Consider the following 72,089-nt stretch of genomic DNA (forward strand, 5'->3'; position numbering starts at 1 on the left):
ACAAGTTATAGGTCAGTGACCTCAGGAGGGTGAAGACACTGATCCTGATAACCTGCCCCAGGTGTCCCCACAAGTTATAGGTCAGTGACCTCAGGACGATGAAGACACTGATCCTGATACCATGCCCCAGGTCTATCCCACAAGTTACAGGTCAGTGACCTCAGGTGGGTGAAGAAACTGATCCTGATACCCTGCCCCAGGTCTATCCCACAAGTTACAGGTCAGTGACCTCAGGAGGGTGAAGGCACTGATCCTGATACCCTGCCCCAGGTCTCCCCACAAGTTATAGGTCAGCGACCTCAGGTGGGTGAAGAAACTGATCCTGATACCCTGCCCCAGGTCTATCCCACAAGTTATAGGTCAGCGACCTCAGGAGGGTGAAGGCACTGATCCTGATACCCTGCCCCAGGTGTCCCCACAAGTTACAGGTCAGTGACCTCAGGAGGGTGAAGGCACTGATCCTGATACCCTGCCCCAGGTGTCCCCACAAGTTATAGGTCAGTGACCTCAGGAGGCTGAAGACACTGATCCTGATACCCTGCCCCAGGTCTTTCCCACAAGTTATAGGTCAGTGACCTCAGGAGGGTGAAGGCACCGATCCTGAAACCCTGCCCCAGGTGTCCCCACAAGTTATAGGCCAGTGACGTCAGGAGGGTGAAGGCGCTGATCCTGATACCATGCCCCAGGTGTCCCCACAAGTTATAGGTCAGTGACCTCAGGAGGGTGAAGACACGGATCCTGATACCCTGCCCCAGGTCTATCCCTCAAGTTATAGGTCAGTGACTTCAGGAGGGTGAAGGCACTGATCCTGATACCCTGCCCCAGGTCTATCCCACAAGTTATAGGTCAGTGACCTCAGGAGGGTGAAGGCACTGATCCTGATACCCTGCCCCAGGTGTCCCCACAAGTTATAGGTCAGTGACCTCAGGAGGGTGAAGACACGGATCCTGAGACCCTGCCCCAGGTCTATCCCTCAAGTTATAGGTCAGTGACTTCAGGAGGGTGAAGGCACTGATCCTGATACCCTGCCCCAGGTCTATCCCACAAGTTATAGGTCAGTGACCTCAGGAGGGTGAAGGCACTGATCCTGATACCCTGCCCCAGGTCTATCCCACAAGTTATAGGCCAGTGACCTCAGGAGGGTGAAGGCACTGATCCTGATACCATGCCCCAGGTCTATCCCACAAGTTATAGGTCAGTGATATCAGGAGGGTGAAGTCACTGATCCTGATACCCTGCCCCAGGTGTCCCCACAAGTTATAGGTCAGTGACCTCAGGAGGGTGAGGACACTGATCCTGATACCCTGCCCCAGGTCTATCCCACAAGTTATAGGTCAGTGACCTCAGGAGGGTGAAGGCACTGTCCTGATACTCTGCCCCAGGTCTATCCCACAAGTTATAGGTCAGTGACCTCAGGAGGGTGAAGTCACTGATCCTGATACCCTGCCCGAGGTGTCCCCACAAGTTATAGGTCAGTGACCTCAGGAGGGTGAAGGAACTGATCCTGATACCCTGCCCCAGGTGTCCCCACAAGTTATAGGTCAGTGACCTCAGGAGGATGAAGGCACTGATCCTGATCCCCTGCCCCAGGTGTCCCCACAAGTTATAGATCAGTGACCTCAGGAGGGTGAAAACACTGATCCTGATACCCTGCCCCAGGTCTATCCCACAAGTTATAGGTCAGTGACCTCAGGAGGGTGAAGGCACTGATCCTGATACCCTGCCCCAGGTGTCCCCACAAGTTATAGGTCAGTGACCTCAGGAGGGTGAAGGCACTGATCCTGATACCCTGCCTCAGGTCTATCCCACAAGTTATCGGTCAGTGACCTCAGGATGGTGATGGCACTGATCCTGATACCCTGCCCCAGGTGTCCCCACAAGTTATAGGTCAGTGACCTCAGGAGGGTGAAGGCACTGATCCTGATACCCTGCCTCAGGTCTATCCCACAAGTTATAGGTCAGTGACCTCAGGAGGGTGAAGGCACTGATCCTGATACCCTGCCCCAGGTATATCCCACAAGTTATAGGTCAGTGACCTCAGGAGGGTGAAGGCACTGATCCTGATACCATGCCCCAGGTCTATCCCACAAGTTATAGGTCAGTGACCTCAGGAGGGTGAAGGCACTGATCCTGATACTCTGCCCCAGGTGTCCCCACAAGTTACAGGTCAGTGACCTCAGGAGGGTGAAGGCACTGATCCTGATACCCTGCCCCAGGTGTCCCCACAAGTTATAGGTCAGTGACCTCAGGAGGCTGAAGACACTGATCCTGATACCCTGCCCCAGGTCTTTCCCACAAGTTATAGGTCAGTGACCTCAGGAGGGTGAAGGCACCGATCCTGAAACCCTGCCCCAGGTGTCCCCACAAGTTATAGGCCAGTGACGTCAGGAGGGTGAAGGCGCTGATCCTGATACCATGCCCCAGGTGTCCCCACAAGTTATAGGTCAGTGACCTCAGGAGGGTGAAGACACGGATCCTGATACCCTGCCCCAGGTCTATCCCTCAAGTTATAGGTCAGTGACTTCAGGAGGGTGAAGGCACTGATCCTGATACCCTGCCCCAGGTCTATCCCACAAGTTATAGGTCAGTGACCTCAGGAGGGTGAAGGCACTGATCCTGATACCCTGCCCCAGGTGTCCCCACAAGTTATAGGTCAGTGACCTCAGGAGGGTGAAGACACGGATCCTGATACCCTGCCCCAGGTCTATCCCTCAAGTTATAGGTCAGTGACTTCAGGAGGGTGAAGGCACTGATCCTGATACCCTGCCCCAGGTCTATCCCACAAGTTATAGGTCAGTGACCTCAGGAGGGTGAAGGCACTGATCCTGATACCCTGCCCCAGGTCTATCCCACAAGTTATAGGCCAGTGACCTCAGGAGGGTGAAGGCACTGATCCTGATACCATGCCCCAGGTCTATCCCACAAGTTATAGGTCAGTGATATCAGGAGGGTGAAGTCACTGATCCTGATACCCTGCCCCAGGTGTCCCCACAAGTTATAGGTCAGTGACCTCAGGAGGGTGAGGACACTGATCCTGATACCCTGCCCCAGGTCTATCCCACAAGTTATAGGTCAGTGACCTCAGGAGGGTGAAGGCACTGTCCTGATACTCTGCCCCAGGTCTATCCCACAAGTTATAGGTCAGTGACCTCAGGAGGGTGAAGTCACTGATCCTGATACCCTGCCCGAGGTGTCCCCACAAGTTATAGGTCAGTGACCTCAGGAGGGTGAAGGAACTGATCCTGATACCCTGCCCCAGGTGTCCCCACAAGTTATAGGTCAGTGACCTCAGGAGGATGAAGGCACTGATCCTGATCCCCTGCCCCAGGTGTCCCCACAAGTTATAGATCAGTGACCTCAGGAGGGTGAAAACACTGATCCTGATACCCTGCCCCAGGTCTATCCCACAAGTTATAGGTCAGTGACCTCAGGAGGGTGAAGGCACTGATCCTGATACCCTGCCCCAGGTGTCCCCACAAGTTATAGGTCAGTGACCTCAGGAGGGTGAAGGCACTGATCCTGATACCCTGCCTCAGGTCTATCCCACAAGTTTTCGGTCAGTGACCTCAGGATGGTGATGGCACTGATCCTGATACCCTGCCCCAGGTGTCCCCACAAGTTATAGGTCAGTGACCTCAGGAGGGTGAAGGCACTGATCCTGATATCCTGCCTCAGGTCTATCCCACAAGTTATAGGTCAGTGACCTCAGGAGGGTGAAGGCACTGATCCTGATACCCTGCCCCAGGTATATCCCACAAGTTATAGGTCAGTGACCTCAGGAGGGTGAAGGCACTGATCCTGATACCATGCCCCAGGTCTATCCCACAAGTTATAGGTCAGTGACCTCAGGAGGGTGAAGGCACTGATCCTGATACTCTGCCCCAGGTGTCCCCACAAGTTATAGGTCAGTGACCTCAGGAGGGTGAAGGCACTGATCCTGATACACTGCCCCAGGTCTATCCCACAAGTTATAGGTCAGTGACCTCAGGAGGCTGAAGGCACCGATCCTGATACCCTGCCCCAGGTCTCCCCACAAGTTATAGGTCAGTGACCTTTGGAGGGTGAAGACACTGATCCTTATACACTGCCCCAGGTCTATCCCACAAGTTATAGGTCAGTGACCTCAGGAGGGTGAAGGCACTGATCCTGATACCCTGCCCCAGGTCTATCCCACAAGTTATAGGTCAGTGACCTCAGGAGGGTGAAGGCACCGATCCTGATACCCTGCCCCAGGTCTATCCCACAAGTTATAGGTCAGTGACCTCAGGAGGTTAAAGGCACTGATCCTGATACCCTGCCCCAGGTATCCCCACAAGTTATAGGTCAGTGACCTCAGGAGCTTGAAGACACTGATCCTGATACCCTGCCCCAGGTGTCCCCACAAGTTATAAGTCAGTGACCTCAGGAGGGTGAAGACACTAATCCTTATACCCTGCCCCAGGTGTCCCCACAAGTTATAAGTCAGTGACCTCAGGAGGGTGAAGACACTGATCCTGATACCATGCCCCAGGTGTCCCCACAAGTTATAGGTCAGTGACCTCAGGAGGGTGAAGACACGGATCCTGATACCCTGCCCCAGGTCTATCCCTCAAGTTATAGGTCAGTGAATTCAGGAGGGTGAAGACACTGATCCTGATAAACTGCTCCAGGTCTATCCCACAAGTTATGGGTCAGTGACCTCAGGAGGGTGAAGGCACTGATCCTGATACCCTGCCCCAGGTGTCCCCACAAGTTATAGGTCAGTGACCTCAGGAGGGTGAAGACACTGATCCTGATACCCTGCTCCAGGTCTATCCCACAAGTTATAGGTCAGTGACCTCAGGAGGGTGAAGGCACTGATCCTGATACCCTGCCCCAGGTGTCCCCACAAGTTTTAGGTCAGTGACCTCAGGAGGGTGAAGGCACTGATCCTGATACCCTGCCTCAGATCTATCCCACAAGTTATAGGTCAGTGACCTCAGGAGGGTGAAGGCACTGATCCTGATACCCTGCCCCAGGTCTATCCCACAAGTTATAGGCCAGTGACCTCAGGAGGGTGAAGGCACTGATCCTGATACCATGCCCCAGGTCTATCCCACAAGTTATAGGTCAGTGATATCAGGAGGGTGAAGTCACTGATCCTGATACCCTGCCCCAGGTGTCCCCACAAGTTATACGTCAGTGACCTCAGGAGGGTGAGGACACTGATCCTGATACCCTGCCCCAGGTCTATCCCACAAGTTATAGGTCAGTGACCTCAGGAGGGTTAAGGCACTGATCCTGATACTCTGCCCCAGGTCTATCCCACAAGTTATAGGTCAGTGACCTCAGGAGGGTGAAGTCACTGATCCTGATACCCTGCCCCAGGTGTCCCCACAAGTTATAGGTCAGTGACCTCAGGAGGGTGAAGGAACTGATCCTGATACCCTGCCCCAGGTGTCCCCACAAGTTATAGGTCAGTGACCTCAGGAGGATGAAGGCACTGATCCTGATCCCCTGCCCCAGGTGTCCCCACAAGTTATAGATCAGTGACCTCAGGAGGGTGAAAACACTGATCCTGATACCCTGCCCCAGGTCTATCCCACAAGTTATAGGTCAGTGACCTCAGGAGGGTGAAGGCACTGATCCTGATACCCTGCCCCAGGTGTCCCCACAAGTTATAGGTCAGTGACCTCAGGAGGGTGAAGGCACTGATCCTGATACCCTGCCTCAGGTCTATCCCACAAGTTATAGGTCAGTGACCTCAGGATGGTGAAGGCACTGATCCTGATACCCTGCCCCAGGTGTCCCCACAAGTTATAGGTCAGTGACCTCAGGAGGGTGAAGGCACTGATCCTGATGCCCTGCCTCAGGTCTATCCCACAAGTTATAGGTCAGTGACCTCAGGAGGGTGAAGGCACTGATCCTGATACCCTGCCCCAGGTATATCCCACAAGTTATAGGTCAGTGACCTCAGGAGGGTGAAGGCACTGATCCTGATACCATGCCCCAGGTCCATCCCACAAGTTATAGGTCAGTGACCTCAGGAGGGTGAAGGCACTGATCCTGATACTCTGCCCCAGGTGTCCCCACAAGTTATAGGTCAGTGACCTCAGGAGGGTGAAGGCACTGATCCTGATACCCTGCCCCAGGTCTATCCCACAAGTTATAGGTCAGTGACCTCAGGAGGGTGAAGACACTGATCCTGATAACCTGCCCCAGGTGTCCCCACAAGTTATAGGTCAGTGACCTCAGGAGGATGAAGACACTGATCCTGATACCATGCCCCAGGTCTATCCCACAAGTTACAGGTCAGTGACCTCAGGTGGGTGAAGAAACTGATCCTGATACCCTGCCCCAGGTCTATCCCACAAGTTACAGGTCAGTGACCTCAGGAGGGTGAAGGCACTGATCCTGATACCCTGCCCCAGGTCTCCCCACAAGTTATAGGTCAGCGACCTCAGGTGGGTGAAGAAACTGATCCTGATACCCTGCCCCAGGTCTATCCCACAAGTTATAGGTCAGCGACCTCAGGAGGGTGAAGGCACTGATCCTGATACCCTGCCCCAGGTGTCCCCACAAGTTACAGGTCAGTGACCTCAGGAGGGTGAAGGCACTGATCCTGATACCCTGCCCCAGGTGTCCCCACAAGTTATAGGTCAGTGACCTCAGGAGGCTGAAGACACTGATCCTGATACCCTGCCCCAGGTCTTTCCCACAAGTTATAGGTCAGTGACCTCAGGAGGGTGAAGGCACCGATCCTGAAACCCTGCCCCAGGTGTCCCCACAAGTTATAGGCCAGTGACGTCAGGAGGGTGAAGGCGCTGATCCTGATACCATGCCCCAGGTGTCCCCACAAGTTATAGGTGAGTGACCTCAGGAGGGTGAAGACACGGATCCTGATACCCTGCCCCAGGTCTATCCCTCAAGTTATAGGTCAGTGACTTCAGGAGGGTGAAGGCACTGATCCTGATACCCTGCCCCAGGTCTATCCCACAAGTTATAGGTCAGTGACCTCAGGATGGTGAAGGCACTGATCCTGATACCCTGCCCCAGGTGTCCCCACAAGTTATAGGTCAGTGACCTCAGGAGGGTGAAGACACGGATCCTGATACCCTGCCCCAGGTCTATCCCTCAAGTTATAGGTCAGTGACTTCAGGAGGGTGAAGGCACTGATCCTGATACCCTGCCCCAGGTCTATCCCACAAGTTATAGGTCAGTGACCTCAGGAGGGTGAAGGCACTGATCCTGATACCCTGCCCCAGGTCTATCCCACAAGTTATAGGCCAGTGACCTCAGGAGGGTGAAGGCACTGATCCTGATACCATGCCCCAGGTCTATCCCACAAGTTATAGGTCAGTGATATCAGGAGGGTGAAGTCACTGATCCTGATACACTGCCCCAGGTGTCCCCACAAGTTATAGGTCAGTGACCTCAGGAGGGTGAGGACACTGATCCTGATACCCTGCCCCAGGTCTATCCCACAAGTTATAGGTCAGTGACCTCAGGAGGGTGAAGGCACTGATCCTGATACTCTGCCCCAGGTCTATCCCACAAGTTATAGGTCAGTGACCTCAGGAGGGTGAAGTCACTGATCCTGATACCCTGCCCGAGGTGTCCCCACAAGTTATAGGTCAGTGACCTCAGGAGGGTGAAGGAACTGATCCTGATACCCTGCCCCAGGTGTCCCCACAAGTTATAGGTCAGTGACCTCAGGAGGATGAAGGCACTGATCCTGATCCCCTGCCCCAGGTGTCCCCACAAGTTATAGATCAGTGACCTCAGGAGGGTGAAAACACTGATCCTGATACCCTGCCCCAGGTCTATCCCACAAGTTATAGGTCAGTGACCTCAGGAGGGTGAAGGCACTGATCCTGATACCCTGCCCCAGGTGTCCCCACAAGTTATAGGTCAGTGACCTCAGGAGGGTGAAGGCACTGATCCTGATACCCTGCCTCAGGTCTATCCCACAAGTTATCGGTCAGTGACCTCAGGATGGTGATGGCACTGATCCTGATACCCTGCCCCAGGTGTCACCACAAGTTATAGGTCAGTGACCTCAGGAGGGTGAAGGCACTGATCCTGATACCCTGCCTCAGGTCTATCCCACAAGTTATAGGTCAGTGACCTCAGGAGGGTGAAGGCACTGATCCTGATACCCTGCCCCAGGTATATCCCACAAGTTATAGGTCAGTGACCTCAGGAGGGTGAAGGCACTGATCCTGATACCATGCCCCAGGTCTATCCCACAAGTTATAGGTCAGTGACCTCAGGAGGGTGAAGGCACTGATCCTGATACTCTGCCCCAGGTGTCCCCACAAGTTATAGGTCAGTGACCTCAGGAGGGTGAAGGCACTGATCCTGATACCCTGCCCCAGGTCTATCCCACAAGTTATAGGTCAGTGACCTCAGGAGGGTGAAGACACTGATCCTGATACCCTGCCCCAGGTCTATCCCACAAGTTATAGGTCAGCGACCTCAGGAGGGTGAAGGCACTGATCCTGATACCCTGCCCCAGGTATCCCCACAAGTTATAGGTCAGTGACCTCAGGAGGGTGAAGGCACCGATCCTGAAACCCTGCCCCAGGTGTCCCCACAAGTTATAGGCCAGTGACCTCAGGAGGGTGAAGACACTGATCCTGATACCCTGCCCCAGGTCTATCCCACAAGTTATAGGTCAGTGACCTCAGGAGGGTGAAGACACTGATCCTGATAACCTGCCCCAGGTGTCCCCACAAGTTATAGGTCAGTGACCTCAGGAGGATGAAGACACTGATCCTGATACCATGCCCCAGGTCTATCCCACAAGTTACAGGTCAGTGACCTCAGGTGGGTGAAGAAACTGATCCTGATACCCTGCCCCAGGTCTATCCCACAAGTTACAGGTCAGTAACCTCAGGAGGGTGAAGGCACTGATCCTGATACCCTGCCCCAGGTCTCCCCACAAGTTATAGGTCAGCGACCTCAGGTGGGTGAAGAAACTGATCCTGATACCCTGCCCCAGGTCTATCCCACAAGTTATCGGTCAGCGACCTCAGGAGGGTGAAGGCACTGATCCTGATACCCTGCCCCAGGTGTCCCCACAAGTTACAGGTCAGTGACCTCAGGAGGGTGAAGGCACTGATCCTGAAACCCTGCCCCAGGTGTCCCCACAAGTTATAGGTCAGTGACCTCAGGAGGGTGAAGACACGGATCCTGATACCCTGCCCCAGGTCTATCCCACAAGTTATAGGTCAGTGACCTCAGGAGGGTGAAGGCACTGCTTCTGATACCCTGCCCCAGGTCTATCCCACAAGTTATAGGTCAGTGACCTCAGGAGGGTGAAGGCACTGATCCTGATACCCTGCCCCAGGTGTCCCCACAAGTTTTAGGTCAGTGACCTCAGGAGGGTGAAGTTACTGATCCTGATACCCTGCCTCAGATCTATCCCACAAGTTATAGGTCAGTGACCTCAGGAGGGTGAAGGCACTGATCCTGATACCCTGCCCCAGGTCTATCCCACAAGTTATAGGCCAGTGACCTCAGGAGGGTGAAGGCACTGACCTGATACCATACCCCAGGTCTATCCCACAAGTTATAGGTCAGTGACCTCAGGAGGGTGAAGGCACTGATCCTGATACTCTGCCCCAGGTCTATCCCACAAGTTATAGTTCAGTGACCTCAGGAGGGTGAAGACACTGATCCTGATACCCTGCCCCAGGTGTCCCCACAGGTTATAGGCCAGTGACCTCAGGAGGGTGAAGTCACTGATCCTAATACCCTGCCCCAGGTGTCCCCACAAGTTATAGGTCAGTGACCTCAGGAGGGTGAAGTCACTGATCCTGATACCCTGCCGCAGGTGTCCCCACAAGTTATAGGTCAGTGACCTCAGGAGGTTGAAGGAACTGATCCTGATACTCTGCCCCAGGTATCCCCACAAGTTATAGGTCAGTGACCTCAGGAGGATGAAGGCACTGATCCTGATACCCTGCCCCAGGTCTATCCCACAAGTTATAGGTCAGTGACCTCAGGAGGGTGAACACGCTGATCCTGATACCCTGCCCCTGGTGTCCCCACAAGTTATAGGTCAGTGACCTTAGGAGGGTGAAGACACTGATCCTGATACCCTGCCCCAGGTCTATCCCACAAGTTATAGGTCAGTGACCTCAGGAGGGTGAAGGCACTGATCCTGATACCTGCCCCAGGTGTCCCCACAAGTTATAGGTCAGTGACCTCAGGAGGGTGAAGACACTGATACTGATACCCTGCCCCAGGTGTCCCCACAAGTTATAGGTCAGTGACCTCAGGAGGGTGAAGACACTGATCCTGATACCCTGCACCAGGTCTATCCCACAAGTTATAGGTCAGTGACCTCAGGAGGGTGAAGACACTGATCCTGATACCCTGCCCCAGGTGTCCCCACAAGTTATAGGTCAGTGACCTCAAGAGGGTGAAGACACTGATCCTGATACCCTGCCCCAGGTCTGTCCCACAAGTTATAGGTCAGTGACCTCAGGAGGGTGAAGACACTGATCCTGATAACCTGCCCCAGGTGTCCCCACAAGTTATAGGTCAGTGACCTCAGGAGGATGAAGACACTGATCCTGATACCCTGGCCCAGGTCTATCCCACAAGTTATAGGTCAGCGACCTCAGGAGGGTGAAGGCACTGATCCTGATACCCTGCCCCAGGTGTCCCCACAAGTTACAGGTCAGTGACCTCAGGAGGGTGAAGGCACTGATCCTGATACCCTGCCCCAGGTGTCCCCACAAGTTATAGGTCAGTGACCTCAGGAGGGTGAAGACACTGATCCTGATACCCTGCCGCAGGTCTATCCCACAAGTTATATGTCAATGACCTCAGGAGGGTGAAGGCACCGATCCAGAAACCCTGCCCCAGGTGTCCCCACAAGTTATAGGCCAGTGACGTCAGGAGGATGAAGGCGCTGATCCTGATACCCTGCCCCAGGTGTCCCCACAAGTTATAGGTCAGTGACCTCAGGAGGGTGAAGACACGGATCCTGATACCCTGCCCCAGGTCTATCCCACAAGTTATAGGTCAGTGACCTCAGGAGGGTGAAGGCACTGATCCTGATACCCTGCCCCAGGTCTATCCCACAAGTTATAGGTCAGTGACCTCAGGAGGCTGAAGGCACCGATCCTGATACCCTGCCCCAGGTGTCCCCACAAGTTATAGGTCAGTGACCTTAGGAGGGTGAAGACACTGATCCTGATACACTGCCCCAGGTCTATCCCACAAGTTATAGGTCAGTGACCTCAGGAGGGTGAAGGCACTGATCCTGATACCTGCCCCAGGTGTCCCCACAAGTTATAGGCCAGTGACCTCAGGAGGGTGAAGACACTGATCCTGATACACTGCCCCAGGTCTATCCCACAAGTTATAGGTCAGTGACCTCAGGAGGGTGAAGACACTGATCCTGATACCCTGCCCCAGGTGTCCCCACAAGTTATAGGTCAGTGACCTCAGGAGGGTGAAGACACTGATCCTGATACCCTGCCTCAGGTGTCCCCACAAGTTATAGGTCAGTGACCTTAGGAGGGTGAAGACACTGATCCTGATACACTGCCCCAGGTCTATCCCACATGTTATAGGTCAGTGACCTCAGGAGGGTGAAGGCACTGATCCTGATACCCTGCCCCAGGTCTATCCCACAAGTTATAGGTCAGTGACCTCAGGAGGCTGAAGGCACCGATCCTGATACCCTGCCCCAGGTGTCCCCACAAGTTATAGGTCAGTGACCTTAGGAGGGTGAAGACACTGATCCTTATACACTGCCCCAGGTCTATCCCACAAGTTATAGGTCAGTGACCTCAGGAGGGTGAAGGCACTGATCCTGATACCCTGCCCCAGGTCTATCCCACAAGTTATAGGTCAGTGACCTCAGGAGGGTGAAGGCACCGATCCTGATACCCTGCCCCAGGTCTATCCCACAAGTTATAGGTCAGTGACCTCAGGAGGCTGAAGGCACTGATCCCGATACCCTGCCCCAGGTATCCCCACAAGTTATAGGTCAGTGACCTCAGGAGGGTGAAGACACTGATCCTGATACCCTGCCCCAGGTGTCCCCACAAGTTATAAGTCAGTGACCTCAGGAGGGTGAAGACACTGATCCTGATACCCTGCCCCAGGTGTCCCCACAAGTTATAAGTCAGTGACCTCAGGAGGGTGAAGACACTGATCCTGATACCCTGCCCCAGGTCTATCCCACAAGTTATAGGTCAGTGACCTCAGAAGGGTGAAGGCACTGATCCTGATACCCTGCCCCAGGTCTATCCCACAAGTTATAGGTCAGTGACCTCAGGAGGGTGAAGACACTGATCCTGATACCTTGCCCCAGGTGTCCCCACAAGTTATAGGTCAGTGACCTCAGGAGGGTGAAGACACTGATCCTGATACCCTGCCCCAGGTGTCCCCACAAGTTATAGGTCAGTGACCTCAGGAGGGTGAAGACACGGATCCTGATACCCTGCCCCAGGTCTATCCCACAAGTTATAGGTCAGTGACCTCAGGAGGGTGAAGGCACCGATCCTGATACCCTGCCCCAGGTCTATCCCACAAGTTATAGGTCAGTGACCTCAGGAGGGTGAAGGCACTGATCCTGATACCCTGCCCCAGGTGTCCCCACAAGTTATAGGTCAGTGAACTCAGGAGGGTGAAGGCACTGATCCTGATACCCTGCCCCAGGTCTATCCCACAAGTTATAGGTCAGTGACCTCAGGAGGGTGAAGGCACTGATCCTGATACCCTGCCCCAGGTCTATCCCACAAGTTATCGGTCAGTGACCTCAGGAAGGTGAAGGCACCGATCCTGATACCCTGCCCCAGGTGTCCCCACAAGTTATATGTCAGTGACCTTAGGAGGGTGAAGTCACTGATCCTGATACCCTGCCCCTGGTCTATCCCACAAGTTATAGGTCAGTGACCTCAGGAGGGTGAAGGCACTGATCCTGATACCTGCCCCAGGTGTCCCCACAAGTTATAGGTCAGTGACCTCAGGAGGGTGAAGGCACTGATCCTGATACCCTGCCCCAGGTCTATCCCACAAGTTATAGGTCAGTGACCTCAGGAGGGTGAAGACACTGATCCTGATAACCTGCCCCAGGTGTCCCCACAAGTTATAGGTCAGTGACCTCAGGAGGGTGAAGACACTGATCCTGATACCCTGCACCAGGTCTATCCCACAAGTTATAGGTCAGTGACCTCAGGAGGGTGAAGACACTGATCCTGATACCCTGCCCCAGGTCTATCCCACAAGTTATAGGTCAGTGACCTCAGGAGGGTGAAGGCACTGATCCTGATACCCTGCCCCAGGTCTCCCCACAAGTTATAGGTCAGCGACCTCAGGTGGGTGAAGAAACTGATCCTGATACCCTGCCCCAGGTCTATCCCACAAGTTATAGGTCAGCGACCTCAGGAGGGTGAAGGCACTGATCCTGATACCCTGCCCCAGGTGTCGCCACAAGTTACAGGTCAGTGACCTCAGGAGGGTGAAGGCACTGATCCTGATACCCTGCCCCAGGTGTCCCCACAAGTTATAGGTCAGTGACCTCAGGAGGCTGAAGACTCTGATCCTGATACCCTGCCCCAGGTCTATCCCACAAGTTATAGGTCAGTGACCTCAGGAGGGTGAAGGCACCGATCCTGATACCCTGCCCCAGGTGTCCCCACAAGTTATAGGTCAGTGACCTCAGGAGGGTGAAGACACGGATCCTGATACCCTGCCCCAGGTCTATCCCACAAGTTATAGGTCAGTGACCTCAGGAGGGTGAAGGCACCGATCCTGAAACCCTGCCCCAGGTGTCCCCACAAGTTATAGGTCAGTGACCTCAGGAGGGTGAAGACACGGATCCTGATACCCTGCCCCAGGTCTATCCCACAAGTTATAGGTCAGTGACCTCAGGAGGGTGAAGGCACTGATCCTGATAACCTGCCCCAGGTCTATCCCACAAGTTATAGGTCAGTGACCTCAGGAGGGTGAAGGCACTGATCCTGATACCCTGCCCCAGGTCTATCCCACAAGTTATAGGTCAGTGACCTCAGGAGGGTGAAGGCACTGATCCTGATACCCTGCCCCAGGTGTCCCCACAAGTTTTAGGTCAGTGACCTCAGGAGGGTGAAGGCACTGATCCTGATACCCTGCCTCAGATCTATCCCACAAGTTATAGGTCAGTGACCTCAGGAGGGTGAAGGCACTGATCCTGATACCCTGCCCCAGGTCTATCCCACAAGTTATAGGCCAGTGACCTCAGGAGGGTGAAGGCACTGATCCTGATACCCTGCCCCAGGTCTATCCCACAAGTTATAGGTCAGTGACCTCAGGAGGGTGAAGGCACTGATCCTGATACTGTGCCCCAGGTCTATCCCACAAGTTATAGGTCAGTGACCTCAGGAGGGTGAAGACACTGATCCTGATACCCTGCCCCAGGTGTCCCCACAAGTTATAGGTCAGTGACCTCAGGAGGGTGAAGGAACTGATCCTGATACCCTGCCCCAGGTATCCCCACAAGTTATAGGTCAGTGACCTCAGGAGGATGAAGGCACTGATCCTGATACCCTGCCCCAGGTCTATCCCACAAGTTATAGGTCAGTGACCTCAGGAGGGTGAAGGCACTGATCCTGATACCTGCCCCAGGTGTCCCCACAAGTTATAGGCCAGTGACCTCAGGAGGGTGAAGACACTGATCCTGATACCCTGCCCCAGGTGTCCCCACAAGTTATAGGTCAGTGACCTCAGGAGGGTGAACACGCTGATCCTGATACCCTGCCCCTGGTGTCCCCACAAGTTATAGGTCAGTGACCTCAGGAGGGTGAAGACACTGATCCTGATACCCTGCCCCAGGTCTTTCCCACAAGTTATAGGTCAGTGACCTCAGGAGGGTGAAGACACTGATCCTGATAACCTGCCCCAGGTGTCCCCACAAGTTATAGGTCAGTGACCTCAGGAGGATGAAGACACTGATCCTGATACCCTGCCCCAGGTCTATCCCACAAGTTACAGGTCAGTGACCTCAGGAGGGTGAAGGCACTGATCCTGATACCCTGCCCCAGGTCTCCCCACAAGTTATAGGTCAGCGACCTCAGGTGGGTGAAGAAACTGATCCTGATACCCTGGCCCAGGTCTATCCCACAAGTTATAGGTCAGCGACCTCAGGAGGGTGAAGGCACTGATCCTGATACCCTGCCCCAGGTGTCCCCACAAGTTACAGGTCAAGGACCTCAGGAGGGTGAAGGCACTGATCCTGATACCCTGCCCCAGGTGTCCCGACAAGTTATAGGTCAGTGACCTCAGGAGGGTGAAGACACTGATCCTGATACCCTGCCCCAGGTCTATCCCACAATTTATAGGTCAATGACCTCAGGAGGGTGAAGGCACCGATCCTGAAACCCTGCCCCATGTGTCCCCACAAGTTATAGGCCAGTGACGTCAGGAGGATGAAGGCGCTGATCCTGATACCCTGCCCCAGGTGTCCCCACAAGTTATAGGCCAGTGACGTCAGGAGGATGAAGGCGCTGATCCTGATACCCTGCCCCAGGTCTATCCGACAAGTTATAGGTCAGTGACCTCAGGAGGCTGAAGGCACCGATCCTGATACCCTGCCCCAGGTCTATCCCACAAGTTATAGGTCAGTGACCTCAGGAGGGTGAAGGCACTGATCCTGATACCCTGCCCCAGGTGTCCCCACAAGTTATAGGTCATTGACCTTAGGAGGGTGAAGACACTGATCCTGATACACTGCCCCAGGTCTTTCCCACAAGTTATAGGTCAGTGACCTCAGGAGGGTGAAGGCACTGATCCTGATACCCTGCCCCAGGTGTCCCCACAAGTTATAGGTCAGTGACCTTAGGAGGGTGAAGACACTGATCCTGATACACTGCCCCAGGTCTATCCCACAAGTTATAGGTCAGTGACCTCAGGAGGGTGAAGACACTGATCCTGATACCCTGCCCCAGGTCTATCCCACAAGTTATAGGTCAGTGACCTCAGGAGGGTGAAGACACTGATCCTGATAACCTGCCCCAGGTGTCCCCACAAGTTATAAGTCAGTGACCTCAGGAGGATGAAGACACTGATCCTGATACCCTGCCCCAGGTCTATCCCACAAGTTACAGGTCAGTGACCTCAGGAGGGTGAAGGCACTGATCCTGATACCCTGCCCCAGATCTCCCCACAAGTTATAGGTCAGCGACCTCAGGTGGGTGAAGAAACTGATCCTGATACCCTGGCCCAGGTCTATCCCACAAGTTATAGGTCAGCGACCTCAGGAGGGTGAAGGCACTGATCCTGATACCCTGCCCCAGGTGTCCCCACAAGTTACAGGTCAGTGACCTCAGGAGGGTGAAGGCACTGATCCTGATACCCTGCCCCAGGTGTCCCCACAAGTTATAGGTCAGTGACCTCAGGAGGGTGAAGACACGGATCCTGATACCCTGCCCCAGGTCTATCCCACAAGTTATAGGTCACTGACCTCAGGAGGGTGAAGGCACCGATCCTGATACCCTGCCCCAGGTGTCCCCACAAGTTATAGGTCAGTGACCTCAGGAGGGTGAAGGCACTGATCCTGATACCCTGCCCCAGGTCTATCCCACAAGTTATAGGTCAGTGACCTCAGGAGGGTGAAGGCACTGATCCTGATACCCTGCCCCAGGTCTATCCGACAAGTTATAGGTCAGTGACCTCAGGAGGCTGAAGGCACCGATCCTGATACCCTGCCCCAGGTGTCCCCACAAGTTATAGGTCAGTGACCTCAGGAGGGTGAAGACACTGATCCTGATACCCTGCCCCAGGTGTCCCCACAAGTTATAGGTCAGTGACCTCAGGAGGGTGAAGACACTGATCCTGATACCCTGCCCCAGGTGTCCCCATAAGTTATAAGTCAGTGACCTTAGGAGGGTGAAGACGCTGATCCTGATACCCTGCCCCAGGTCTATCCCACAAGTTATAGGTCAGTGACCTCAGGAGGGTGAAGGCACTGATCCTGATACCCTGTCCCAGGTGTCCCCACAAGTTATAGGTCAGTGACCTCAGGAGGATGAAGACACTGATCCTGATACCCTGCCCCAGGTCTATCCCACAAGTTATAGGTCAGTGACCTCAGGAGGGTGAAGACACTGATCCTGATAACCTGCCCCAGGTGTCCCCACAAGTTATAGGTCAGTGACCTCAAGAGGATGAAGACACTGATCCTGATACCCTGCCCCAGGTCTATCCCACAAGTTACAGGTCAGTGACCTCAGGAGGGTGAAGGCACTGATCCTGATACCCTGCCCCAGGTCTCCCCACAAGTTATAGGTCAGCGACCTCTGGTGGGTGAAGAAACTGATCCTGATACCCTGGCCCAGGTCTATCCCACAAGTTATAGGTCAGCGACCTCAGGAGGGTGAAGGCACTGATCCTGATAACCTGCCCCAGGTGTCCCCACAAGTTACAGGTCAGTGACCTCAGGAGGGTGAAGGCACTGATCCTGATACCCTGCCCCAGGTGTCCCCACAAGTTATAGGTCAGTGACCTCAGGAGGCTGAAGACACTGATCCTGATACCCTGCCCCAGGTCTATCCCACAAGTTATAGGTCAGTGACCCCAGGAGGGTGAAGGCACCGATCCTGAAACCCTGCCCCAGGTCTATCCCACAAGTTATAGGTCAGTGACCTCAGGAGGGTGAAGGCACTGATCCTGATACCCTGCCCCAGGTGTCCCCACAAGTTATAGGCCAGTGACCTCAGGAGGGTGAAGACACTGATCCTGATACCCTGCCCCAGGTCTATCCCACAAGTTATAGGTCAGTGACCTCAGGAGGCTGAAGGCACCGATCCTGATACCCTGCCCCAGGTGTCCCCACAAGTTACAGGTCAGTGACCTTAGGAGGGTGAAGACACTGATCCTGATACACTGCCCCAGGTCTATCCCATAAGTTATAGGTCAGTGACCTCAGGAGGGTGAAGGCACTGATCCTGATACCTGCCCCAGGTGTCCCCACAAGTTATAGGCCAGTGACCTCAGGAGGGTGAAGACACTGATCCTGATACACTGCCCCAGGTCTATCCCACAAGTTATAGGTCAGTGACCTCAGGAGGGTGAAGACACTGATCCTGATACCCTGCCCCAGGTGTCCCCACAAGTTATAGGTCAGTGACCTCAGGAGGTTGAAGACACTGATCCTGATACCCTGCCTCAGGTGTCCCCACAAGTTATAGGTCAGTGACCTTAGGAGGGTGAAGACACTGATCCTGATACACTGCCCCAGGTCTATCCCACAAGTTATAGGTCAGTGACCTCAGGAGGGTGAAGGCACTGATCCTGATACCCTGCCCCAGGTCTATCCCACAAGTTATAGGTCAGTGACCTCAGGAGGCTGAAGGCACCGATCCTGATACCCTGCCCCAGGTGTCCCCACAAGTTATAGGTCAGTGACCTTTGGAGGGTGAAGACACTGATCCTTATACACTGCCCCAGGTCTATCCCACAAGTTATAGGTCAGTGACCTCAGGAGGGTGAAGGCACTGATCCTGATACCCTGCCCCAGGTCTATCCCACAAGTTATAGGTCAGTGACCTCAGGAGGGTGAAGGCACCGATCCTGATACACTGCCCCAGGTCTATCCCACAAGTTATAGGTCAGTGACCTCAGGAGGCTGAAGGCACTGATCCTGATACCCTGCCCCAGGTATCCCCACAAGTTATAGGTCAGTGACCTCAGGAGGGTGAAGACACTGATCCTGATACCCTGCCCCAGGTGTCCCCACAAGTTATAAGTCAGTGACCTCAGGAGGGTGAAGACACTAATCATTATACCCTGCCCCAGGTGTCCCCACAAGTTATAAGTCAGTGACCTCAGGAGGGTGAAGACACTGATCCTGATACCATGCCCCAGGTGTCCCCACAAGTTATAGGTCAGTGACCTCAGGAGGGTGAAGACACGGATCCTGATACCCTGCCCCAGGTCTATCCCTCAAGTTATAGGTCAGTGAATTCAGGAGGGTGAAGACACTGATCCTGATAAACTGCTCCAGGTCTATCCCACAAGTTATGGGTCAGTGACCTCAGGAGGGTGAAGGCACTGATCCTGATACCCTGCCCCAGGTGTCCCCACAAGTTATAGGTCAGTGACCTCAGGAGGGTGAAGACACTGATCCTGATACCCTGCTCCAGGTCTATTCCACAAGTTATAGGTCAGTGACCTCAGGAGGGTGAAGGCACTGATCCTGATACCCTGCCCCAGGTGTCCCCACATGTTTTAGGTCAGTGACCTCAGGAGGGTGAAGGCACTGATCCTGATACCCTGCCTCAGATCTATCCCACAAGTTATAGGTCAGTGACCTCAGGAGGGTGAAGGCACTGATCCTGATACCCTGCCCCAGGTCTATCCCACAGGTTATAGGCCAGTGACCTCAGGAGGGTGAAGGCACTGATCCTGATACCATGCCCCAGGTCTATCCCACAAGTTATAGGTCAGTGATATCAGGAGGGTGAAGTCACTGATCCTGATACCCTGCCCCAGGTGTCCCCACAAGTTATACGTCAGTGACCTCAGGAGGGTGAGGACACTGATCCTGATACCCTGCCCCAGGTCTATCCCACAAGTTATAGGTCAGTGACCTCAGGAGGGTTAAGGCACTGATCCTGATACTCTGCCCCAGGTCTATCCCACAAGTTATAGGTCAGTGACCTCAGGAGGGTGAAGTCACTGATCCTGATACCCTGCCCCAGGTGTCCCCACAAGTTATAGTTCAGTGACCTCAGGAGGGTGAAGGAACTGATCCTGATACCCTGCCCCAGGTGTCCCCACAAGTTATAGGTCAGTGACCTCAGGAGGATGAAGGCACTGATCCTGATCCCCTGCCCCAGGTGTCCCCACAAGTTATAGATCAGTGACCTCAGGAGGGTGAAAACACTGATCCTGATACCCTGCCCCAGGTCTATCCCACAAGTTATAGGTCAGTGACCTCAGGAGGGTGAAGGCACTGATCCTGATACCCTGCCCCAGGTGTCCCCACAAGTTATAGGTCAGTGACCTCAGGAGGGTGAAGGCACTGATCCTGATACCCTGCCTCAGGTCTATCCCACAAGTTATAGGTCAGTGACCTCAGGATGGTGAAGGTACTGATCCTGATACCCTGCCCCAGGTGTCCCCACAAGTTATAGGTCAGTGACCTCAGGAGGGTGAAGGCACTGATCCTGATACCCTGCCTCAGGTCTATCCCACAAGTTATAGGTCAGTGACCTCAGGAGGGTGAAGGCACTGATCCTGATACCCTGCCCCAGGTATATCCCACAAGTTATAGGTCAGTGACCTCAGGAGGGTGAAGGCACTGATCCTGATACCATGCCCCAGGTCCATCCCACAAGTTATAGGTCAGTGACCTCAGGAGGGTGAAGGCACTGATCCTGATACTCTGCCCCAGGTGTCCCCACAAGTTATAGGTCAGTGACCTCAGGAGGGTGAAGGCACTGATCCTGATACCCTGCCCCAGGTCTATCCCACAAGTTATAGGTCAGTGACCTCAGGAGGGTGAAGACACTGATCCTGATAACCTGCCCCAGGTGTCCCCACAAGTTATAGGTCAGTGACCTCAGGAGGATGAAGACACTGATCCTGATACCATTCCCCAGGTCTATCCCACAAGTTACAGGTCAGTGACCTCAGGTGGGTGAAGAAACTGATCCTGATACCCTGCCCCAGGTCTATCCCACAAGTTACAGGCCAGTGACCTCAGGAGGGTGAAGGCACTGATCCTGATACCCTGCCCCAGGTCTCCCCACAAGTTATAGGTCAGCGACCTCAGGTGGGTGAAGAAACTGATCCTGATACCCTGCCCCAGGTCTATCCCACAAGTTATAGGTCAGCGACCTCAGGAGGGTGAAGGCACTGATCCTGATACCCTGCCCCAGATGTCCCCACAAGTTACAGGTCAGTGACCTCAGGAGGGTGAAGGCACTGATCCTGATACCCTGCCCCAGGTGTCCCCACAAGTTATAGGTCAGTGACCTCAGGAGGCTGAAGACACTGATTCTGATACCCTGCCCCAGGTCTTTCCCACAAGTTATAGGTCAGTGACCTCAGGAGGGTGAAGGCACCGATCCTGAAACCCTGCCCCAGGTGTCCCCACAAGTTATAGGCCAGTGACGTCAGGAGGGTGAAGGCGCTGATCCTGATACCATGCCCCAGGTGTCCCCACAAGTTATAGGTCAGTGACCTCAGGAGGGTGATGACACGGATCCTGATACCCTGCCCCAGGTCTATCCCTCAAGTTATAGGTCAGTGACTTCAGGAGGGTGAAGGCACTGATCCTGATACCCTGCCCCAGGTCTATCCCACAAGTTATAGGTCAGTGACCTCAGGAGGGTGAAGGCACTGATCCTGATACCCTGCCCCAGGTGTCCCCACAAGTTATAGGTCAGTGACCTCAGGAGGGTGAAGACACGGATCCTGATACCCTGCCCCAGGTCTATCCCTCAAGTTATAGGTCAGTGACTTCAGGAGGGTGAAGGCACTGATCCTGATACCCTGCCCCAGGTCTATCCCACAAGTTATAGGTCAGTGACCTCAGGAGGGTGAAGGCACTGATCCTGATACCCTGCCCCAGGTCTATCCCACAAGTTATAGGCCAGTGATATCAGGAGGGTGAAGTCACTGATCCTGATACCCTGCCCCAGGTGTCCCCACAAGTTATAGGTCAGTGACCTCAGGAGGGTGAGGACACTGATCCTGATACCCTGCCCCAGGTCTATCCCACAAGTTATAGATCAGTGACCTCAGGAGGGTGAAGGCACTGATCCTGATACTCTGCCCCAGGTCTATCCCACAAGTTATAGGTCAGTGACCTCAGGAGGGTGAAGTCACTGATCCTGATACCCTGCCCCAGGTGTCCCCACAAGTTATAGGTCAGTGACCTCAGGAGGGTGAAGGAACTGATCCTGATACCCTGCCCCAGGTGTCCCCACAAGTTATAGGTCAGTGACCTCAGGAGGATGAAGGCACTGATCCTGATCCCCTGCCCCAGGTGTCCCCACAAGTTATAGATCAGTGACCTCAGGAGGGTGAAAACACTGATCCTGATACCCTGCCCCAGGTCTATCCCACAAGTTATAGGTCAGTGACCTCAGGAGGGTGAAGGCACTGATCCTGATACCCTGCCCCAGGTGTCCCCACAAGTTATAGGTCAGTGACCTCAGGAGGGTGAAGGCACTGATCCTGATACACTGCCTCAGGTCTATCCCACAAGTTATCGGTCAGTGACCTCAGGATGGTGAAGGCACTGATCCTGATACCCTGCCCCAGGTGTCCCCACAAGTTATAGGTCAGTGACCTCAGGAGGGTGAAGGCACTGATCCTGATACCCTGCCCCAGGTATATCCCACAAGTTATAGGTCAGTGACCTCAGGAGGGTGAAGGCACTGATCCTGATACCCTGCCCCAGATGTCCCCACAAGTTACAGGTCAGTGACCTCAGGAGGGTGAAGGCACTGATCCTGATACCCTGCCCCAGGTGTCCCCACAAGTTATAGGTCAGTGACCTCAGGAGGCTGAAGACACTGATTCTGATACCCTGCCCCAGGTCTTTCCCACAAGTTATAGGTCAGTGACCTCAGGAGGGTGAAGGCACCGATCCTGAAACCCTGCCCCAGGTGTCCCCACAAGTTATAGGCCAGTGACGTCAGGAGGGTGAAGGCGCTGATCCTGATACCATGCCCCAGGTGTCCCCACAAGTTATAGGTCAGTGACCTCAGGAGGGTGAAGACACGGATCCTGATACCCTGCCCCAGGTCTATCCCTCAAGTTATAGGTCAGTGACTTCAGGAGGGTGAAGGCACTGATCCTGATACCCTGCCCCAGGTCTATCCCACAAGTTATAGGTCAGTGACCTCAGGAGGGTGAAGGCACTGATCCTGATACCCTGCCCCAGGTGTCCCCACAAGTTATAGGTCAGTGACCTCAGGAGGGTGAAGACACGGATCCTGATACCCTGCCCCAGGTCTATCCCTCAAGTTATAGGTCAGTGACTTCAGGAGGGTGAAGGCACTGATCCTGATACCCTGCCCCAGGTCTATCCCACAAGTTATAGGTCAGTGACCTCAGGAGGGTGAAGGCACTGATCCTGATACCCTGCCCCAGGTCTATCCCACAAGTTATAGGCCAGTGATATCAGGAGGGTGAAGTCACTGATCCTGATACCCTGCCCCAGGTGTCCCCACAAGTTATAGGTCAGTGACCTCAGGAGGGTGAGGACACTGATCCTGATACCCTGCCCCAGGTCTATCCCACAAGTTATAGATCAGTGACCTCAGGAGGGTGAAGGCACTGATCCTGATACTCTGCCCCAGGTCTATCCCACAAGTTATAGGTCAGTGACCTCAGGAGGGTGAAGTCACTGATCCTGATACCCTGCCCCAGGTGTCCCCACAAGTTATAGGTCAGTGACCTCAGGAGGGTGAAGGAACTGATCCTGATACCCTGCCCCAGGTGTCCCCACAAGTTATAGGTCAGTGACCTCAGGAGGATGAAGGCACTGATCCTGATCCCCTGCCCCAGGTGTCCCCACAAGTTATAGATCAGTGACCTCAGGAGGGTGAAAACACTGATCCTGATACCCTGCCCCAGGTCTATCCCACAAGTTATAGGTCAGTGACCTCAGGAGGGTGAAGGCACTGATCCTGATACCCTGCCCCAGGTGTCCCCACAAGTTATAGGTCAGTGACCTCAGGAGGGTGAAGGCACTGATCCTGATACACTGCCTCAGGTCTATCCCACAAGTTATCGGTCAGTGACCTCAGGATGGTGAAGGCACTGATCCTGATACCCTGCCCCAGGTGTCCCCACAAGTTATAGGTCAGTGACCTCAGGAGGGTGAAGGCACTGATCCTGATACCCTGCCTCAGGTCTATCCCACAAGTTATAGGTCAGTGACCTCAGGAGGGTGAAGGCACTGATCCTGATACCCTGCCCCAGGTATATCCCACAAGTTATAGGTCAGTGACCTCAGGAGGGTGAAGGCACTGATCCTGATACCATGCCCCAGGTCTATCCCACAAGTTATAGGTCAGTGACCTCAGGAGGGTGAAGGCACTGATCCTGATACTCTGCCCCAGGTGTCCCCACAAGTTATAGGTCAGTGACCTCAGGAGGGTGAAGGCACTGATCCTGATACCCTGCCCCAGGTCTATCCCACAAGTTATAGGTCAGTGACCTCAGGAGGGTGAAGACACTGATCCTGATACCCTGCCCCAGGTCTATCCCACAAGTTATAGGTCAGCGACCTCAGGAGGGTGAAGGCACTGATCCTGATACCCTGCCCCAGGTATCCCCACAAGTTATAGGTCAGTGACCTCAGGAGGGTGAAGGCACCGATCCTGAAACCCTGCCCCAGGTGTCCCCACAAGTTATAGGCCAGTGACCTCAGGAGGGTGAAGACACTGATCCTGATACCCTGCCCCAGGTCTATCCCACAAGTTATAGGTCAGTGACCTCAGGAGGGTGAAGACACTGATCCTGATAACCTGCCCCAGGTGTCCCCACAAGTTATAGGTCAGTGACCTCAGGAGGATGAAGACACTGATCCTGATACCATGCCCCAGGTCTATCCCACAAGTTACATGTCAGTGACCTCAGGTGGGTGAAGAAACTGATCCTGATACCCTGCCCCAGGTCTATCCCACAAGTTACAGGTCAGTGACTTCAGGAGGGTGAAGGCACTGATCCTGATACCCTGCCCCAGGTCTCCCCACAAGTTATAGGTCAGCGACCTCAGGTGGGTGAAGAAACTGATCCTGATACCCTGCCCCAGGTCTATCCCACAAGTTATCGGTCAGCGACCTCAGGAGGGTGAAGGCACTGATCCTGATACCCTGCCCCAGGTGTCCCCACAAGTTACAGGTCAGTGACCTCAGGAGGGTGAAGGCACTGATCCTGAAACCCTGCCCCAGGTGTCCCCACAAGTTATAGGTCAGTGACCTCAGGAGGGTGAAGACACGGATCCTGATACCCTGCCCCAGGTCTATCCCACAAGTTATAGGTCAGTGACCTCAGGAGGGTGAAGGCACTGATTCTGATACCCTGCCCCAGGTCTATCCCACAAGTTATAGGTCAGTGACCTCAGGAGGGTGAAGGCACTGATCCTGATACCCTGCCCCAGGTGTCCCCACAAGTTTTAGGTCAGTGACCTCAGGAGGGTGAAGGCACTGATCCTGATACCCTGCCTCAGATCTATCCCACAAGTTATAGATCAGTGACCTCAGGAGTGTGAAGGCACTGATCCTGATACCCTGCCCCAGGTCTATCCCACAAGTTATAGGCCAGTGACCTCAGGAGGGTGAAGGCACTGACCTGATCCCATACCCCAGGTCTATCCCACAAGTTATAGGTCAGTGACCTCAGGAGGGTGAAGGCACTGATCCTGATACTCTGCCCCAGGTCTATCCCACAAGTTATAGGTCAGTGACCTCAGGAGGGTGAAGACACTGATCCTGATACCCTGCCCCAGGTGTCCCCACAGGTTATAGGCCAGTGACCTCAGGAGGGTGAAGGCACTGATCCTGATACCCTGCCCCAGGTGTCCCCACAAGTTATAGGTCAGTGACCTCAGGAGGGTGAAGTCACTGATCCTGATACCCTGCCGCAGGTGTCCCCACAAGTTATAGGTCAGTGACCTCAGGAGGGTGAAGGAACTGATCCTGATACTCTGCCCCAGGTATCCCCACAAGTTATAGGTCAGTGACCTCAGGAGGATGAAGGCACTTATCCTGATACCCTGCCCCAGGTCTATCCCACAAGTTATAGGTCAGTGACCTCAGGAGGGTGAACACGCTGATCCTGATACCCTGCCCCTGGTGTCCCCACAAGTTATAGGTCAGTGACCTTAGGAGGGTGAAGACACTGATCCTGATACCCTGCCCCAGGTCTATCCCACAAGTTATAGGTCAGTGACCTCAGGAGGGTGAAGGCACTGATCCTGATACCTGCCCCAGGTGTCCCCCAAAATATAGGTCAGTGACCTCAGGAGGGTGAAGACACTGATACTGATACCCTGCCCCAGGTGTCCCCACAAGTTATAGGTCAGTGACCTCAGGAGGGTGAAGACACTGATCCTGATACCCTGCACCAGGTCTATCCCACAAGTTATAGGTCAGTGACCTCAGGAGGGTGAAGACACTGATCCTGATACCCTGCCCCAGGTGTCCCCACAAGTTATAGGTCAGTGACCTCAGGAGGGTGAAGACACTGATCCTGATACCCTGCCCCAGGTCTGTCCCACAAGTTATAGGTCAGTGACCTCAGGAGGGTGAAGACACTGATCCTGATAACCTGCCCCAGGTGTCCCGACAAGTTATAGGTCAGTGACCTCAGGAGGATGAAGACACTGATCCTGATACCCTGCCCCAGGTCTATCCCACAAGTTACAGGTCAGTGACCTCAGGAGGGTGAAGGCACTGATCCTGATACCCTGCCCCAGGTCTCCCCACAAGTTATAGGTCAGCGACCTCAGGTGGGTGAAGAAACTGATCCTGATACCCTGGCCCAGGTCTATCCCACAAGTTATAGGTCAGCGACCTCAGGAGGGTGAAGGCACTGATCCTGATACCCTGCCCCAGGTGTCCCCACAAGTTACAGGTCAGTGACCTCAGGAGGGTGAAGGCACTGATCCTGATACCCTGCCCCAGGTGTCCCCACAAGTTATAGGTCAGTGACCTCAGGAGGGTGAAGACACTGATCCTGATACCCTGCCGCAGGTCTATCCCACAAGTTATAGGTCAATGACCTCAGGAGGGTGAAGGCACCGATCCTGAAACCCTGCCCCAGGTGTCCCCACAAGTTATAGGCCAGTGACGTCAGGAGGATGAAGGCGCTGATCCTGATACCCTGCCCCAGGTGTCCCCACAAGTTATAGGTCAGTGACCTCAGGAGGGTGAAGACACGGATCCTGATACCCTGCCCCAGGTCTATCCCACAAGTTATAGGTCAGTGACCTCAGGAGGGTGAAGGCACCGATCCTGATACCCTGCCCCAGGTGTCCCCACAAGTTATAGGTCAGTGACCTTAGGAGGGTGAAGACACTGATCCTGATACACTGCCCCAGGTCTATCCCACAAGTTATAGGTCAGTGACCTCAGGAGGGTGAAGGCACTGATCCTGATACCTGCCCCAGGTGTCCCCACAAGTTATAGGCCAGTGACCTCAGGAGGGTGAAGACACTGATCCTGATACACTGCCCCAGGTCTATCCCACAAGTTATAGGTCAGTGACCTCAGGAGGGTCAAGACACTGATCCTGATACCCTGCCTCAGGTGTCCCCACAAGTTATAGGTCAGTGACCTCAGGAGGGTGAAGACACTGATCCTGATACCCTGCCTCAGGTGTCCCCACAAGTTATAGGTCAGTGACCTTAGGAGGGTGAAGACACTGATCCTGATACACTGCCCCAGGTCTATCCCACAAGTTATAGGTCAGTGACCTCAGGAGGGTGAAGGCACTGATCCTGATACCCTGCCCCAGGTCTATCCCACAAGTTATAGGTCAGTGACCTCAGGAGGCTGAAGGCACCGATCCTGATACCCTGCCCCAGGTGTCCCCACAAGTTATAGGTCAGTGACCTTAGGAGGGTGAAGACACTGATCCTTATACACTGCCCCAGGTCTATCCCACAAGTTATAGGTCAGTGACCTCAGGAGGGTGAAGGCACTGATCCTGATACCCTGCCCCAGGTCTATCCCACAAGTTATAGGTCAGTGACCTCAGGAGGGTGAAGGCACCGATCCTGATACCCTGCCCCAGGTCTATCCCACAAGTTATAGGTCAGTGACCTCAGGAGGCTGAAGGCACTGATCCTGATACCCTGCCCCAGGTATCCCCACAAGTTATAGGTCAGTGACCTCAGGAGGGTGAAGACACTGATCCTGATACCCTGCCCCAGGTGTCCCCACAAGTTATAAGTCAGTGACCTCAGGAGGGTGAAGACACGGATCCTGATACCCTGCCCCAGGTCTATCCCACAAGTTATAGGTCAGTGACCTCAGGAGGGTGAAGGCACTGATTCTGATACCCTGCCCCAGGTCTATCCCACAAGTTATAGGTCAGTGACCTCAGGAGGGTGAAGGCACTGATCCTGATACCCTGCCCCAGGTGTCCCCACAAGTTTTAGGTCAGTGACCTCAGGAGGGTGAAGGCACTGATCCTGATACCCTGCCTCAGATCTATCCCACAAGTTATAGGTCAGTGACCTTAGGAGGGTGAAGGCACTGATCCTGATACCCTGCCCCAGGTCTATCCCACAAGTTATAGGCCAGTGACCTCAGGAGGGTGAAGGCACTGACCTGATACCATACCCCAGGTCTATCCCACAAGTTATAGGTCAGTGACCTCAGGAGGGTGAAGGCACTGATCCTGATACTCTGCCCCAGGTCTATCCCACAAGTTATAGGTCAGTGACCTCAGGAGGGTGAAGACACTGATCCTGATACCCTGCCCCAGGTGTCCCCACAGGTTATAGGCCAGTGACCTCAGGAGGGTGAAGGCACTGATCCTGATACCCTGCCCCAGGTGTCCCCACAAGTTATAGGTCAGTGACCTCAGGAGGGTGAAGTCACTGATCCTGATACCCTGCCGCAGGTGTCCCCACAAGTTATAGGCCAGTGACCTCAGGAGGGTGAAGGAACTGATCCTGATACTCTGCCCCAGGTATCCCCACAAGTTATAGGTCAGTGACCTCAGGAGGGTGAAGACACTGATCCTGATACCCTGCCCCAGGTCTATCCCACAAGTTATAGGTCAGTGACCTCAGGAGGGTGAAGGCACTGATCCTGATACCCTGCCCCAGGTATCCCCACAAGTTATAGGTCAGTGACCTCAGGAGGGTGAAGGCACTGATCCTGATACCCTGCCCCAGGTATCCCCACAAGTTATAGGTCAGTGACCTCAGGAGGGTGAAGACACTGATCCTGATACCCTGCCCCAGGTGTCCCCACAAGTTATAAGTCAGTGACCTCAGGAGGGTGAAGACACTGATCCTGATACCCTGCCCCAGGTGTCCCCACAAGTTATAAGTCAGTGACCTCAGGAGGGTGAAGACACTGATCCTGATACCCTGCCCCAGGTCTATCCCACAAGTTATAGGTCAGTGACCTCAGAAGGGTGAAGGCACTGATCCTGATACCCTGCCCCAGGTCTATCCCACAAGTTATAGGTCAGTAACCTCAGGAGGGTGAAGACACTGATCCTGATACCTTGCCCCAGGTGTCCCCACAAGTTATAGGTCAGTGACCTCAGGAGGGTGAAGACACTGATCCTGATACCCTGCCCCATGTGTCCCCACAAGTTATAGGTCAGTGACCTCAGGAGGGTGAAGACACGGATCCTGATACCCTGCCCCAGGTCTATCCCACAAGTTATAGGTCAGTGACCTCAGGAGGGTGAAGGCACCGATCCTGATACCCTGCCCCAGGTCTATCCCACAAGTTATAGGTCAGTGACCTCAGGAGGGTGAAGGCACTGATCCTGATACCCTGTCCCAGGTGTCCCCACAAGTTATAGGTCAGTGAACTCAGGAGGGTGAAGGCACTGATCCTGATACCCTGCCCCAGGTCTATCCCACAAGTTATAGGTCAGTGACCTCAGGAGGGTGAAGGCACTGATCCTGATACCCTGCCCCAGGTCTATCCCACAAGTTATCGGTCAGTGACCTCAGGAGGGTGAAGGCACCGATCCTGATACCCTGCCCCAGGTGTCCCCACAAGTTATAGGTCAGTGACCTTAGGAGGGTGAAGTCACTGATCCTGATACCCTGCCCCTGGTCTATCCCACAAGTTATAGGTCAGTGACCTCAGGATGGTGAAGGCACTGATCCTGATACCTGCCCCAGGTGTCCCCACAAGTTATAGGTCAGTGACCTCAGGAGGGTGAAGGCACTGATCCTGATACCCTGCCCCAGGTCTATCCCACAAGTTATAGGTCAGTGACCTCAGGAGGGTGAAGACACTGATCCTGATAACCTGCCCCAGGTGTCCCCACAAGTTATAGGTCAGTGACCTCAGGAGGGTGAAGACACTGATCCTGATACCCTGCACCAGGTCTATCCCACAAGTTATAGGTCAGTGACCTCAGGAGGGTGAAGACACTGATCCTGATACCCTGCCCCAGGTCTATCCCACAAGTTATAGGTCAGTGACCTCAGGAGGGTGAAGGCACTGATCCTGATACCCTGCCCCAGGTCTCCCCACAAGTTATAGGTCAGCGACCTCAGGTGGGTGAAGAAACTGATCCTGATACCCTGCCCCAGGTCTATCCCACAAGTTATAGGTCAGCGACCTCAGGAGGGTGAAGGCACTGATCCTGATACCCTGCCCCAGGTGTCGCCACAAGTTACAGGTCAGTGACCTCAGGAGGGTGAAGGCACTGATCCTGATACCCTGCCCCAGGTGTCCCCACAAGTTATAGGTCAGTGACCTCAGGAGGCTGAAGACTCTGATCCTGATACCCTGCCCCAGGTCTATCCCACAAGTTATAGGTCAGTGACCTCAGGAGGGTGAAGGCACCGATCCTGATACCCTGCCCCAGGTGTCCCCACAAGTTATAGGTCAGTGACCTCAGGAGGGTGAAGACACGGATCCTGATACCCTGCCCCAGGTCTATCCCACAAGTTATAGGTCAGTGACCTCAGGAGGGTGAAGGCACCGATCCTGAAACCCTGCCCCAGGTGTCCCCACAAGTTATAGGTCAGTGACCTCAGGAGGGTGAAGACACGGATCCTGATACCCTGCCCCAGGTCTATCCCACAAGTTATAGGTCAGTGACCTCAGGAGGGTGAAGGCACTGATCCTGATACCCTGCCCCAGGTGTCCCCACAGGTTATAGGCCAGTGACCTCAGGAGGGTGAAGGCACTGATCCTGATACCCTGCCCCAGGTCTATCCCACAAGTTATAGGTCAGTGACCTCAGGAGGGTGAAGTCACTGATCCTGATACCCTGCCGCAGGTGTCCCCACAAGTTATAGGCCAGTGACCTCAGGAGGGTGAAGGAACTGATCCTGATACTCTGCCCCAGGTATCCCCACAAGTTATAGGTCAGTGACCTCAGGAGGGTGAAGACACTGATCCTGATACCCTGCCCCAGGTCTATCCCACAAGTTATAGGTCAGTGACCTCAGGAGGGTGAAGGCACTGATCCTGATACCCTGCCCCAGGTATCCCCACAAGTTATAGGTCAGTGACCTCAGGAGGGTGAAGGCACTGATCCTGATACCCTGCCCCAGGTATCCCCACAAGTTATAGGTCAGTGACCTCAGGAGGGTGAAGACACTGATCCTGATACCCTGCCCCAGGTGTCCCCACAAGTTATAAGTCAGTGACCTCAGGAGGGTGAAGACACTGATCCTGATACCCTGCCCCAGGTGTCCCCACAAGTTATAAGTCAGTGACCTCAGGAGGGTGAAGACACTGATCCTGATACCCTGCCCCAGGTCTATCCCACAAGTTATAGGTCAGTGACCTCAGAAGGGTGAAGGCACTGATCCTGATACCCTGCCCCAGGTCTATCCCACAAGTTATAGGTCAGTAACCTCAGGAGGGTGAAGACACTGATCCTGATACCTTGCCCCAGATGTCCCCACAAGTTATAGGTCAGTGACCTCAGGAGGGTGAAGACACTGATCCTGATACCCTGCCCCATGTGTCCCCACAAGTTATAGGTCAGTGACCTCAGGAGGGTGAAGACACGGATCCTGATACCCTGCCCCAGGTCTATCCCACAAGTTATAGGTCAGTGACCTCAGGAGGGTGAAGGCACCGATCCTGATACCCTGCCCCAGGTCTATCCCACAAGTTATAGGTCAGTGACCTCAGGAGGGTGAAGGCACTGATCCTGATACCCTGTCCCAGGTGTCCCCACAAGTTATAGGTCAGTGAACTCAGGAGGGTGAAGGCACTGATCCTGATACCCTGCCCCAGGTCTATCCCACAAGTTATAGGTCAGTGACCTCAGGAGGGTGAAGGCACTGATCCTGATACCCTGCCCCAGGTCTATCCCACAAGTTATCGGTCAGTGACCTCAGGAGGGTGAAGGCACCGATCCTGATACCCTGCCCCAGGTGTCCCCACAAGTTATAGGTCAGTGACCTTAGGAGGGTGAAGTCACTGATCCTGATACCCTGCCCCTGGTCTATCCCACAAGTTATAGGTCAGTGACCTCAGGAGGGTGAAGGCACTGATCCTGATACCTGCCCCAGGTGTCCCCACAAGTTATAGGTCAGTGACCTCAGGAGGGTGAAGGCACTGATCCTGATACCCTGCCCCAGGTCTATCCCACAAGTTATAGGTCAGTGACCTCAGGAGGGTGAAGACACTGATCCTGATAACCTGCCCCAGGTGTCCCCACAAGTTATAGGTCAGTGACCTCAGGAGGGTGAAGACACTGATCCTGATACCCTGCACCAGGTCTATCCCACAAGTTATAGGTCAGTGACCTCAGGAGGGTGAAGACACTGATCCTGATACCCTGCCCCAGGTCTATCCCACAAGTTATAGGTCAGTGACCTCAGGAGGGTGAAGGCACTGATCCTGATACCCTGCCCCAGGTCTCCCCACAAGTTATAGGTCAGCGACCTCAGGTGGGTGAAGAAACTGATCCTGATACCCTGCCCCAGGTCTATCCCACAAGTTATAGGTCAGCGACCTCAGGAGGGTGAAGGCACTGATCCTGATACCCTGCCCCAGGTGTCGCCACAAGTTACAGGTCAGTGACCTCAGGAGGGTGAAGGCACTGATCCTGATACCCTGCCCCAGGTGTCCCCACAAGTTATAGGTCAGTGACCTCAGGAGGCTGAAGACTCTGATCCTGATACCCTGCCCCAGGTCTATCCCACAAGTTATAGGTCAGTGACCTCAGGAGGGTGAAGGCACCGATCCTGATACCCTGCCCCAGGTGTCCCCACAAGTTATAGGTCAGTGACCTCAGGAGGGTGAAGACACGGATCCTGATACCCTGCCCCAGGTCTATCCCACAAGTTATAGGTCAGTGACCTCAGGAGGGTGAAGGCACCGATCCTGAAACCCTGCCCCAGGTGTCCCCACAAGTTATAGGTCAGTGACCTCAGGAGGGTGAAGACACGGATCCTGATACCCTGCCCCAGGTCTATCCCACAAGTTATAGGTCAGTGACCTCAGGAGGGTGAAGGCACTGATCCTGATACCCTGCCCCAGGTCTATCCCACAAGTTATAGGTCAGTGACCTCAGGAGGGTGAAGGCACTGATCCTGATACCCTGCCCCAGGTCTATCCCACAAGTTATAGGTCAGTGACCTCAGGAGGGTGAAGGCACTGATCCTGATACCCTGCCCCAGGTGTCCCCACAAGTTTTAGGTCAGTGACCTCAGGAGGGTGAAGGCACTGATCCTGATACCCTGCCTCAGATCTATCCCACAACTTATAGGTCAGTGACCTCAGGAGGGTGAAGGCACTGATCCTGATACCCTGCCCCAGGTCTATCCCACAAGTTATAGGCCAGTGACCTCAGGAGGGTGAAGGCACTGATCCTGATACCCTGCCCCAGGTCTATCCCACAAGTTATAGGTCAGTGACCTCAGGAGGGTGAAGGCACTGATCCTGATACTCTGCCCCAGGTCTATCCCACAAGTTATAGGTCAGTGACCTCAGGAGGGTGAAGACACTGATCCTGATACCCTGCCCCAGGTGTCCCCACAAGTTATAGGTCAGTGACCTCAGGAGGGTGAAGGAACTGATCCTGATACCCTGCCCCAGGTATCCCCACAAGTTATAGGTCAGTGACCTCAGGAGGATGAAGGCACTGATCCTGATACCCTGCCCCAGGTCTATCCCACAAGTTATAGGTCAGTGACCTCAGGAGGGTGAAGGCACTGATCCTGATACCTGCCCCAGGTGTCCCCACAAGTTATAGGCCAGTGACCTCAGGAGGGTGAAGACACTGATCCTGATACCCTGCCCCAGGTGTCCCCACAAGTTATAGGTCAGTGACCTCAGGAGGGTGAACACGCTGATCCTGATACCCTGCCCCTGGTGTCCCCACAAGTTATAGGTCAGTGACCTCAGGAGGGTGAAGACACTGATCCTGATACCCTGCCACAGGTCTATCCCACAAGTTATAGGTCAGTGACCTCAGGAGGGTGAAGACACTGATCCTGATAACCTGCCCCAGGTGTCCCCACAAGTTATAGGTCAGTGACCTCAGGAGGATGAAGACACTGATCCTGATACCCTGCCCCAGGTCTATCCCACAAGTTACAGGTCAGTGACCTCAGGAGGGTGAAGGCACTGATCCTGATACCCTGCCCCAGGTCTCCCCACAAGTTATAGGTCAGCGACCTCAGGTGGGTGAAGAAACTGATCCTGATACCCTGGCCCAGGTCTATCCCACAAGTTATAGGTCAGCGACCTCAGGAGGGTGAAGGCACTGATCCTGATACCCTGCCCCAGGTCTATCCCACAAGTTATCGGTCAGTGACCTCAGGAGGGTGAAGGCACCGATCCTGATACCCTGCCCCAGGTGTCCCCACAAGTTATAGGTCAGTGACCTTAGGAGGGTGAAGTCACTGATCCTGATACCCTGCCCCTGGTCTATCCCACAAGTTATAGGTCAGTGACCTCAGGAGGGTGAAGGCACTGATCCTGATACCTGCCCCAGGTGTCCCCACAAGTTATAGGTCAGTGACCTCAGGAGGGTGAAGGCACTGATCCTGATACCCTGCCCCAGGTCTATCCCACAAGTTATAGGTCAGTGACCTCAGGAGGGTGAAGACACTGATCCTGATAACCTGCCCCAGGTGTCCCCACAAGTTATAGGTCAGTGACCTCAGGAGGGTGAAGACACTGATCCTGATACCCTGCACCAGGCCTATCCCACAAGTTATAGGTCAGTGACCTCAGGAGGGTGAAGACACTGATCCTGATACCCTGCCCCAGGTCTATCCCACAAGTTATAGGTCAGTGACCTCAGGAGGGTGAAGGCACTGATCCTGATACCCTGCCCCAGGTCTCCCCACAAGTTATAGGTCAGCGACCTCAGGTGGGTGAAGAAACTGATCCTGATACCCTGCCCCAGGTCTATCCCACAAGTTATAGGTCAGCGACCTCAGGAGGGTGAAGGCACTGATCCTGATACCCTGCCCCAGGTGTCGCCACAAGTTACAGGTCAGTGACCTCAGGAGGGTGAAGGCACTGATCCTGATACCCTGCCCCAGGTGTCCCCACAAGTTATAGGTCATTGACCTCAGGAGGCTGAAGACTCTGATCCTGATACCCTGCCCCAGGTCTATCCCACAAGTTATAGGTCAGTGACCTCAGGAGGGTGAAGGCACCGATCCTGATACCCTGCCCCAGGTGTCCCCACAAGTTATAGGTCAGTGACCTCAGGAGGGTGAAGACACGGATCCTGATACCCTGCCCCAGGTCTATCCCACAAGTTATAGGTCAGTGACCTCAGGAGGGTGAAGGCACCGATCCTGAAACCCTGCCCCAGGTGTCCCCACAAGTTATAGGTCAGTGACCTCAGGAGGGTGAAGACACGGATCCTGATACCCTGCCCCAGGTCTATCCCACAAGTTATAGGTCAGTGACCTCAGGAGGGTGAAGGCACTGATCCTGATACCCTGCCCCAGGTCTATCCCACAAGTTATAGGTCAGTGACCTCAGGAGGGTGAAGGCACTGATCCTGATACCCTGCCCCAGGTCTATCCCACAAGTTATAGGTCAGTGACCTCAGGAGGGTGAAGGCACTGATCCTGATACCCTGCCCCAGGTGTCCCCACAAGTTTTAGGTCAGTGACCTCAGGAGGGTGAAGGCACTGATCCTGATACCCTGCCTCAGATCTATCCCACAAGTTATAGGTCAGTGACCTCAGGAGGGTGAAGGCACTGATCCTGATACCCTGCCCCAGGTCTATCCCACAAGTTATAGGCCAGTGACCTCAGGAGGGTGAAGGCACTGATCCTGATACCCTGCCCCAGGTCTATCCCACAAGTTATAGGTCAGTGACCTCAGGAGGGTGAAGGCACTGATCCTGATACTCTGCCCCAGGTCTATCCCACAAGTTATAGGTCAGTGACCTCAGGAGGGTGAAGACACTGATCCTGATACCCTGCCCCAGGTGTCCCCACAAGTTATAGGTCAGTGACCTCAGGAGGGTGAAGGAACTGATCCTGATACCCTGCCCCAGGTATCCCCACAAGTTATAGGTCAGTGACCTCAGGAGGATGAAGGCACTGATCCTGATAACCTGCCCCAGGTCTATCCCACAAGTTATAGGTCAGTGACCTCAGGAGGGTGAAGGCACTGATCCTGATACCTGCCCCAGGTGTCCCCACAAGTTATAGGCCAGTGACCTCAGGAGGGTGAAGACACTGATCCTGATACCCTGCCCCAGGTGTCCCCACAAGTTATAGGTCAGTGACCTCAGGAGGTTGAACACGCTGATCCTGATACCCTGCCCCTGGTGTCCCCACAAGTTATAGGTCAGTGACCTCAGGAGGGTGAAGACACTGATCCTGATACCCTGCCCCAGGTCTATCCCACAAGTTATAGGTCAGTGACCTCAGGAGGGTGAAGACACTGATCCTGATAACCTGCCCCAGGTGTCCCCACAAGTTATAGGTCAGTGACCTCAGGAGGATGAAGACACTGATCCTGATACCCTGCCCCAGGTCTATCCCACAAGTTATAGGTCAGTGACCTCAGGAGGGTGAAGGCACTGATCCTGATACCCTGCCCCAGGTCTATCCCACAAGTTATCGGTCAGTGACCTCAGGAGGGTGAAGGCACCGATCCTGATACCCTGCCCCAGGTGTCCCCACAAGTTATAGGTCAGTGACCTTAGGAGGGTGAAGTCACTGATCCTGATACCCTGCCCCTGGTCTATCCCACAAGTTATAGGTCAGTGACCTCAGGAGGGTGAAGGCACTGATCCTGATACCTGCCCCAGGTGTCCCTACAAGTTATAGGTCAGTGACCTCAGGAGGGTGAAGGCACTGATCCTGATACCCTGCCCCAGGTCTATCCCACAAGTTATAGGTCAGTGACCTCAGGAGGGTGAAGACACTGATCCTGATAACCTGCCCCAGGTGTCCCCACAAGTTATAGGTCAGTGACCTCAGGAGGGTGAAGACACTGATCCTGATACCCTGCACCAGGTCTATCCCACAAGTTATAGGTCAGTGACCTCAGGAGGGTGAAGACACTGATCCTGATACCCTGCCCCAGGTCTATCCCACAAGTTATAGGTCAGTGACCTCAGGAGGGTGAAGGCACTGATCCTGATACCCTGCCCCAGGTCTCCCCACAAGTTATAGGTCAGCGACCTCAGGTGGGTGAAGAAACTGATCCTGATACCCTGCCCCAGGTCTATCCCACAAGTTATAGGTCAGCGACCTCAGGAGGGTGAAGGCACTGATCCTGATACCCTGCCCCAGGTGTCGCCACAAGTTACAGGTCAGTGACCTCAGGAGGGTGAAGACACTGATCCTGATACCCTGCCCCAGGTGTCCCCACAAGTTATAGGTCAGTGACCTCAGGAGGTTGAACACGCTGATCCTGATACCCTGCCCCTGGTGTCCCCACAAGTTATAGGTCAGTGACCTCAGGAGGGTGAAGACACTGATCCTGATACCCTGCCCCAGGTCTATCCCACAAGTTATAGGTCAGTGACCTCAGGAGGGTGAAGACACTGATCCTGATAACCTGCCCCAGGTGTCCCCACAAGTTATAGGTCAGTGACCTCAGGAGGATGAAGACACTGATCCTGATACCCTGCCCCAGGTCTATCCCACAAGTTATAGGTCAGTGACCTCAGGAGGGTGAAGGCACTGATCCTGATACCCTGCCCCAGGTCTATCCCACAAGTTATCGGTCAGTGACCTCAGGAGGGTGAAGGCACCGATCCTGATACCCTGCCCCAGGTGTCCCCACAAGTTATAGGTCAGTGACCTTAGGAGGGTGAAGTCACTGATCCTGATACCCTGCCCCTGGTCTATCCCACAAGTTATAGGTCAGTGACCTCAGGAGGGTGAAGGCACTGATCCTGATACCTGCCCCAGGTGTCCCCACAAGTTATAGGTCAGTGACCTCAGGAGGGTGAAGGCACTGATCCTGATACCCTGCCCCAGGTCTATCCCACAAGTTATAGGTCAGTGACCTCAGGAGGGTGAAGACACTGATCCTGATAACCTGCCCCAGGTGTCCCCACAAGTTATAGGTCAGTGACCTCAGGAGGGTGAAGACACTGATCCTGATACCCTGCACCAGGTCTATCCCACAAGTTATAGGTCAGTGACCTCAGGAGGGTGAAGACACTGATCCTGATACCCTGCCCCAGGTCTATCCCACAAGTTATAGGTCAGTGACCTCAGGAGGGTGAAGGCACTGATCCTGATACCCTGCCCCAGGTCTCCCCACAAGTTATAGGTCAGCGACCTCAGGTGGGTGAAGAAACTGATCCTGATACCCTGCCCCAGGTCTATCCCACAAGTTATAGGTCAGCGACCTCAGGAGGGTGAAGGCACTGATCCTGATACCCTGCCCCAGGTGTCGCCACAAGTTACAGGTCAGTGACCTCAGGAGGGTGAAGGCACTGATCCTGATACCCTGCCCCAGGTGTCCCCACAAGTTATAGGTCAGTGACCTCAGGAGGCTGAAGACTCTGATCCTGATACCCTGCCCCAGGTCTATCCCACAAGTTATAGGTCAGTGACCTCAGGAGGGTGAAGGCACTGATCCTGATACCCTGCCCCAGGTCTATCCCACAAGTTATAGGCCAGTGACCTCAGGAGGGTGAGGGCACTGATCCTGATACCCTGCCCCAGGTCTATCCCACAAGTTATAGGTCAGTGACCTCAGGAGGGTGAAGGCACTGATCCTGATACTCTGCCCCAGGTCTATCCCACAAGTTACAGGTCAGTGACCTCAGGAGGGTGAAGACACTGATCCTGATACCCTGCCCCAGGTGTCCCCACAAGTTATAGGTCAGTGACCTCAGGAGGGTGAAGGAACTGATCCTGATACCCTGCCCCAGGTATCCCCACAAGTTATAGGTCAGTGACCTCAGGAGGGTGAAGGCACTGATTCTGATACCCTGCCCCAGGTCTATCCCACAAGTTATAGGTCAGTGACCTCAGGAGGGTGAAGGCACTGATCCTGATACCCTGCCCCAGGTGTCCCCACAAGTTTTAGGTCAGTGACCTCAGGAGGGTGAAGGCACTGATCCTGATACCCTGCCTCAGATCTATCCCACAAGTTATAGGTCAGTGACCTTAGGAGGGTGAAGGCACTGATCCTGATACCCTGCCCCAGGTCTATCCCACAAGTTATAGGCCAGTGACCTCAGGAGGGTGAAGGCACTGACCTGATACCATACCCCAGGTCTATCCCACAAGTTATAGGTCAGTGACCTCAGGAGGGTGAAGGCACTGATCCTGATACTCTGCCCCAGGTCTATCCCACAAGTTATAGGTCAGTGACCTCAGGAGGGTGAAGACACTGATCCTGATACCCTGCCCCAGGTGTCCCCACAGGTTATAGGCCAGTGACCTCAGGAGGGTGAAGGCACTGATCCTGATACCCTGCCCCAGGTGTCCCCACAAGTTATAGGTCAGTGACCTCAGGAGGGTGAAGTCACTGATCCTGATACCCTGCCGCAGGTGTCCCCACAAGTTATAGGCCAGTGACCTCAGGAGGGTGAAGGAACTGATCCTGATACTCTGCCCCAGGTATCCCCACAAGTTATAGGTCAGTGACCTCAGGAGGGTGAAGACACTGATCCTGATACCCTGCCCCAGGTCTATCCCACAAGTTATAGGTCAGTGACCTCAGGAGGGTGAAGGCACTGATCCTGATACCCTGCCCCAGGTATCCCCACAAGTTATAGGTCAGTGACCTCAGGAGGGTGAAGGCACTGATCCTGATACCCTGCCCCAGGTATCCCCACAAGTTATAGGTCAGTGACCTCAGGAGGGTGAAGACACTGATCCTGATACCCTGCCCCAGGTGTCCCCACAAGTTATAAGTCAGTGACCTCAGGAGGGTGAAGACACTGATCCTGATACCCTGCCCCAGGTGTCCCCACAAGTTATAAGTCAGTGACCTCAGGAGGGTGAAGACACTGATCCTGATACCCTGCCCCAGGTCTATCCCACAAGTTATAGGTCAGTGACCTCAGACGGGTGAAGGCACTGATCCTGATACCCTGCCCCAGGTCTATCCCACAAGTTATAGGTCAGTGACCTCAGGAGGGTGAAGACACTGATCCTGATACCTTGCCCCAGGTGTCCCCACAAGTTATAGGTCAGTGACCTCAGGAGGGTGAAGACACTGATCCTGATACCCTGCCCCATGTGTCCCCACAAGTTATAGGTCAGTGACCTCAGGAGGGTGAAGACACGGATCCTGATACCCTGCCCCAGGTCTATCCCACAAGTTATAGGTCAGTGACCTCAGGAGGGTGAAGGCACCGATCCTGATACCCTGCCCCAGGTCTATCCCACAAGTTATAGGTCAGTGACCTCAGGAGGGTGAAGGCACTGATCCTGATACCCTGTCCCAGGTGTCCCCACAAGTTATAGGTCAGTGAACTCAGGAGGGTGAAGGCACTGATCCTGATACCCTGCCCCAGGTCTATCCCACAAGTTATAGGTCAGTGACCTCAGGAGGGTGAAGGCACTGATCCTGATACCCTGCCCCAGGTCTATCCCACAAGTTATCGGTCAGTGACCTCAGGAGGGTGAAGGCACCGATCCTGATACCCTGCCCCAGGTGTCCCCACAAGTTATAGGTCAGTGACCTTAGGAGGGTGAAGTCACTGATCCTGATACCCTGCCCCTGGTCTATCCCACAAGTTATAGGTCAGTGACCTCAGGAGGGTGAAGGCACTGATCCTGATACCTGCCCCAGGTGTCCCCACAAGTTATAGGTCAGTGACCTCAGGAGGGTGAAGGCACTGATCCTGATACCCTGCCCCAGGTCTATCCCACAAGTTATAGGTCAGTGACCTCAGGAGGGTGAAGACACTGATCCTGATAACCTGCCCCAGGTGTCCCCACAAGTTATAGGTCAGTGACCTCAGGAGGGTGAAGACACTGATCCTGATACCCTGCACCAGGTCTATCCCACAAGTTATAGGTCAGTGACCTCAGGAGGGTGAAGACACTGATCCTGATACCCTGCCCCAGGTCTATCCCACAAGTTATAGGTCAGTGACCTCAGGAGGGTGAAGGCACTGATCCTGATACCCTGCCCCAGGTCTCCCCACAAGTTATAGGTCAGCGACCTCAGGTGGGTGAAGAAACTGATCCTGATACCCTGCCCCAGGTCTATCCCACAAGTTATAGGTCAGCGACCTCAGGAGGGTGAAGGCACTGATCCTGATACCCTGCCCCAGGTGTCGCCACAAGTTACAGGTCAGTGACCTCAGGAGGGTGAAGGCACTGATCCTGATACCCTGCCCCAGGTGTCCCCACAAGTTATAGGTCAGTGACCTCAGGAGGCTGAAGACTCTGATCCTGATACCCTGCCCCAGGTCTATCCCACAAGTTATAGGTCAGTGACCTCAGGAGGGTGAAGGCACCGATCCTGATACCCTGCCCCAGGTGTCCCCACAAGTTATAGGTCAGTGACCTCAGGAGGGTGAAGACACGGATCCTGATACCCTGCCCCAGGTCTATCCCACAAGTTATAGGTCAGTGACCTCAGGAGGGTGAAGGCACCGATCCTGAAACCCTGCCCCAGGTGTCCCCACAAGTTATAGGTCAGTGACCTCAGGAGGGTGAAGACACGGATCCTGATACCCTGCCCCAGGTCTATCCCACAAGTTATAGGTCAGTGACCTCAGGAGGGTGAAGGCACTGATCCTGATACCCTGCCCCAGGTCTATCCCACAAGTTATAGGTCAGTGACCTCAGGAGGGTGAAGGCACTGATCCTGATACCCTGCCCCAGGTCTATCCCACAAGTTATAGGTCAGTGACCTCAGGAGGGTGAAGGCACTGATCCTGATACCCTGCCCCAGGTGTCCCCACAAGTTTTAGGTCAGTGACCTCAGGAGGGTGAAGGCACTGATCCTGATACCCTGCCTCAGATCTATCCCACAACTTATAGGTCAGTGACCTCAGGAGGGTGAAGGCACTGATCCTGATACCCTGCCCCAGGTCTATCCCACAAGTTATAGGCCAGTGACCTCAGGAGGGTGAAGGCACTGATCCTGATACCCTGCCCCAGGTCTATCCCACAAGTTATAGGTCAGTGACCTCAGGAGGGTGAAGGCACTGATCCTGATACTCTGCCCCAGGTCTATCCCACAAGTTATAGGTCAGTGACCTCAGGAGGGTGAAGGAACTGATCCTGATACCCTGCCCCAGGTATCCCCACAAGTTATAGGTCAGTGACCTCAGGAGGGTGAAGGAACTGATCCTGATACCCTGCCCCAGGTATCCCCACAAGTTATAGGTCAGTGACCTCAGGAGGATGAAGGCACTGATCCTGATACCCTGCCCCAGGTCTATCCCACAAGTTATAGGTCAGTGACCTCAGGAGGGTGAAGGCACTGATCCTGATACCTGCCCCAGGTGTCCCCACAAGTTATAGGCCAGTGACCTCAGGAGGGTGAAGACACTGATCCTGATACCCTGCCCCAGGTGTCCCCACAAGTTATAGGTCAGTGACCTCAGGAGGGTGAACACGCTGATCCTGATACCCTGCCCCTGGTGTCCCCACAAGTTATAGGTCAGTGACCTCAGGAGGGTGAAGACACTGATCCTGATACCCTGCCACAGGTCTATCCCACAAGTTATAGGTCAGTGACCTCAGGAGGGTGAAGACACTGATCCTGATAACCTGCCCCAGGTGTCCCCACAAGTTATAGGTCAGTGACCTCAGGAGGATGAAGACACTGATCCTGATACCCTGCCCCAGGTCTATCCCACAAGTTACAGGTCAGTGACCTCAGGAGGGTGAAGGCACTGATCCTGATACCCTGCCCCAGGTCTCCCCACAAGTTATAGGTCAGCGACCTCAGGTGGGTGAAGAAACTGATCCTGATACCCTGGCCCAGGTCTATCCCACAAGTTATAGGTCAGCGACCTCAGGAGGGTGAAGGCACTGATCCTGATACCCTGCCCCAGGTCTATCCCACAAGTTATCGGTCAGTGACCTCAGGAGGGTGAAGGCACCGATCCTGATACCCTGCCCCAGGTGTCCCCACAAGTTATAGGTCAGTGACCTTAGGAGGGTGAAGTCACTGATCCTGATACCCTGCCCCTGGTCTATCCCACAAGTTATAGGTCAGTGACCTCAGGAGGGTGAAGGCACTGATCCTGATACCTGCCCCAGGTGTCCCCACAAGTTATAGGTCAGTGACCTCAGGAGGGTGAAGGCACTGATCCTGATACCCTGCCCCAGGTCTATCCCACAAGTTATAGGTCAGTAACCTCAGGAGGGTGAAGACACTGATCCTGATAACCTGCCCCAGGTGTCCCCACAAGTTATAGGTCAGTGACCTCAGGAGGGTGAAGACACTGATCCTGATACCCTGCACCAGGCCTATCCCACAAGTTATAGGTCAGTGACCTCAGGAGGGTGAAGACACTGATCCTGATACCCTGCCCCAGGTCTATCCCACAAGTTATAGGTCAGTGACCTCAGGAGGGTGAAGGCACTGATCCTGATACCCTGCCCCAGGTCTCCCCACAAGTTATAGGTCAGCGACCTCAGGTGGGTGAAGAAACTGATCCTGATACCCTGCCCCAGGTCTATCCCACAAGTTATAGGTCAGCGACCTCAGGAGGGTGAAGGCACTGATCCTGATACCCTGCCCCAGGTCTATCCCACAAGTTATAGGTCAGTGACCTCAGGAGGGTGAAGGCACCGATCCTGATACCCTGCCCCAGGTGTCCCCACAAGTTACAGGTCAGTGACCTCAGGAGGGTGAAGGCACTGATCCTGATACCCTGCCCCAGGTGTCCCCACAAGTTATAGGTCATTGACCTCAGGAGGCTGAAGACTCTGATCCTGATACCCTGCCCCAGGTCTATCCCACAAGTTATAGGTCAGTGACCTCAGGAGGGTGAAGGCACCGATCCTGATACCCTGCCCCAGGTGTCCCCACAAGTTATAGGTCAGTGACCTCAGGAGGGTGAAGACACGGATCCTGATACCCTGCCCCAGGTCTATCCCACAAGTTATAGGTCAGTGACCTCAGGAGGGTGAAGGCACCGATCCTGAAACCCTGCCCCAGGTGTCCCCACAAGTTATAGGTCAGTGACCTCAGGAGGGTGAAGACACGGATCCTGATACCCTGCCCCAGGTCTATCCCACAAGTTATAGGTCAGTGACCTCAGGAGGGTGAAGGCACTGATCCTGATACCCTGCCCCAGGTCTATCCCACAAGTTATAGGTCAGTGACCTCAGGAGGGTGAAGGCACTGATCCTGATACCCTGCCCCAGGTCTATCCCACAAGTTATAGGTCAGTGACCTCAGGAGGGTGAAGGCACTGATCCTGATACCCTGCCCCAGGTGTCCCCACAAGTTTTAGGTCAGTGACCTCAGGAGGGTGAAGGCACTGATCCTGATACCCTGCCTCAGATCTATCCCACAAGTTATAGGTCAGTGACCTCAGGAGGGTGAAGGCACTGATCCTGATACCCTGCCCCAGGTCTATCCCACAAGTTATAGGCCAGTGACCTCAGGAGGGTGAAGGCACTGATCCTGATACCCTGCCCCAGGTCTATCCCACAAGTTATAGGTCAGTGACCTCAGGAGGGTGAAGGCACTGATCCTGATACTCTGCCCCAGGTCTATCCCACAAGTTATAGGTCAGTGACCTCAGGAGGGTGAAGACACTGATCCTGATACCCTGCCCCAGGTGTCCCCACAAGTTATAGGTCAGTGACCTCAGGAGGGTGAAGGAACTGATCCTGATACCCTGCCCCAGGTATCCCCACAAGTTATAGGTCAGTGACCTCAGGAGGATGAAGGCACTGATCCTGATAACCTGCCCCAGGTCTATCCCACAAGTTATAGGTCAGTGACCTCAGGAGGGTGAAGGCACTGATCCTGATACCTGCCCCAGGTGTCCCCACAAGTTATAGGCCAGTGACCTCAGGAGGGTGAAGACACTGATCCTGATACCCTGCCCCAGGTGTCCCCACAAGTTATAGGTCAGTGACCTCAGGAGGTTGAACACGCTGATCCTGATACCCTGCCCCTGGTGTCCCCACAAGTTATAGGTCAGTGACCTCAGGAGGGTGAAGGCACTGATCCTGATACCCTGCCCCAGGTCTATCCCACAAGTTATAGGTCAGTGACCTCAGGAGGGTGAAGACACTGATCCTGATAACCTGCCCCAGGTGTCCCCACAAGTTATAGGTCAGTGACCTCAGGAGGATGAAGACACTGATCCTGATACCCTGCCCCAGGTCTATCCCACAAGTTATAGGTCAGTGACCTCAGGAGGGTGAAGGCACTGATCCTGATACCCTGCCCCAGGTCTATCCCACAAGTTATCGGTCAGTGACCTCAGGAGGGTGAAGGCACCGATCCTGATACCCTGCCCCAGGTGTCCCCACAAGTTATAGGTCAGTGACCTTAGGAGGGTGAAGTCACTGATCCTGATACCCTGCCCCTGGTCTATCCCACAAGTTATAGGTCAGTGACCTCAGGAGGGTGAAGGCACTGATCCTGATACCTGCCCCAGGTGTCCCCACAAGTTATAGGTCAGTGACCTCAGGAGGGTGAAGGCACTGATCCTGATACCCTGCCCCAGGTCTATCCCACAAGTTATAGGTCAGTGACCTCAGGAGGGTGAAGACACTGATCCTGATAACCTGCCCCAGGTGTCCCCACAAGTTATAGGTCAGTGACCTCAGGAGGGTGAAGACACTGATCCTGATACCCTGCACCAGGTCTATCCCACAAGTTATAGGTCAGTGACCTCAGGAGGGTGAAGACACTGATCCTGATACCCTGCCCCAGGTCTATCCCACAAGTTATAGGTCAGTGACCTCAGGAGGGTGAAGGCACTGATCCTGATACCCTGCCCCAGGTCTCCCCACAAGTTATAGGTCAGCGACCTCAGGTGGGTGAAGAAACTGATCCTGATACCCTGCCCCAGGTCTATCCCACAAGTTATAGGTCAGCGACCTCAGGAGGGTGAAGGCACTGATCCTGATACCCTGCCCCAGGTGTCGCCACAAGTTACAGGTCAGTGACCTCAGGAGGGTGAAGGCACTGATCCTGATACCCTGCCCCAGGTGTCCCCACAAGTTATAGGTCAGTGACCTCAGGAGGCTGAAGACTCTGATCCTGATACCCTGCCCCAGGTCTATCCCACAAGTTATAGGTCAGTGACCTCAGGAGGGTGAAGGCACTGATCCTGATACCCTGCCCCAGGTCTATCCCACAAGTTATAGGCCAGTGACCTCAGGAGGGTGAGGGCACTGATCCTGATACCCTGCCCCAGGTCTATCCCACAAGTTATAGGTCAGTGACCTCAGGAGGGTGAAGGCACTGATCCTGATACTCTGCCCCAGGTCTATCCCACAAGTTATAGGTCAGTGACCTCAGGAGGGTGAAGACACTGATCCTGATACCCTGCCCCAGGTGTCCCCACAAGTTATAGGTCAGTGACCTCAGGAGGGTGAAGGAACTGATCCTGATACCCTGCCCCAGGTATCCCCACAAGTTATAGGTCAGTGACCTCAGGAGGATGAAGGCACTGATCCTGATACCCTGCCCCAGGTCTATCCCACAAGTTATAGGTCAGTGACCTCAGGAGGGTGAAGGCACTGATCCTGATACCTGCCCCAGGTGTCCCCACAAGTTATAGGACAGTGACCTCAGGAGGGTGAAGACACTGATCCTGATACCCTGCCCCAGGTGTCCCCACAATTTATAGGTCAGTGACCTCAGGAGGTTGAACACGCTGATCCTGATACCCTGCCCCTGGTGTCCCCACAAGTTACAGGTCAGTGACCTCAGGAGGGTGAAGATACTGATCCTGATACCCTGCCCCAGGTCTATCCCACAAGTTATAGGTCAGTGACCTCAGGAGGGTGAAGACACTGATCCTGATAACCTGCCCCAGGTGTCCCCACAAGTTATAGGTCAGTGACCTCAGGAGGATGAAGACACTGATCCTGATACCCTGCCCCAGGTCTATCCCACAAGTTACAGGTCAGTGACCTCAGGAGGGTGAAGGCACTGATCCTGATACCCTGCCCCAGGTCTCCCCACAAGTTATAGGTCAGCGACCTGAGGTGGGTGAAGAAACTGATCCTGATACCCTGGCCCAGGTCTATCCCACAAGTTATAGGTCAGCGACCTCAGGAGGGTGAAGGCACTGATCCTGATACCCTGCCCCAGGTGTCCCCACAAGTTACAGGTCAAGGACCTCAGGAGGGTGAAGGCACTGATCCTGATACCCTGCCCCAGGTGTCCCCACAAGTTATAGGTCAGTGACCTCAGGAGGGTGAAGACACTGATCCTGATACCCTGCCCCAGGTCTATCCCACAAGTTATAGGTCAATGACCTCAGGAGGGTGAAGGCACCGATCCTGAAACCCTGCCCCAGGTGTCCCCACAAGTTATAGGCCAGTGACGTCAGGAGGATGAAGGCGCTGATCCTGATACCCTGCCCCAGGTGGCCCCACAAGTTATAGGCCAGTGACGTCAGGAGGATGAAGGCGCTGATCCTGATACCCTGCCCCAGGTCTATCCGACAAGTTATAGGTCAGTGACCTCAGGAGGCTGAAGGCACCGATCCTGATACCCTGCCCCAGGTCTATCCCACAAGTTATAGGTCAGTGACCTCAGGAGGGTGAAGGCACTGATCCTGATACCCTGCCCCAGGTGTCCCCACAAGTTATAGGTCAGTGACCTTAGGAGGGTGAAGACACTGATCCTGATACACTGCCCCAGGTCTATCCCACAAGTTATAGGTCAGTGACCTCAGGAGGGTGAAGGCACTGATCCTGATACCCTGCCCCAGGTCTATCCCACAAGTTATAGGTCAGTGACCTCAGGAGGGTGAAGACACTGATCCTGATAACCTGCCCCAGGTGTCCCCACAAGTTATAAGTCAGTGACCTCAGGAGGATGAAGACACTGATCCTGATACCCTGCCCCAGGTCAATCCCACAAGTTACAGGTCAGTGACCTCAGGAGGGTGAAGGAACTGATCCTGATACCCTGCCCCAGATCTCCCCACAAGTTATAGGTCAGCGACCTCAGGTGGGTGAAGAAACTGATCCTGATACCCTGGCCCAGGTCTATCCCACAAGTTATAGGTCAGCGACCTCAGGAGGGTGAAGGCACTGATCCTGATACCCTGCCCCAGGTCTATCCCACAAGTTATAGGTCAGTGACCTCAGGAGGGTGAAGGCACTGATCCTGATACCCTGCCCCAGGTGTCCCCACAAGTTTTAGGTCAGTGACCTCAGGAGGGTGAAGGCACTGATCCTGATAACCTGCCTCAGATCTATCCCACAAGTTATAGGTCAGCGACCTCAGGAGGGTGAAGGCACTGATCCTGATACCCTGCCCCAGGTCTATCCCACAAGTTATAGGTCAGTGACCTCAGGAGGGTGAAGACACTGATCCTGATAACCTGCCCCAGGTGTCCCCACAAGTTATAAGTCAGTGACCTCAGGAGGATGAAGACACTGATCCTGATACCCTGCCCCAGGTCTATCCCACAAGTTACAGGTCAGTGACCTCAGGAGGGTGAAGGCACTGATCCTGATACCCTGCCCCAGATCTCCCCACAAGTTATAGGTCAGCGACCTCAGGTGGGTGAAGAAACTGATCCTGATACCCTGGCCCAGGTCTATCCCACAAGTTATAGGTCAGCGACCTCAGGAGGGTGAAGGCACTGATCCTGATACCCTGCCCCAGGTCTATCCCACAAGTTATAGGTCAGTGACCTCAGGAGGGTGAAGGCACTGATCCTGATACCCTGCCCCAGGTGTCCCCACAAGTTTTAGGTCAGTGACCTCAGGAGGGTGAAGGCACTGATCCTGATAACCTGCCTCAGATCTATCCCACAAGTTATAGGTCAGTGACCTCAGGAGGGTGAAGGCACTGATCCTGATACCCTGCCCCAGGTCTATCCCACAAGTTATAGGCCAGTGACCTCAGGAGGGTGAGGGCACTGATCCTGATACCCTGCCCCAGGTCTATCCCACAAGTTATAGGTCAGTGACCTCAGGAGGGTGAAGGCACTGATCCTGATACTCTGCCCCAGGTCTATCCCACAAGTTATAGGTCAGTGACCTCAGGAGGGTGAAGACACTGATCCTGATACCCTGTCCCAGGTGTCCCCACAAGTTATAGGTCAGTGACCTCAGGAGGGTGAAGGAACTGATCCTGATACCCTGCCCCAGGTATCCCCACAAGTTATAGGTCAGTGACCTCAGGAGGATGAAGGCACTGATCCTGATACCCTGCCCCAGGTCTATCCCACAAGTTATAGGTCAGTGACCTCAGGAGGGTGAAGGCACTGATCCTGATACCTGCCCCAGGTGTCCCCACAAGTTATAGGCCAGTGACCTCAGGAGGGTGAAGACACTGATCCTGATACCCTGCCCCAGGTGTCCCCACAAGTTATAGGTCAGTGACCTCAGGAGGTTGAACACGCTGATCCTGATACCCTGCCCCTGGTGTCCCCACAAGTTATAGGTCAGTGACCTCAGGAGGGTGAAGATACTTATCCTGATACCCTGCCCCAGGTCTATCCCACAAGTTATAGGTCAGTGACCTCAGGAGGGTGAAGACACTGATCCTGATAACCTGCCCCAGGTGTCCCCACAAGTTATAGGTCAGTGACCTCAGGAGGATGAAGACACTGATCCTGATACCCTGCCCCAGGTCTATCCCACAAGTTACAGGTCAGTGACCTCAGGAGGGTGAAGGCACTGATCCTGATACCCTGCCCCAGGTCTCCCCACAAGTTATAGGTCAGCGACCTCAGGTGGGTGAAGAAACTGATCCTGATACCCTGGCCCAGGTCTATCCCACAAGTTATAGGTCAGCGACCTCAGGAGGGTGAAGGCACTGATCCTGATACCCTGCCCCAGGTGTCCCCACAAGTTACAGGTCAAGGACCTCAGGAGGGTGAAGGCACTGATCCTGATACCCTGCCCCAGGTGTCCCCACAAGTTATAGGTCAGTGACCTCAGGAGGGTGAAGACACTGATCCTGATACCCTGCCCCAGGTCTATCCCACAAGTTATAGGTCAATGACCTCAGGAGGGTGAAGGCACCGATCCTGAAACCCTGCCCCAGGTGTCCCCACAAGTTATAGGCCAGTGACGTCAGGAGGATGAAGGCGCTGATCCTGATACCCTGCCCCAGGTGGCCCCACAAGTTATAGGCCAGTGACGTCAGGAGGATGAAGGCGCTGATCCTGATACCCTGCCCCAGGTCTATCCGACAAGTTATAGGTCAGTGACCTCAGGAGGCTGAAGGCACCGATCCTGATACCCTGCCCCAGGTCTATCCCACAAGTTATAGGTCAGTGACCTCAGGAGGGTGAAGGCACTGATCCTGATACCCTGCCCCAGGTGTCCCCACAAGTTATAGGTCAGTGACCTTAGGAGGGTGAAGACACTGATCCTGATACACTGCCCCAGGTCTATCCCACAAGTTATAGGTCAGTGACCACAGGAGGGTGAAGGCACTGATCCTGATACCCTGCCCCAGGTCTATCCCACAAGTTATAGGTCAGTGACCTCAGGAGGGTGAAGACACTGATCCTGATAACCTGCCCCAGGTGTCCCCACAAGTTATAAGTCAGTGACCTCAGGAGGATGAAGACACTGATCCTGATACCCTGCCCCAGGTCTATCCCACAAGTTACAGGTCAGTGACCTCAGGAGGGTGAAGGCACTGATCCTGATACCCTGCCCCAGATCTCCCCACAAGTTATAGGTCAGCGACCTCAGGTGGGTGAAGAAACTGATCCTGATACCCTGGCCCAGGTCTATCCCACAAGTTATAGGTCAGCGACCTCAGGAGGGTGAAGGCACTGATCATGATACCCTGCCCCAGGTGTCCCCACAAGTTACAGGTCAGTGACCTCAGGAGGGTGAAGGCACTGATCCTGATACCCTGCCCCAGGTGTCCCCACAAGTTATAGGTCAGTGACCTCAGGAGGGTGAAGACACGGATCCTGATACCCTGCCCCAGGTCTATCCCACAAGTTATAGGTCACTGACCTCAGGAGGGTGAAGGCACCGATCCTGATACCCTGCCACAGGTGTCCCCACAAGTTATAGGTCAGTGACCTCAGGAGGGTGAAGGCACTGATCCTGATACCCTGCCCCAGGTCTATCCCACAAGTTATAGGTCAGTGACCTCAGGAGGGTGAAGGCACTGATCCTGATACCCTGCCCCAGGTCTATCCCACAAGTTATAGGTCAGTGACCTCAGGAGGCTGAAGGCACCGATCCTGATACCCTGCCCCAGGTGTCCCCACAAGTTATAGGTCAGTGACCTCAGGAGGGTGAAGACACTGATCCTGATACCCTGCCCCAGGTGTCCCCACAAGTTATAGGTCAGTGACCTCAGGAGGGTGAAGACACTGATCCTGATACCCTGCCCCAGGTGTCCCCATAAGTTATAAGTCAGTGACCTTAGGAGGGTGAAGACGCTGATCCTGATACCCTGCCCCAGGTCTATCCCACAAGTTATAGGTCAGTGACCTCAGGAGGGTGAAGGCACTGATCCTGATACCCTGTCCCAGGTGTCCCCACAAGTTATAGGTCAGTGACCTCAGGAGGATGAAGACACTGATCCTGATACCCTGCCCCAGGTCTATCCCACAAGTTATAGGTCAGTGACCTCAGGAGGGTGAAGACACTGATCCTGATAACCTGCCCCAGGTGTCCCCACAAGTTATAGGTCAGTGACCTCAGGAGGATGAAGACACTGATCCTGATACCCTGCCCCAGGTCTATCCCACAAGTTACAGGTCAGTGACCTCAGGAGGGTGAAGGCACTGATCCTGATACCCTGCCCCAGGTCTCCCCACAAGTTATAGGTCAGCGACCTCTGGTGGGTGAAGAAACTGATCCTGATACCCTGGCCCAGGTCTATCCCACAAGTTATAGGTCAGCGACCTCAGGAGGGTGAAGGCACTGATCCTGATACCCTGCCCCAGGTGTCCCCACAAGTTACAGGTCAGTGACCTCAGGAGGGTGAAGGCACTGATCCTGATACCCTGCCCCAGGTCTATCCCACAAGTTATAGGTCAGTGACCTCAGGAGGGTGAAGGCACTGATCCTGATACCCTGCCCCAGGTCTATCCCACAAGTTATAGGTCAGTGACCTCAGGAGGCTGAAGGCACCGATCCTGATACCCTGCCCCAGGTGTCCCCACAAGTTATAGGTCAGTGACCTCAGGAGGGTGAAGACACTGATCCTGATACCCTGCCCCAGGTGTCCCCACAAGTTATAGGTCAGTGACCTCAGGAGGGTGAAGACACTGATCCTGATACCCTGCCCCAGGTGTCCCCATAAGTTATAAGTCAGTGACCTTAGGAGGGTGAAGACGCTGATCCTGATACCCTGCCCCAGGTCTATCCCACAAGTTATAGGTCAGTGACCTCAGGAGGGTGAAGGCACTGATCCTGATACCCTGTCCCAGGTGTCCCCACAAGTTATAGGTCAGTGACCTCAGGAGGATGAAGACACTGATCCTGATACACTGCCCCAGGTCTATCCCACAAGTTATAGGTCAGTGACCTCAGGAGGGTGAAGACACTGATCCTGATAACCTGCCCCAGGTGTCCCCACAAGTTATAGGTCAGTGACCTCAGGAGGATGAAGACACTGATCCTGATACCCTGCCCCAGGTCTATCCCACAAGTTACAGGTCAGTGACCTCAGGAGGGTGAAGGCACTGATCCTGATACCCTGCCCCAGGTCTCCCCACAAGTTATAGGTCAGCGACCTCTGGTGGGTGAAGAAACTGATCCTGATACCCTGGCCCAGGTCTATCCCACAAGTTATAGGTCAGCGACCTCAGGAGGGTGAAGGCACTGATCCTGATACCCTGCCCCAGGTGTCCCCACAAGTTACAGGTCAGTGACCTCAGGAGGGTGAAGGCACTGATCCTGATACCCTGCCCCAGGTGTCCCCACAAGTTATAGGTCAGTGACCTCAGGAGGCTGAAGACACTGATCCTGATACCCTGCCCCAGGTCTATCCCACAAGTTATAGGTCAGTGACCCCAGGAGGGTGAAGGCACCGATCCTGAAACCCTGCCCCAGGTCTATCCCACAAGTTATAGGTCAGTGACCTCAGGAGGGTGAAGGCACTGATCCTGATACCCTGCCCCAGGTGTCCCCACAAGTTATTGGCCAGTGACCTCAGGAGGGTGAAGACACTGATCCTGATACCCTGCCCCAGGTCTATCCAACAAGTTATAGGTCAGTGACCTCAGGAGGGTGAAGGCACTGATCCTGATACCCTGCCCCTGGTCTATCCCATGCTGCAGGCACCCGATGGCACTATTCCCCACAGAGCTGGAAATGATAACGGCCGCCGTTGCCCAACACCCGGGTGGAGATGGTGCAGCCCCCAGACCCGGTCACTACCTCGGCCATGTCCCGGAGTGAAAGTTCAGAACCAGCGAGTTCCCCAAACGGGACCTGGAACTGTCAGGTTCCCAACACCGTGAGAGAGCAGGCAGAAGATTCTGCAACCCTCAAAGGAGGACAGGGAGACCACACACATCTGTGGCTCTGCCCACCACTAGACAACGGCAAAGGCCCTGAGTCCTGGTTCGGTGAGCGAACCAAGCCCCCCACCACTAGCAGGGGGCACAGCGCCGCTATCAGATGACTAGGACCACGTCCGGTTGCTCTGGAACCTGTGTCCTCACATACCTGTACAGACCTCAGTACTGACCATGACTGAACCATGAATGCAATCTACCCAATCCGGGCACACAACCGTAAAACGTAACGAATGTAAATCACTGAACCAAGGTGTCACGATACAAACTCTAACGTTATTTCTTTGTACTTGCTCTGTGTCTGATCCTGTATGTTAATGTAACGGGCCAGCTGTATGATCTCACTGTGGGGGGGGGAGGGGTGGGGGGAATGGATGTATGTAACCATGGACACACACATGGATCACACCCAGAACCCAGTGGAACCTCCACTGCATCATCGAACCATCCAAACTGGTAACCACTACCCAACATTGTGGCAAAAGGACTCGGGGGTTAACAGGGAGAGAGCCAAGCCAAAGCACAGCCAAGGTACAAGGGCTATTGGCACTTATGTCTGGGGAGAGCTAAGCCAGGTAATCGACACAAAGGACTTGGGGGAGAGTGATGTTATATATGCAGACTATAGATATACTCTCTGTGTAGTCACTGTATAGTTGCATAAGATGGAGACTTGTTACCTGATGTATTATCAATAAGGTTTACACTGTGTATATATTATACTAGCACCACTAGAGGGTGCAACTGGTGGAGACTGGGGTTTCCTGCCCCTGTGGCAGAGGCTGTCCACCAGAGGGCACTGTGGTGGGAGACCTGAGGGTCACCTGTATAAAGGACCAAGGTCACTACAGTTTGAGTACAACACATTGCCTCGTGGAGTCATTCATAAGTGCATTACACACATAACAGACCCAGGGGCAACCTGAGACACAAGCAGTTTCAGTGAAGGAAAGCACTGACTGGGACTAACTGGCTGATCTCTCTAGCAGTGACTGTGGCCGGATACAATATCTCACCATCTTTGCTTTATGAAGATAACATCATCAACCAGCAGATTAGAGAGAAGGTTGTGAGCTTTGAAAGGTTGGTATTAACCTATTGATCTTGTATCATCATTTGTGAAAGTCAGAATGAGCAACATAATGAGTTTAATAGATACAGTAATACTGGTGCACAGCAGCTTGTTGGAACAGTCCATTTTGTTGTTTTTCGATCTTCTTTGATGTTGTTAATAGTTAGTCTGGGGCCTGTAGCCTGCTCACAGATGGTTACTGAGTCCCACTCTCAGCTCCCTCACTGACCAGACCCTCCCAGCCCTTGAGTTTGGTGCTCACTCCGTGTTCTGTAAATGTAGACAACTACTTATCATTGGTAGATCTCCCGGGGCATTGCTGGGGACAGACTGCAGGGTGAGCAACAGTCACACACATGTAACTGGGCCCAACTGAGAGAAGGGGGCACGGAGAAGGCAAACAATCCCATCACTGCCCATTGCCCACACACCCGACTCTCTGGGTCATAACCAAGTGCAAAGCTGTTATTGTATTCCAGCACATCCATCCTAAGGCCCAAGGCCATTGCATCAAGTTGAGGCCCTTTCACTGGATGGGTCAAACTGTGACATCACAGGGCAAGCCTGACCCTACCCTGAGCATCACGTGATCACTGACATCATGATAGGTTTGTAAACAGGGACAACATGAGGCAGAGAGGCTGCACAAGCAGTTTCAGTGAAGGAAAGGGAGCTGTACTGACTGTGACTAACTGGCTGATCTCTCTAGGGGTGAATGTGGCCGGCTAGAAGACCTGGTGAAGGGAGCGTGAACAATGGAATCATCACTAACCAGCTGACAGTCGGAAGGGTGTTGCTGTAGAAGGTTTGTTTATTCAAGTATGTATAATTCCCTGTGAAAGTCAGAGTGTGTAACAGTGTAACCCACTGCAGTGACCATGCAGATATCAATGCTCAAACCCTGGAACTGAGACCAGATCAGTACTCGCTCGTTGTTCTGATCAACTGGGATAATCCCTGGGACAAGGAGTCGATGGGAAACTCTTGTCCCAGCTGTTACTGGTGCCCTCTGACCTTGCCAATCCTTGGGTCCTTGTCAAGGACCTGCTCCCAGGTCAGCTGGCTCAGGTACTGCCACCAATAGCCCTCCGATTGTCAGAGAAGTTCCTTGTCCCAGTGATCCTGGTTCACCTGATGGCATTGCCGCCATTCTGGACCATCTCTCGGATTCTGAAGAAGGTGTACATTCTCCAACTCCACAACCTTTAATACTCAGGTGGCAGCAGAATCTGTGGCCAGTAACATTACATGGAAAGAAACACGTTGATAGTTTTACCCCCAGAATCTGCATTAAACATTTACAGCTTCAATGGTTTACTATACAAGGCTCGCTCTAAAGTACCTGTCGTTGTCTTGTTGTGATCCAGTGATTTAAAAACACATCTGTCATTTCTTCTTCTGTTAGAGGTACACGGTTGGTGTCAGGATGAGAGAGAAAATGGGCAGTTTCATCAAAGTACCTCCAGACTAAAGTTGTGAGTAACAAAACCACAAAGACAAGTGGATCAGACACACAAGAGAGAGCACATCGTGACAGAAATCAGATCCATGCCAGCAGAGAACCACAGAAGGAGCGGGCGGTGTAACTGAAATTCTCCCGATGTTCTCGCTCTGTGTCCCATCTATTTCTCAGTCCCAATTCCACACCTTTCAATTTGTGTTTCATTTGCCGGCCAGTAACCCCCCTCCCCCAGAGGCCCATCGAGCCCTCATGTCCCTGCATCGGCATCAAGCACCAACCCTGCTCCAACTCCAGGCTCAGTTCGGCACTGCTTGGGGTGACCTGCACTGGCACTGGGTAAAGCCCAGTCTGTGCCATCATCTCCAACCAGTGCCAGCCAGGGGTCCACCTCGGGACTTAACAGGAAAGTCTCAAGCATGGACGCTCCGGTTGTTGCCCCGAGACTGCCCAGAATTCAGAGGGAGCCCTCCCCTGGCACCAGCTGGCTCGGAGGAGTCCGTGACTGCTGGTGCCAGGATCTCTCCCAATTCCTGTGGAGCATCGAGGTTCCAAGGGCTCTCACTCCAAGGGAGGATATGTGTCCCTCAGTGTCACCTCCCCCACGAGACGAGGGCTCATGTCTGGAGGGTCGAACTCAATCGCCCTTTGTGTTCATGAGCCTGTAACTAATCGCTTCCGAAGACAGGAAGCCTCCAGGTAGCTTTCTCGGGCTGAACTGGCAGGAAGGCTGATCGTGAGGCCCTCATCTCTGGTCCCCAGACCCTCACTATCAACCTTCCCTGTCTCTTCAGCCAGAGGCAGCTTCCCAGAGCCATCCCACCTTCGGAAGCCAAGCTGGGAGCCTGAGTCGGACCACAATCTCCAGGTGTTTAGGCTTTTTCTTGTATTTAACACGAGGGTGAGTGAGTCTGAAACTGTGAGATCTGGAGGTCCCTTCACTTGGGGGAGGGCGGGAGCGCGGGGGCTTTAGTTTTTACTTGGGCTCTTGCAAAGGCCTCAGGCTATAGCTGTATTCATCCTACCAATTTCCTGGACAGTTTGGTGCATTCCAGTTAAGGCCAAGGTAGACAGTATCCATAGTGCCCCCGCCAGCCTGCTTTCTCACCTTGCAGGTTATTGGCATCTGGTGAACTTCAGTGGTGAAGGCTTCAGAACGAAGGTTATTGCCCAGTGAAACTAGTCCTGGTCTACCCACATTCGGGGTCTGGCGGCCCTTCCTGCAGGGTTTAGCGCTTGTCCCGAACTCCCTGCCACCAGATACATTGGGACTGGCTTTACTGACCAGCGGCCTAATGCCTCGCAGGTGAGTGAGGGAGCAATACCTGTCACAGAGTGAGGACCACCTTCAGAGAGCATCTACTGCAGCAACAAGCTGTGTGGGGGCCCTCAATATCGGAGCAGGGCCCAGCATCCAGTGGCTCTTGCCTTGCCAATGAGCTTGGCCATACAACATGGGGCACTTTCAGGTTCTGCAGGTGCCCTTTAGTATTTGGTGCTTCTTTGGTGAGCAAGTGGAGGAGCTGCTGTCACAGAACGTTCAGAATTGATGGAACCAATCCCAGAGCCGCTCATCCTCCAGCATCCCACCGGCCGTATGGAAACCACCAGAATGTGGGAGACGTACGCCCGGGAAATGTAAAGGCGGTTGTTTCTGGACCTTCCTCCTCCAGATAATGTCGCACCACCAGCAATCCATTCCTGTGTTTAAGGGAGATCGAACATGTCCAGGGAACTAGCGACCAGTCGATAAGGTACCACAATACAGACCAAGCACGAGGGTTTATTTCTAGAGGGGTAGAATTGAAAGGTAGAGACGTTATACAGCAGCTCCTCCACTTGCTCACCAAAGAAGCCCTCAGACCAACGGGTACCTGCAGTACCTGAACATCTTTACCCAGAGTGTGGTGAGAATGTGGAGCTCACTACCCCAGGGAGTGGTTGAAGTGAATAGTATCGGTGTATATAAGGGGAGGCTAGACAAGCCTATGGGGGAGAAGGGAATAGAGGGTTCTGCTGATAGTTAGATGAGTGGCTGGAGCAGCACCGGCATTGGCTGACTGGGCCGAACGGCCTGTTTCTGGGCCATGTGTCCCATGTAATCCTATGTAATCATTTACCTCCATAAGCCTTTACAAGGCTCTATCCGGACTACAATGTCCTTTGTACCATGCTAGCCTATCATTCCAGAATAGGACCTGGAATACAGAGAGCTTGCAACAAGTGACCTTGGATACCCTGTCCAGCTCCACCTCCCCAAGTGACCACTGATAGCCCACCATAGGGCTGGGTGGGTGGGTCACTTCCAGTACTTCCCTGTGGAAGTGAATTACTCATGGCACTTGGGTTCAGACCAGAAATGGTGAGTATCCTCTGCATTAACAGCTTGTTTTTCACAATGTGGCTTGGTTTACAATGTGACTGGAAGGATGTTTCCAGTGGGATAACGCAGGGCCCAGTACTGGGGCCCTTGCTTTTTGTGGTATATATCAACAATTTAGATTTGAATATCGGGAGACAAAAGTAAAATTGGCCGTGTGGTTGATAATGAAGAGGAAAGTCATAGGCTGCAGGAGGATATCAATCTACTGGTCAGGTGGGCAGAGCAGTGGCAAATGGAATTTAAGTCAGAGAAGTGTGAGGTGATGCATTTTGTGAATGCTAATAAGGAAAAGGTATGTATACACATTAAGCAGTAGGCCACTTAATAGTGTAGCTGAACAAAGGGACCTTGGAGTGCTTGTCCACAGATCCCTGAAAGTAGCAAGCCAGGTGGATAAGGTGGTTAAGAAGGCATACGGAATGCTTGCCTTTATTGGCCGAGGCATAGAATATAAGAGCCGGGAGGTTATGCTTAAATTGTATAATACTCTGGTTAGGCCACAGCTGGAGTACTTGCATGCAGTTCTGGTCGCCGTATTATAGGAAGGATGTGATTGCACTAGAGAGGGTGCAGAGGAGATTTACTGGGATGTTGCCTGGAATGGAGAATCTTAGTTATGAGGACAGATTGGATAGGCTGGGTTTGTTCTCATTGGAACAGAGGAGATTGAGAGGAGACCTCATCGAGCTGTACAATATATTGAGGGGCCTGGACATAGTGGATAGTAAGGGTCTATTTCCATTGGTGGAGAGATCTATTATGAGGGAGCATAGTTTTAAGGTGGTTGGTGGAAGGTTTAGAGGGGATTTGAGGGGGGGTTCTTTACGCAGAGGGTTGTGGGGATCTGGAACTCGCTGCCTGGAAGAGTGGTGGATGAAGAAACCCTCACCACTTTTAAGAGATGGTTGGATGAGCACTTAAAGTGCAGTAAGCTGCAGGGTTACAGACCCAGAGCTGGTAATTGGGATTAGACTGGATGACCTTTTGGTGGACGGTGCAGATATAATGGTAAGTACTGCAGGGAATAGAATACGGCCAGGGTGTGATCTCCTGGACTAGTGTCGATCGTCTGGATGGGTTGGAGAGGAATTTTCCCAGATTTTTTCTCCCTAAATTGGCCTGGGTTTTTATCTTGGTTTTGCCTCTCCCAGGAGATCACATGACTCCGGTTGGGGTGGAGTGTAGAATGTTTCAGTATAAGGGATGTCACAGTTGTGTGAGGTGGACTGGTTGGGCTGGGTGCTCTTTGCCTTTCCGTCATTGTTCATAGGTTTATATGTAACCTTCAGGGCTGCTGACCGAGAGCCGTGTGGCTCTTTGTCGGCCGGTGAGGACACGATGGGCCGGAATGGCCTCCTTCTGTGCTGTAAATTTCTATGTTTCTATGTTTCTATGTTTGACCATCAGAGGAACTATCTACTAGTGGACATACTGGTCACCATCCACACTGAGACTGAGAGATAGTCACCCAGAAGGCTCAACTGATGAAGATATGTCTCCAGTTGAACATTCTTGATGTCTATCACTTGGCCAGTAATGTTGCCACAGTTCTCCTTTGTCGCAGGATCTGAACGAGAGATGGTGGTCTTGGGGCACAGTGTCCTCCAGGCATTTGGGCCACAGCCATCAGGCTCTTCAGGTAATGCTGTGACATTCAGGAGGAATGGGCTACAAGGCCAGTGGTCATGGATGTGTTCACTTGTCATTTCAGCAGGCTCAGGGTGTGAACGGTATAATAGGACATTGTACACTTTGCAGAAACCCTCACCACTTTTAAGAGATGGTTGGATGGGCACTTAAAGTGCTGGTAATTGGGATTAGACTTAATGATCTTTTGTTGGACAGCGCAGCTATAATGGTAAGTACTGCAGGGAATAGAATACGGCCAGGGAGATCTCCTGGACTAGTGTCGATCGCCTGGATGTGTCGGAGAGGAATTTTCCCAGATTTTCTCTCCCGAAATTGGCCTGGGTTTTTATCTGGTTTTTGCCTCTCCCAGGAGATCACATGACTCCGGTTGGGGTGGAGTTTAGATATTTTCAGTATTCGGGGTGTTGGGGTAAAAGGGGCCTCTCTCCCTCGGGGTGGACTAACTGATATAGTTAATCCACACCTCGTCCAGCTCCCACTGTATAACCACCACGGAAGTTAACAAACAAAACCTCAGGTTTACCGGTTTTATTACCAGCAATGCACGGGAAGGTTCAGCCTAAAACCTCAGAAGTACAAGAGGTTTCAAGTACAATTTATACAGGTTTTGGAGAGGAGCACCCTCCTACAAAATCCTCGCTGGGTCTAATTCTATCAGTGAAGTTACATTGATGTGTCGACTCTTATCAAACTGTCTCTGAGTGGTATATACAATTGCCCACTGTAAGGGGTGGTTTTCAGGGGGTCAGCTTTCCCTTCTGACCTTATATGAGCGGTTCCTAATCGCTCCCACACCCTTGGTTCTAGACACTGGAATTATGAAGGGACTGTGACAGACTTGGACAGACAATCGCTTTCAAGGTAGGAAGCAGGTATGGCTTTATTGTGTTTAAAAAGAAGTAAAAGGCACACCTTTAGTAACACACACAGACCAATACACACTGAGGGGTACAACACATTGAATAAATTGTCAAATTACAGCCTGTGGGGAAAAGAATACAGCTTAAACTCTAAATGGGGTAAAGAGGAGAATGCAGATACATTTACACAAGTTATCCCAGCCTCCCTCCTCCCAATTCCCCTAACTAACTAAGTTATAGCTCTGTGGGTTCAGGGGCCATGCTCACCAATCCCTTTAGACAGTTGCCGGTGAATCACGGTTTCGGGGTTCACTGCACTTGGCCTTCTAGGCGAGCCGTACCCCGGTCGGACGAGAGGACTTCGGACTGCGTAGTCTTCGGTTGGGGTGTGTCCGTTGATGCGCTAAGTTGCGTTTTGGATGTATGGGGTAAGTACCCACTTTCTTTGGTTAGGAATAGTTTTAGTTAGTCCCTTTTGGTAATTTCTCACCCGTTGGCCGTTCAGATTGTAGAGTGGAAATAAATGTCGATTCTTCGGTTTTTGCTAAGTTGGTTTTGGTTGGTCGTTTTGCTGGTTGTGGTGGCCCGGGTTTGTCAATTTGGTTGCTAACAACCTTCCATTTCGTGGGCCTCGTGCTCAGTCGGTCCTTGACGATTTCTTGTAGGTTCCTTCACGACTTCATTTCTTCACTCCGACTGCTTGTGTCTGTCTGTGTTCTGTTCGCGTCTGTGTTCTGTTCGAGTCTTTCCTTGTAAAACTGGGGGATAGATATATCCCCCAATAAAAGGCTCCGTTATCCCCCATCAAATCTCTTGGGCTCTGTTTGAACTGTTCTGTCCATTGATTTTCCAATGTCTCCTTTGTCTGCAGTAACTCGATTAGGGTGTGAGAATGTGCTATCACTGGGTTTGCATTGTTTTAGGATTGTCCAGTTTCTGACCATGATTTCCATTGTGCTTGATTGGGTAATTCGATTATCTCTGAGAGGGTGAATAGCCTGGGGTCCTTAATACACAAATTTGCTGCAGAGGTTGGCCCCACCTCCTGTATTCGGTAACTCTTTTTCGCAGCCAAAATGTTGTAGAATCTTAAAATTGATATGCTCCTTCCCATAGATGTTATGGGGATCTCAAGCTTCTGTAATTTCGGTCCATTTTGAATTCCCTTTCCTATGAGTCCAAACACTGGGGGGGGGGGGGTCTCCATGAATGCGTCCCCTTTTATCCCCCGCAGGCTTCGGCTGCCCCTTTAAACTCATTTTAAAAGCCCAGAAAGGGATTCTTCTCCTCTGCAGGAGAAAGGTACCTGGAATCTTTGCGAGATATTGGTAAATTCTGCACCACCTTCTGTGGTGTTGGTCCATCACTTGCCCTTTGCCGCAGTATAATCGGCCCCTAAACTGGCTTCCTTATCTCTTCCTCAGGGACTCTGATCAACAACTGCTGATTTTACTGTTTAAGTATTACAGAGGTTACGGATTCAGTTTATTGCATTATACATTTGTGCTATACCTACATAAGCTAGTGTTACACACATAGGCAATTATACAGACCCTCCTGATACTGATAAGTTCACTACCTTCAGCATAATTCTGACCATCTATTTGCAACTTTTACAATTTATCCCTTACAGGGGTGTCACAGTTGTGTGAGGCGGACTGGTTGGGCTGGGTCCTCTTTGCCTTTCCGTCATTGTTCATAGGTTTATATGTAACCTTCAGGGCTGCTGACCGAGGGCCGTGTGGCTCTTTGTCGGCCGGCGTGGACACGATGGGCCGAAATGGTCTCCTTCTGTGCTGTAAATTTCTATGTTTCTCTGTTTCTCTGTTTGACCATCAGAGGAACTATCTACTAGTGGACATACCGGTCACCATCCACACTGAGACTGAGAGATAGTCATCCAGAAGTCTCAACTGATGAAGATATGTCTCCAGTTGAGCATTCTTGATGTCTATCACTCGGCCAGTAATGTTACCACAGTTCTCCTTTGTCGCAGTATCTGAATGAGAGATGGTGGTCTTGGGGCACAGTGTCCTCCAGGCATTTGGGCCACAGACATCAGGCTCTTCAGGTAATGCTGTGACATTCAGGAGGAATGGGCTACAAGGCCAGTGGTCATGGATGTGTTCACTTGTCATTTCAGCAGGCTCGGGGTGTGAACGGTATAATAGGACATTGTACACTTTCAGACCCGGTGTGGGGTAAGTCAGCATGTCTATGGGTGATAATGACGAGGAAAGTCATGGCCTGCAGGAGAATAGCAATCTACTGGTCAGGTGGGCAGAGCAGTGGCAAATGGAATTTAATTCAGAGAAGTGTGAGGTGATGCACTTTGGGAGGGATAATAAGGAAAGGGTATACACGTTAAGCGGTAGGTCACTTAATAGTGTAGATGAATGAAGGGATCTTGGAGTGCTTGTCCACAGATCCCTGAAAGTAGCAGGCCAGGTGGATAAGGTGGTTAAGAAGGCCTACGGAATGCTTGCCTTTATTGGCTGAGGCATAGAATATAAGAGCAGGGAGGTTATGCTTAAATTGTATAATACTTTGGTTCGTTCACAGCTGGAGTACTGCGTGCAGTTCTAGTCGCTGTATTATAGGAAGGATGTGATTGCACTAGAGAGGGTGCAGAGGAGATTTACTGGGATGTTGCCTGGAATGGAGAATCTTAGCAATGAGGACAGATTGGATAGGCTGGGTTTGTCCTCATTGGAACAGAGGAGATTGAGAGGAGACCTCATCGAGGTGTACAAAATATTGAGGGGCCTGGACATAGTGGATAGTAAGGGTCTATTTCCATTGGTAGAGGGGTCTATTACGAGGGGGTATAGTTTTTAGGTGGTTGGTGGAAGGTTTAGAGGGAATTTGAGTGGGGCTTCTTTACACAGAGGGTTGTGGGGATCTGGAATTCGCTGCCTGGAAGAGTGGTGGATGCAGAAACCCTCACCACTTTTAAGAGATGGTTGGATGGTCACTTAAAGTGCAGTAACCTGCAGGGTTACGGACCTAGAGCTGGTAATTGGGATTAGACTGGATGACCTTTTGTTGGACGGAGCAGATATAATGGTAAGTACTGCAGGGAATAGAATACGGCCAGGGAGATCTCCTGGACTAGTGTCGATCGCCTGGATGGGTCGGAGAGGAATTTTCCCAGATTTTTTCTCCCGAAATTGCCTGGGTTTTTATCTGGTTTTTGCCTCTCCCAGGAGATCACATGACTCCGGTTGGGGTGGAGTTTAGATATTTTCAGTATGACGGGTGTTGGGGTAAAAGGGGCTTCTCTCCCTCGGGGTGGACTAACTGATATAGTTAATTCACACCTCGCCCAGTTCCCACTGTATAACCACCACGGAAGTTAACGAACAAATCCTCAGGTTTACCGGTTTTATTACGAGCAATGCACGGGAAGGTTTAGCCTAAAACCTCGGACGTACAAGAGGTTTCAAGTACAATTTATACAGGTTTTGGAGAGGAGCACCCTCCTACAAAATCCTCGCTGGGTCTAATTCTATCAGCGAAGTTACATTGATGTGTCGACTCTTATCAAACTGTCTCTGAGTGGTATATACAAGTGCCCACTGTAAGGGGTGGTTTTTAGGGGATCAGCTTTCCCTTCTGACCTTATTTGAGCGGTTCTGAATCGCTCCCACACCCTTGGTTCTAGACACTGGAATTATGAAGCGACTGTGACAGACTTGGACAGACAATCGGTTTCAAGGTCGGAAGCAGGTATGGTTTTATTGTGTTTAAAAAGAAGTTAAAGGCACACCTTTAACAACACACACAGACCAATACACACTGAGGGGTACAACACATTGAATAAAATGTCAAATTATAGCCTGTGGGGAAAAGGATACAGCTTAAACTCTAAATGGGGTAAAAAGGAGAATGCAGATACATTTACACAAGTTATCCCAGCCTCCCTCCTCCCAATTCCCCTAACTAACTAAGTTATAGCTCTGGGGGTTCAGGGGCTATGCTCACCAATCCCTTTAGACAGTTGCCGGTGAATCACGGTTTCGGGGTTCACTGCACTTGGCCTTCTAGGTGAGCCGTACCCCGGACGGAGGAGAGGACTTCGGACTGCGTAGTCTTCGGTTGGGGTGCGTCCGTTGATGCGCTAAGTTGTGTTTTGGATGTATGAGGTAAGTACCCACTTTCTTTGGTTAGGAATAGTTTTAGTTAGTTCCTTTTGGTAATTTCTCACCTGTTGGCCGTTCAGATTGTAGAGTGGAAATAAATGTCGATTCTTCGGTTTTTGCTGAGTTGGTTTTGGTTGGTCGTTTCGCTGGTTTGGTGGCCCGGGTTTATCAATTTGGTTGCTGAAAACCTTCCATTTCGTGGGCCTCGTGCTCAGTCGGTCCTTGACGATTTCTTGTAAGTTCCTTCACGACTTCATTTCCTCACTCCGACTGCTTGTGTCTGTCTGTGTTCTGTTCGCATCTGTGTTCTGTTCGAGTCTTTCCTTGTAAAGCTGGGGATAGATATATCCCCCCAAAAAAGGCTCCGTTATCTCCCATCAAATCTCTTGGGCTCTGTTTAAACTGTTCTGTCCATTGATTTTCCAATGTCTCCTTTGTCAGCAGTAACTCGATTAGGGTGTGAGAATGTGCTATCACTGGGTTTGCATTGTTTTAGGATTGTCCAGTTTCTGACCATGATTTCCATTGTGCTTGATTGGGTAATTCGATTATCTCTGAGAGGGTGAATAGCCTGGGGTCCTTAATACACGAATTTGCTTCAGAGGTTGGCCCCACCTCCTATATTCGGTAACTCTTTTTCACAGCCAAAATGTTGTAGAATCTTAAAATTGATCTGCTCCTTCCCATAGATGTTATGGGGATCTCAAGCTTCTGTAATTTAGGTCCATTTTGAATTCCCTTTCCTATGAGTCCAAACACTGAGGGGGGGGGTTCTCCATGAATGCACCCCCTTTTATCCCCCGCAGGCTGCGTCTGCCCCTTTAAACTCATTTTAAAAGCCCAGAAAGGGATTCTTCTCCTCTGCAGGAGAAAGGTACCTGGAATCTTTGCAAGATATTGGTAAATTCTGCACCACCTTCTGTGGTGTTGGTCCATCACTTGCCCTTTGCTGCAGTATAATAGGCCCCTAAACTGGCGTCCTTATCTCTTCCTCAGGGACTTCTGATCAACAACTGCTGATTTTACTGTTTAAGTATTGCAGAGGTTACGGATTCAGTTTATTGCGTTATACATTTGTGCTATACCTACATAAGCTACTGTTACACACATAGGCAATTATACAGACCCTTCTGATACTGATAAGTTCACTACCTTCAGCATAATTCTGACCATCTATTTGCAACTTTTACAATTTATCTCTTACAGGGGTGTCACAGTTGTGTGGGGTGGACTGGTTGGGCTGGGTGCTCTTTGCCTTTCTGACATTGTTCATAGGTTTATATGTAACCTTCAGGGCTGCTGACCGAGGGCCGTGTGGCTCTTTGTTGGCGGCGCGGACACGATGGGCCGAAATGGCCTCCTTCTGCGCTGTAAATTTCTCTGTTTCTATGTTTCTATGTTTGACCATCAGAGGAACTATCTACTAGTGGGCATACTGGTCACCATCCACACTGAGACTGAGAGATAGTCATCCAGAAGGTCAACTGATGAAGATATGTCTCCAGTTGAACATTCTTGATGTCTATCACTCGGCCAGTAATGTTACCATAGTTCTCCTTTGTCGCAGGATCTGAACGAGAGATGGTGGTCTTGGGGCACAGTGTCCTCCAGGCATTTGGGCCACAGCCATCAGGCTCTTCAGGTAATGCTGTGACATTCAGGAGGAATGGGTTTCAAGGCCAGTGGTCATGGATGTGTTCACTTGTCATTTCAGCAGGCTCGGGGTGTGAACGGTATAATAGGACATTGTACACTTTCAGACCCGGTGTGGGGTAAGTCAGTATGTCTATGGGTGATAATGACGAGGAAAGTCATGGGCTGTAGGAGGATCTCAATCTACTGGTCAGGTGGGCAGAGCAGTGGCAATAAAGGTGTAGCAGTTAATATGTGTGACTTTAATATGCACATAGATTGGGCTAGCCAAACTGGAAGCAATACGGTGGAGGAGGATTTCCTGGAGTGCATAAGGGATGGTTTTCTAGACCAATATGTTGAGGAACCAACTAGGGGGGAGGCCATCTTAGACTGGGTGTTGTGTAATGAGAGAGGATTAATTAGCAATCTCATTGTGCGAGGCCCCTTGGGGAAGAGTGACCATAATATGGTGGAATTCTGCATGAGGATGGAGAATGAAACAGTAAATTCAGAGACCATGGTCCAGAACTTAAAGAAGGGTAACTTTGAAGGTATGAGGCGTGAATTGGCTAGGATAGATTGGCGAATGATACTGAAGGGGTTGACTGTGGATGGGCAATGGCAGACATTTAGAGACCGCATGGATAAATTACAACAATTGTACATTCCTGTCTGGCGTAAAAATAAAAAAGGGAAGGTGGCTCAACCGTGGCTATCTAGGGAAATCAGGGATAGTATTAAAGCCAAGGAAGTGGCATACAAATTGGCCAGAAATAGCAGCGAACCTGGTGACTGGGAGAAATTTAGAACTCAGCAGAGGAGGACAAAGGGTTTGATTAGGGCAGGGAAAATGGAGTATGAGAAGAAGCTTGCAGGGAACATTAAGGCGGATTGCAAAAGTTTCGATAGGTATGTAAAGAGAAAAAGGTTCGTAAAGACAAACGTACGTCCCCTGCAGTCAGAATCAGGGGAAGTCATAACGGGGAACAAAGAAATGGCAGACCAATTGAACTAGTACTTTGGTTCGGTATTCACTAAGGAGGATACAAACAACCTTCCGGATATAAAAGGGGTCAGAGGGTCTAGTAAGGAGGAGGAACTGAGGGAAATCTTTATTAGTCGGGAAATTGTGTTTGGGGAAATTGATGGGATTGAAGGCCGATAAATCCCCAGGGCCTGATGGACTGCATCCCAGAGTACTTAAGGAGGTGGCCTTGGAAATAGCGGATGCATTGACAGTCATTTTCCAACATTCCATTGACTCTGGATCAGTTCCTATGGAGTGGAGGGTAGCCAATGTAACCCCACTTTTTAAAAAAGGAGGGAGAGAGAAAACAGGGAATTATAGATCGGTCAGCCTGACCTCAGTAGTGGGTAAAATGATGGAATCAATTATTAAGGATGTCACAGCAGTGCATCTGGAAAATGGTGACATGATAGGTCCAAGTCAGCATGGAGTTGTGCAAGGGAAATCATGCTTGACAAATCTTCTGGAATTTTTTGAGGATGTTTCCAAGGGAGAACCTGTTAATGTGGTATATTTGGACTTTCAGAAGTCTTTCGACAAGGTCCCACACAAGAGATTAATGTGCAAAGTTAAAGCACATGGGATTGGGGGTAGTGTGCTGACGTGGATTGAGAACTGGTTGTCAGACAGGAAGCAAAGAGTAGGAGTAAACGGGGACTTTTCAGAATGGCAGGCAGTGACTAGTGGGGTGCCGCAAGGTTCTGTGCTGGGGCCCCAGCTGTTTACATTGTACATTAATGATTTAGACGAGGGGATCAAATGCAGTATCTCCAAATTTGCGGATGACACTAAGTTGGGTGGCAGTGTGAGCTGCGAGGAGGATGCTATTAGGCTGCAGAGTGACTTGGATAGGTAAGGTGAGTGGGCAAATGCATGGCAGATGAAGTATAATGTGGATAAATGTGAGGTTATCCACTTTGGTGGTAAAAACAGAGAGACAGACTATTATCTGAATGGTGACAGATTAGGAAAAGGGGAGGTGCAACGAGACCTGGGTGTCATGGTACATCAGTCATTGAAGGTTAGCATGCAGGTACAGCAGGCGGTTAAGAAAGCAAATGGCATGTTGGCCTTCATAGCGAGGGGATTTGAGTACAGGGGCAGCGAGGTGTTGCTACAGTTGGACAGGGCCTTGGTGAGGCCACACCTGGAGTATTGTGTACAGTTTTGGTCTCCTAACCTGAGGAAGGACATTCTTGCTATTGAGGGAGTGCAGCGAAGATTCACCAGACTGATTCCCGGGATGGCGGGACTGACCTATCAAGAAAGAGTGGATCAACTGGGCTTGTATTCACTGGAGTTAAGAAGAATGAGAGGGGACCTCATAGAAACGTTTAAAATTCTGATGGGTTTAGACAGGTTAGATGCAAGAAGAATGTTCCCAATGTTGGGGAAGTCCAGAACCAGGGGTCACAGTCTGAGGATAAGGGGTAAGTCATTTAGGACCGAGATGAGAAGAAACTTCTTCACCCAGAGAGTGGTGAACCTGTGGAATTCTCTACCACAGAAAGTAGTTGAGGCCAATTCACTAAATATATTCAAAAGGGAGTTAGATGAAGTCCTTACTACTCGGGGGATCAAGGGTATGGCGAGAAAGCAGGAATGGGTACTGAAGTTGCATGTTCAGCCATGAACTCATTGAATGGCGGTGCAGGCTAGAAGGGCTGAATGGCCTGCTCCTGCACCTGTTTTCTATGTTTCTATGTTTCTATGTTTCTATGTTAAGTGTGAGGTGATGCACTTTTGGAGGGCTAATAAGGAAAGGGTATACACATTAAGCGGTGGGCCACTTGATCGTGCAGATGAACAATGGGACCTTGGAGTGCTTGTCCACAAATCCCTGAAAGTAGCAGGCCAGGTGGATAAGGTGGTTCAGAAGGCATACGGAATGCTTGCCTTTATTGGCTGAGGCATAGAATATAAGAGCAGGCAGGTTATGCTTAAATTGTATAATACTTTGGTTAGGCCACAGCTGGAGCACTGCGTGCAGTTCTGGTTGCCGTATTATAGGAAGGATGTGATTGCACTCGAGAGGGTGCAGAGGAGATTTACTGGGATGCTGCCTGGAATGGAGAATCTTAGTTATGAGGACTGATTGGATAGGCTGGGTTTGTTCTCATTGGAACAGAGGAGGTTAAGAGGAGACCTCATCGAGGTGTACAATATATTGCAGGACCTGGACATCGTGGATAGTAAGGGTCTATTTCCATTGGTGGAGGGGTCTATTATGAGGGGGCATAGTTTTAAGGTGGTTGGTAGAAGGTTTAGAGGGGATTTGAGGGGGGCTTCTTTACGCAGAGTGTTGTGGGGATCTGGAACTCGCTGCCTGGAAGAGTGGTGGATGCAGAAACCCTCACCACTTTTAAGAGAAGGTTGGATGGGCACTTAAAGTGCAGTAACCTGCAGGGTTACAGACCCAGAGCTGGTAATTGGGATTAGACTGGATGACCTTTTGGTGGACGGAGCAGATATAATGGTAAGTACTGCAGGGAATAGAATACGGCCAGGGTGATCTCCTTGACTCGTGTCAATTGCCTGGAAGGGTCGGAGAGGAATTTTCCCAGAATTTTTCTCCCTAAATTGGCCTGGGTTTTTATCTGGTTTTTGCCTCTCCCAGGAGATCACATGACTCCGGTTGGGGTGGAGTTTAGATATTTTCAGTATTAGGGGTGTTGGGGTAAAAGGGGCCTCTCTCCCTCGGGGTGGACTAACTGATATAGTTAATCCACACCTCGTCCAGCTCCCACTGTATAACCACCACGGAAGTAAACAAACAAAACCTCAGGTTTACCGGTTTTATTACCAGCAATGCACGGGAAGGTTCAGCCTAAAACCTCGGAAGTACAAGAGGTTTCAAGTACAATTTATACAGGTTTTGGAGAGGATCACCCTCCGACAAAATCCTCGCTGGGTCTAATTCTATCAGTGAAGTTACATTGATGTGTCGACTCTTATCAAACTGTCCCTGAGTGGTATATACAATTACCCACCTTCTGTGGTGTTGGTCCATCACTTGCCCTTTGCCGCAGTATAATAGGCCCCTAAACTGGCTTCCTTATCTCTTCCTCAGGGACTTCTGATCAACAACTGCTGATTTTACTGTTTAAGTATTACAGAGGTTACGGATTCAGTTTATTGCATTATACATTTGTGCTATCCCGACATAAGCTGGTGTTACATACATAGGCAATTATACAGACCCTCCTGATACTGATACTGTTTAAAAAAGGGGGCTGACAAAAGGCAGGTAACTACAGGCCGGTCAGTTTAACATCTGCAGTGGGGAAAATGCTTGAAGCTATCATTAAGGAAGAAATAGCTGGACATCTAGATAGGAATAGTGCAATCAAGCAGACACAACATGGATTCATGAAGGGGAAATCATGTTCAACTAATTTACTGGAATTCTTTGAGGATATAACGAGCATGGTGGATAGAGGTGTACCGATGGATGTGGTGTATTTAGATTTCCAAAGGGCATTCGATAAGGTGCCACACAAAAGGTTACTGCAGGAGATAAAGGTACACGGAGTCAGAGGAAATGTATTAGCATGGATAGAGAATTGGTTGGCTTACAGAAAGCAGAGAGTCTGGATAAATGGGTCTTTTTCGGGTTGGAAATTGGTGGTTAGTGGTGTGCCACAGGGATTGGTGCTGGGACCACAACTGTTTACAATATACACAGATGACCTGGAAGAGGGGACAGAGTGTCGTGTCACAAAATTTGCAGATGACACAAAGATTCGTGGGAAAGCGGTTTGTGTAGAGGACACAGAGAGGCTGCAAAGTGATTTGGATAGGTTAAGCGAATGGGCTAAGGTTTGGCAGATGGAATACAATGTTGGAAAATGTGAGGTCATCCACCTTGGAAAAAAAAACAGCAAAAGGGAATATTATTTGAATGGGGAGAAATTACAACATGCTGCGGTACAGAGGGACCTGGGGATCATTGTGCATGAATCCCAAAAAGTTAGTTTGCAGGTGCAGCAGGTAATCAGGAAGGTGAATGGAATGTTGGCCTTCATTGCGAGAGGGATGGAGTACAAAAGCAGGGAGGTCCTGCTGAAACTGTACAGGGTATTGGTGAGACCGCACCTGGAGTACTGCGTGCAGTTATGTTCACCTTTCTTAAGGAAGAATATACTAGCTTTGGAGGGGGTACAGAGACGATTCACTCG

This window comes from Pristiophorus japonicus, unplaced genomic scaffold, assembly GCF_044704955.1.
Source record: "Pristiophorus japonicus isolate sPriJap1 unplaced genomic scaffold, sPriJap1.hap1 HAP1_SCAFFOLD_124, whole genome shotgun sequence".
Classification (NCBI taxonomy): Eukaryota; Metazoa; Chordata; class Chondrichthyes; family Pristiophoridae; genus Pristiophorus; species Pristiophorus japonicus.